This window comes from Cyanistes caeruleus, chromosome 3, assembly GCF_971803275.1.
Source record: "Cyanistes caeruleus chromosome 3, bCyaCae1.hap1.1, whole genome shotgun sequence".
NCBI classification, from domain to species: Eukaryota; Metazoa; Chordata; class Aves; order Passeriformes; family Paridae; genus Cyanistes; species Cyanistes caeruleus.
The window spans coordinates 59628599-59700687 of NC_141703.1; the positions used below are offsets into that span (position 1 = coordinate 59628599).

Consider the following 72089-nt stretch of genomic DNA (forward strand, 5'->3'; position numbering starts at 1 on the left):
CACTGCCAAGGAGATGAGTGGGAATAAAGTAGTTTGTGAAATTGGATGGGATTTCATGAAAGCACTGTCAAAATTTTAATGGGACGGGTAGAGGCATTGCATTTCCTCTTCTAAAAGGAGATCCTCTTTTGTCCTCCCATATGGCCTGGAATGGCATATCCCTTCTGTAAGACGAAGATTTGTCTACATCAAGTGGACACTTAATTTATCTGAATCAACTTTCCAATATCACTTTGTACTTAGTACTACATGATCTTAAAGGGCCTTTCCAACCCAAGCCTTTCTATGATTTAGTTACATTTTAAGAAGGAGGTTTTTTGGTGTTGACCTGCAAGTGTTTCATTTTTTTCTTTTCCTGTGGGTCTTCATCCAGTACTTCATGTTTCCAGGTCTCTTTTGTTCAATATCCCCTTTAACGGGACCTTTGCTACATCACCTGGTACTCTGTCCCCTCATGTGAGTCACAAGAACTGCTGGGCATGTCTGACAGCTTCTGACTCATATTCCTTGTTGTGAATGTCCTGTGTTATGCCTTTTCTTTCTATGTCACATCTTCTTATCCCTGCCCCATCCAAGACTCAGTTCACACCAAGGCTTCATCGCATGTCCACACACCATCAGAATCTTCAGGCAGTTTCAGGCACAAACTTAAACACAAAGAAATACCGCCACTGACTTAAGGCAGCTCTGTGCCACAAGCTGCTGGAGTGTACTGGGAAGTCTAATTACACGCTTGCCCTGTTCTTTTATTTCTTTCCTGGGCATAAATTGTTGGCCACTCCTACTTCTGAAATCAGAACATTATTCTCCTGTCTTAGCTGAGCTGTCAAACTCACTATTGATTTTGGGTTTCTTAGGCAGCAAGAGTCTGGATATTGAGGGAGTATGAAACTCTTCTGCTCCCTGTCACTGTGGGTGCAGAACTGCTGGTGTTAGTGCATAATCCTGGGTTGGGAGTTTTGGGATTTTTTCCCAAACCAGCCAGTTCAAGAGTCTCAGATCCAGAAATTCCAGCGTGGTGGCTGGAGCTCCAGACTCCACTTGATTAACAAAACCATCCCTGCGAAGGATAGGCACCAGGCAACTGCAGTCTGGTTTCCAAAGAGCAGGGCTTGGGCTAGCCACACTGCTTTCCACAGCTGGACATGGCTACTCCTACTCTACAGCAGCTGCCACCCACACAGGCCAGCGAGCAGCTGGATCTCCATCTGACTCAGTACTGCTCTTGTCCTCCTGTGTGAGAAAGATGCCCTGCAGCACAGCTGCTGCCAACAAATGATTTGTTCTCAATTGCAAACTCAGTATTAACTAAATCTGATCAGTACTAGCAGCACCAGGATCTTCCTTAGCATCAGAGCAATTCCACCACTTCTAGGGAATGCTGAAAGCAGTAGGTGTGTAGTAGCAGCTTGGAAGACAGCCATAGGAAGGTAAAGTTATGCAGTTAAAAAGTCATACAGTTCCTAGCTGCAATGTAAACTGAAATATTTAAATTTAGGCAGCTGATCTTAATAAAAACTTAGGGCTGTGTGTTTTTCAACATAAAATCATGAAGAAGTAAAGGCTGCTCAGTGAAATAAGAAAGTGTTCATCTAATTCTGACAGTATCATTTAATGAAAAATACTATTTCTGAAATACTTTAATACATTCAACTTATTGTATTGTATGATGTTTTGATTTGTTTTATTTGGAAAATAAAATTGAAACACTTTTAATGTGTAGTTTGACCAGAGTGACCTTGCCCAATATACAGCTTTTCTGACCAAAGTGCTTCACTACCTGTGCTCCTGGTATGGATTATAATCACTGGGATGAACTCTCACCTGTCTTTTGACTCCATCTCAGGAGTTTCACAGATCTGTGTGTCACCTGTAACTTGGACATGGACTAGGATACTTGGAATACCGCAAAGAAATGTGCCATGATAGTCAAGTGACACTAAAGAAATCTTTTATATTAAAAAATGTTTCAGCGTATCTGGCTTAAAAAATATCCAGAAAGTCTCTCTTCTGCAAAAGAGGCCTTGAGGGGCTGCAATCCTAATCTGTTAAACCTGTACAACACAAAAATAAATTGTGCAAATCCATGTAAGGTGACCTCAAGCCTTCTTACTGGAGAAACCTGATCCAAAACATATTGAAGTCCTGAAAAACATATTCACCAATTTCTCTGAGCTTCTTAACAGACTCTGAGGACTTTAACTACTGGCAAGTAGTGTGGGGTTTTTTTTGGTTTTACCAAACCTAAAGAGATATGAATTCTCTGTGTATTTTCCCTTACACCCTGCTGCTGTCTTCAGCTCTAAAATAGTGTAAGAATGTTCCTACAACTTCCTTTCAGTTAACTTTTCCTGAACAGGGACAAAGTTACTTCTGTTACCTTAATTTAAGTGTTTTTACATAAATATAAAAGACTAATACACTAATTATTTCTGTTGATATTTCAAAATCAGTTTCATTGTTTTGACCTTTGTAATACCCACTAGAGTAGAAAGAAGCAGAATGGCAATTTGCCGGAAAACTTAAATGACATTTTAATGCATTTTTCCACTCTTTTAGGATAAAGTAATTATTTCCCAGTGTATCAAATGCTGTTTCCCAGAATTTTCTAAGATAGTATTTTAAATAGATGCCTAAATTTTCCCTAAGGCACTCTGTTATTGGTCATATTGTGCCATCCTTCTCTTTATACTTACATATTAACCACTGTAGAGCACGTTGAGAAGTGAAAAAGGAAAAAAAAGAAGGTGAAGTTCATTTCATGATAATTTTGGAAGTTGTAGAATTTCATTCCCTCCTAACATACATGGAATTTCTGCCTATTTTCACTACTTTCATCGAAACATCCCTATTCACACTGAGTAGATCAGAGTTTCAGTACAGGATTCTCTTTATATCCCCTAAGGAGTTTGTGCTGTTCCTTGGAACCCTTACTGTCCAAAATATTGATACAATTCAATTAAACATTTGTGTCAGGTCAAAAACAACCTTTGGCTGATGAAATAATTTCACTGTCAATATTCCAACCAATTGTAATACCAGAAACTTTAATTACAAACATACGTCCACAGGAAAGAAATCTTTTTGGTGTAAGAATATAATACTTGTTTAACTGTTTTACCAAAATGGAATATTTCAGCTGCATAATCTCTCTTGAGGTAAAAAAACACTCTATTCTTTGAAGCAGAGGTCAGGACAAGAACTTTTTGTGATTCTCTGTGTGTTGAAAGAGAACAAACTAAAATTAAAAAGCCTAAATTTTTCCCCCCTTATGTTTTACTTTGACCTGCAGGCTTGTTGCTCTTTGACATTTTCAGATTTTTCAAGACTTTCAACTTTGCAATGAGAATCAGCCTTGCAATGAGAACTACTTTCAACGCAGCCTTTTTATGTAAACACGGTTTCCTGTTTTGCTGCAAAGCAAAATGATGAAAAAATATCCTAGCAGCTATGCAGTCTTATCACAACAGGTACTGTATTTGTGATCATCTCTTGCAACACAAGTATTTTGTAGACAATTGGAAAGAGCTGTGTTCTGCTCAGGGGCCAAGAGTTCACATGGCAGAGCCAGGACTTTGTATATGGGAACTTTTGTGTGTGTCATTAGTCCTCACACAACCCAAACAATGTCACATATTTTAAGAAGAAAGCTTCTATTTAAACTTTATTATATTATAATTATATTAATAACGATAATAAAATATTATTTTATTATGATATTATTTTATTTAAACCTTTAGTAGGCCCACAGAGACAGTTGTGTAAATGAGATATTAGATAAAGCAGATTAACTTTCATGCAGATGAACTACTCTTTGAGTCCAAAGTATAGAGAATTGTAGCTTGTTGCTTTCAATTCCATTTTATTATCTTGATCAGTTGGACATTTGAGAGAAAAGTATTTTCTATTTTGGGAGCAGAAGGTGATCCTGACCCTATTAAGAGTGTAAGTGGTGACAGAAGCGGAGTGGTCAGAGCAAACAGTAACCAAAAAATTACAAAAAAACTAAAGATCAGCAAGACTTAAGAAATAGGGGAAACTCTGAAGTGTTTGTCAAATTAATCTGATATAAAATCCGGTATTTGATAGAGTTGCATGTTTTGGTTCTCTGGCCCATCTTTGGTCTTGCAGTGTTAGGACTGCATGGTTAGAGATGGAGTAGTTGCTTTGGGAATATAATTTTCCAAATGGTAACTGGGTGTCGCTGTTCTTTCCTAATTAGCTGTTCTGTGGTGGATGTTTGGTTTCACCCAGAGAGCTCCTTTAGAGCAGTGAATGCCTTCCGTGCTGCCTATGGCATTTCAGAATGCTCATGTGTAGGATCTGTATATTTTGGTGGTTCTGCTGGAGCAGGTGATTATCATGAGGGCTGTGGCAATATTTGGGTATGATTTTCCTGAGCTATCTGGCTGTAGCCAGCAGAGACTGGTCTGCTGAAACTTGCTTTCAGTGATGGAGCTAATGATAATGAGTGTGGTTTGAAGGGGAGGACGGGTGTTTCTAAGAAAAATAATTTCAAGGTATGATTTCCTTCCAATACAAGCTACAACTCGTCAACATTTTCCAGTATACATTTCTTGCATATTGTGGTATATGATACCCAGCAGGGGATTTCCTCTCTGTATTGCAGTAAGTTTGGAAAAGGTTTAGGTGGCTTCTTCAAATATGCGATCCTAGTGGAGTGTCAGTGTTGGATGAGCATCATCTGTAGCTTTCTGAGGGTGTGTCATGAGTGCTTTCCTCAGAGCAAATGAGGTGATGTCTGTGGGCTATATCAGTTTTTCTAGTGTGTTTTGGATAGCTGATGGTTTGTGGAAGGAGGTGTGTTGGTCTGTGGATTTTCTGCATATGGTATTTTGACGGTTGCTATTTTTTATGTTGACCTTGGTGTCTAGAAAGTTGATGCTGATGTAAGTTTTCCAAAGAGTTTGATGGGCAATTCTGGTTGCTGAATTTGTGGTAGAAATCAATGAGGGAATCTAAGTTTTCAGTACAGATGTCATTTATGTACCCCTAGCATACCCTAGGAACCCGTGTTGGTTTGGTGGGAAGGTTCTTGTTTTACGAGGGGTGACTCCTGATGAGCCTGATGTCCTGCTGCTTGGATACAAACACCTGGGTGCTTGTAGTTGCATCTGAGATTTTGTGAGGGTGAAATGGTTGAGGATGGACATGAACCAGATGGTCTTGATTATTCAATGTCAAGAGATTGGCATATATAAGACACCTAGACATAGGGTCAGCAGTAATGGTTCCCTGGTGTAGCATATGATGGCAATACTAAAGATGGTGCCAGTAAAGAAGATAGTTAATGAAGCAGCGATCCTGGAGGAAGCATGTTTGTCTGGAGAAAGTTGTTTCCATATGTGACAAAGTATTTAAAGATGGTGTCTGCAGATCCTCATAGCTGTTCATTGAAAGTCTCCTTCCCATTCCTTCTGCAAGAATCTAGAAGAGCACCTTAAGGTGGCAAGGGCTGACATATTTTTTTTCCATCTTCATTAGGAAGAAACATTTGAACCCTAGGGTGAAAAAAGCAGAGTACTTTCTTGAGTTCCTTCTCACAGGAAAGCATAGAAAATCATGTGCTAGCATTGCTGATACTATCCTAACTTCTCCTTTATCAATTGTTTAATATGTAATTGTTGACTGGATTTTAAAAACCATGCAGACCCTTAAAAAAACCCCATTTGTACCTCTTAAAAATCCTTTCTGAAAGAATTGTTTTTGTAGAGCAATGTAAAATTGATTTAGGATGGTGCAGCTCACTCTAATGTGAGATTATTTTCATGGTTATTTTACAGGTGATGGTAGCTATTTTGACTTTTTTGACTTTTCTTTTCTTTTTTTTTTTTCCTAGAAAAGTCAAGACACAGTTACAGGAACACTTCCTCCAATTGGACTACAGGCCACAATGCTCCCAGTGCTTCCGAGAATAAAAGTAAGCATTTAGAAAGAAGAAACAGTGGCAAATATTCAAGGCTGGGGCGTTCGTCTCAATGACTTTGTGGTGGGTGATGTTAAGATGCAGGTCCTCTCACCATCATTTCTCAAGTGTGTTGGTGAAGGAATTGCCATTGCACTATTTGGGTTCAGTGCTTCAGTTTCTTTTGATAGTGATTTGTTGCATGGTGTTTTGGTGAGATCCAGTTTCCTTTACTTTGTTGGAGCTTATAATTATGTCTGGTTCCATCAACCTCTCTGGAAGGTAAAATCTTCTCAGTTTCTTAGATTAGAGAGACCTAAACAGGATATTGTGTCATGTATTTGAGTTGAAATACAGACTTTTTTCTCCTACAGACAAGATGATCTGCAAGATGGACCTGTGTCATTCTCACATGTTCCACAAAGCCTGAGCTGGACTTCAACTCGCTTTTATATCTGGCCTAAACAGGACCCCAAGAAGACCATGAGAAAGAAAATGCCTACAAACTGTAGCATGGTTTTATGAAGAAGAGGTTTTGGTATTGAATGTAAGCTGAGACATGTAGAATACCAGAAGATGTTCCTAACCAAGGGTTCAGAAATGTGTCTGTAACAGGCTGGCTGCATATGGGAGATGCGGTGGCTCTGAGCTGGTTTCACTGGCAGCCGGGTGCCAGCACACCTCTGCCATGTCTTTAACCCATTCCTCTAACAAGATTGTGAGCCGCATTGCTTCTTTGGACAGTGAATCTACAGCACTTGTGCTCATTTTAGCCTGGCTTGAGTGAGGAGCGGGTGAGACAGGGAGGGGTTGACAGGTCCTTGGTCCCCTGAGGGCTTGGACCCACCAAAGGCGCAGGAGATGCGCACCCGAGGCGCACGCTGACTTCGGAGACCGGCAGTCTGGGGAAAGGGACCCTCCAGACGCAACCAGGGGCTCAGGGAAGCCTCGGCTGACGGGGCGGCCTGCGTGGAGCGCAAACCTGAGCGGGGTGAGGGTGAGGAGGGGGCAGGAGGCGGCGGGGGCAGGGCTGTCCCCGGCGGCTCAGGGCTCCGCTGCGCGGGGCGGAGCAGCGCCGACCGCCATCCCCGGGCGACCTGCCCGGCGGCGGGGGCCGGGGCACCGGGGGCAGGGCCGGGCCGGGCCGGCGGGGGCCGGTCTGTGCTCGGGGAGGCGAGGCGAGGAGGGGGCGGCGGTGATGTGTGCGGCGGCGGCGGGCGGGAGGGAGGAGGAGGAGGGCGGCAGGGGCGCGCCGCCCGGGGCTGATTGGCCGCCCCGTTTATAAGAGGTGCCCGGCCGGGGCAGCGGGGTTGTTTGCCGGCGCTGGGCAGCTCGCTGGAGCCGTCGGAGCGGAGCGGAGCTGCGATGCGTCGCGCCAGCCGAGACTACACCAAGTACTTGCGCGGCTCCGAGGAGCTGGGCAGCGGCGCCGCCCACGAGAGCGCCCCGGCACCGCCGCCGCCCCCGCCGCCCCCGCCGCCGGCATCCCGCTCCCTCCTCGTCGCCCTCGTCCTCCTGGGGCTGGGGCAGGTGGTCTGCAGCGTCGCCCTCTTCCTCTACTTCCGAGCTCAGGTAAGCGGGGACTGGCGCGGGCGCTTCCCACTGTGGCGAGCGCCGCCTCGCAGCCTGCGGAAGATGGGGAGGCCTTCGTGTAGGTGCGATCGAAGCGATTTATTAAAGAAAAGGAAGCGAAACAAAAAGTTTTAGAACACCCTTGTCTGTCTCTGAAGTCGATCCAGTTCTGAGAGGGGTCGGGCCAATGGGCTCCCAGTGCCCTGCCCAGCTTGTGCTGTCCCCTCATCACCGCAGTCGCTCCAGGTAGCGCTCCGGGCATCGGGCGCCTTTCGGGATACAGGGCTTCGCCGCGAGGTTGGACGGGAGGGGCCACCTGACTTGGGAAATAGGTTAGTCGTGAGCCTTCACCTGGAGTCTTGCGGGGCTTTGGTTTTTAATGATCGGCTTTCAGTTTTCTACTGGGGAGAAGCTTGGCATTAGCTATCGGAGTAAGGTTCCTCACCCCGAGGGTGGTGGGAAACAGGTTCTCCAGGGAAGTGGTCACAGCACCAAGAATGACAGAGCTCCAGAAGTGTTTGGACAACGCTCTCAAGCAAACGGTGTGATTCTTTGAGATGGTGCTGTGCGGGCTAGACTCGATGATCCTTGAGGGTCTCTTCCAACTCCGTATAATCTGTGGTTCTGTGACATGGCTGAGATCTTTGGCTGCCATGAATGTTTCACTAGCAGGAGAAAACGGCTTTAAGGACCAAAAGGGACATCATGCAACACCATTCCTGATGGTTTGTCACTCGGGGGCACTGCCGAGGAGCGGGGTCTGTGCGCTCGTGGGCATCGGCCAGAGGCGCCTGCCGCAGCTCGGGAGGCTTTTTTGGGATTCTGGGGAATTTCTGGGAGAGAGCCGCCCCTCACCTGCCAGGCCTCGAGTGTGCCGGGATGTCTCGGGAGAGGCAGCGGTGCGTGCGGGGAGGTGTCGCTGTGGGGGCAGATAAGGCGAGGGGCGGTTGGGCTTTCGGAGAGAAGAGGAGCCTGCTTCTTGGAAATGGCTCGGCTGCCTGGATTCCCTCGCTGCTGCACCTCTTACCCGGCAAGACTGAGCCCTCTCGGAGGAAGTGGGGAGCTGTCAGCCGGCTGGTTCTCAGGGCTAGGTGTTAGATTTCTGCTTGGCTTTATTGTCGGATGCTAGTTAGTTCTGTTAATGTGGCTCTGACTGCCGTCATGGAAGTGGTACTTCTGTTGTGTGTACTTTTCATTTGAAGTCGGCAGAGACTGGAAACTTGTTTCTTTTGGTTTACTTTCTAGGTAGAGGCACTTGATCTTGAGGTAGCAGGCTGGATTTCTTAACGAAGTGCGCTCTGAAAACAGGTGTTGCACAAGTGTATACCCACTCAGATGAATGACTGTCAAATATACAGTAGCACTGCTGATAATTTATTATGCAGGCTATTTCGTATTTTCTTACTGACAATGGCTTTGTGCTTTCCATTTATCCAAAAATAAAATGTAACGGTAATACAGCAGTTAGTTAATCATAACTTGTGTATTTCAGAAGAGTGACATCTAATTTTTGGGACTCACTGTAAAGTAGCTTAAAGCTACTTGTTTGCTTGACAGTGAAATAAATGAATGCCTGCTTCAACTTGTGACAGGGGAATGTTTTTCACTCCAGATGTTCATGGACCTGAAAAGACATTCTTGTCAAAACATAGCTCAGAGATGTGCAGCTATACATTCATTAGGGGGCTCAAGAGCTGTTGCAATCAAAACAATTAATCAAAGTATATCCCCATTGTAAAGACCCTTTCTGATAGGTACATGTCAGGGTTTCACGTGTGCCTAACAAAGGGTAAAAAGGAACCATAATGGCTATTTTTCTTCCGCTTTCTTGATTTAAAAAATGGCACGGTTTAGGTGCAATTCTGTGTTTGACAGCTTAATTCTCTTGCTAGTTTCTTGTTCCTGTAGATTTGGAGTACTACTATTGAACAGAGTCTTTTGTAAATTTGAATTTCCAAGACATCTAGAAGAGGTGATAAAACTCAGTGTAGGCTTGACTGAAGTCATTGCCTAAAAAAATTTAATGGAGGGAATGTAATCAATGGAAAATAGAATAATAAGTGTACTCTTGAACTAAATACATAATTCACTATAAGAGGATATGATAATTCATATTTGTTCACCACTTCTAATTGTGAAATAAGATAGATGGAAAAACATAGCAGGTCCTGCAGCAGTTAATTCTTATTTTACATTCTCAGAGATTTATTTTATTTAAATGAGACATGATCAGACCTCCTTTTTTAAAAAAAAATATTTCTGTGAAGTTTGACTTTATTAAGCTACTTCAATTTGGCCTTTTTGGTGTAAATTTCAGCTATCTAAATTTGTACTTTAATAACAGAACTTAATTATTTTTAATAAATGTTGTTAAAATAATGAAGCACTAGTAGTAGAAGCTGTGCATGAAAAGATTTTAATTGTTTGCTTGGCAAATTAAGCAAATGTGAATTAGAAAGATGTGACTGTATAGGCTGATATTAAGAAATTATATATCTTAGAAGCGCTTTAAAACCTTATCTAAGAGTCTGAGTAAACTCTGACTCAGTTTTTCCACTCACATTTTGTCTGTATTTGCATAAAATCATTTGGGCTGGATCATGACACAGTATAAGCTGAGACAATAGTTGAGGTTTTGGTTTTTCCTTAATTTTGTTTATTTTGTGGCTTGAGCATTTGGAATTTCACAAGACACATAACTAAGACTGACACTAGGTTTTCACGGGTAAACACATGTTTGTGGCCAAGGAATAATGCAGTGCCATGCAAGTGAGACAATGAACTGGTGTGTCGAAAAAGAAAAAAAAATAAAAAAAAGCAACAAGTTTGAATTTTACCAGTATTCTCATAATAGTGTACTGAAATGTAAACACATTAGCATGTTTTAGCCTTGCTTTTTGGTCCATCCTCTGCAGTGTACTGAATCCAAGAAATGAAACAATAAGAAAATGTATTGTTCTGAAGCATTCATTTTGCTTATGCTTTGGGGAATATTTTCTCATTGTCTGTAAAAATGCCATGCAAATTTAGTTAGGATACTCAGAGCAGCTGGAGGTCAACCCTCTGTAGAGACTCATGCACAGCACAAGGTGAGAGAAGTATTTTCTTTACCTTTGGCTGATAAATGCTGAGGTATAGTCTCCTAAAGCTTTTCTTTCTGGCCCATTATCCTTAGTGCACTTAGATCTCAAAAGAGGAGGAATCTGGTCTAACACTGACTGAGCTGGAAGGCAGTGAAGCAAATTGAAAGTGCTCAAATGTGTGTCTGGGTGTCTAATGCCCACAGTTTAAGCTAGACCTCTAAGAGTGTGCATTTTTCCCATTAAAAAAAAAAAGTCTGTACAAAATTTAAGTATTTCTACCAGATGGAAAAGTTAATACATGGATAAATAGTGACCTGGAAGCCCAGTTTTTATTGTCATTGCATGCTTATTTGGAATTCTGACTTTGTGGTGTGTTTTCAAGCTCTTGCCTTTCAAAAAAGACGAAGTTTTGTGAGCATTGTGGCGAACAGAAAAAACAGCTTGCTGGGGGTCATGAACATCTTCCAGAAGCTGGAAGAACCCCTTATTGGTGCTTAAGAAAGGTCATGGAGAGCAAAGTGATATTTGATAGTCTGGAAAGTGGTTTAAGTTTGAAAACAAGTACAAGTATAGATGTTAAACATTTATTGAATGGATAAGTATTTAGTGCAATATTGTAACAGTGCATAATTGATGCAAAATGTAATAGTAAAGGTGGGCAGAATATATTTTATCTTTTAAAACCAAAATGAATCCTTTTTACATCAGAAAATTGTTTCTTAAGGCTGTAAGTTCATTTAGTCTCACCCATGATGTTGGAGTTCATTTTGGCTGCCCTGAATTGTGTGAATAGAGCCCAGAAATTCAGCTAGAATGATGAGAGATACTGAAAACCAGGGGACACTGAGCAGTCTGATCTGATTTCAAGGTCAGGCTAAACAGATATTAAAAAATATGCTAGACACTCCTATCTTTAAATTCCTCTATGATATTAGGTGACTTCACACTTTATAAAGTTTTCTCCTTTATTTTTGTTTGCATCTTGATGTTTCTTCCAGATATTAAATCTTTAGGACTTTGCTGAAGGTGCCCTGCCCTGCAAGTTAGCAAGCTACTTCTGGTATTTCATCATACTTTTCTTGTTCTTTAGAAGTTCTTCTCAAAACATGTCCTTGGAAGTTTTTCTGTGCATCACTACTTCCCCACAGTTTTGATCTCAGTGCTTGGAAGTGCTTGTTTACAGCCATGGCAGTTTGGTGTGAGTTCTTTGTAAAGACATAAGGTGTGGGATTTCTGAGAATGCCTGTTCAGGCAAGTCAGCTGATTTTCATAGTTAAATGTGGTGAAGACTATTCTTGAAAGTATTCTTTGAAAAAGGTGAGCGCAACAGGTAGGTTAGCTAGTCTCAAAATCAGGTTCCTCTTATCTTATCTGGAGTCTTGCAGTTTTTATCAGGGTGGGCTGCACAGCTCCAAGTTGCTGAAACCATCAGCTGCAGTGTTTCCATTAAGCCTTGAATCTTTTACTTGTAGGTGCAGAGATGCTGGTTTTCTGTCCTAAACCCTGAGCAGATAAACTCAAATCTGAGCAAGTGATTCTGTGCAATCTGCTGTTACTGCTGTGATGCAGTACTGTGTGACACATTTGAATGATCGCTGATAGCAGTGATTTGTCATGCTGGACACTCAGGCCTTCACAAATTTCATGATCTTTGTGCTGTAAAACCTGGTTTTCTTGCCTGTTATTCAGAAGATGTGTTTTAGTAAATCTAAAACTGGGATAAAACTGGGATAAAAATTAGTATTTATTGGCAGTTATTTGCTTTCTCTGTTCTATCCTGTGATTTGTATAGAGGAGAGAAGACTCAGATACCCAGATCTTGTTGGAGACATCAGTTCTGTCAGGTTTCTACTGATCCCATCATGAGAGGTTACATTTGAAATAATGTATCTCATTTTTGGGTCCCTCAGTACCAGAAGTGTATCAACAAACTGGAAGGTGTCCAGCAGAAAACCACTGTGACAGGTAGGAACAATAATGTATAAATGAATGGAGAACTGGATTCTTTGACGAAGAGCAGACTAGGGTGAAGGAAACGAATTACTGTTTTTAGCTACCTAAAGACAGTCAGGCTCTTCAGAAGGGCACAGCAAAAGCAAGAGGCACAGTCATAAACTGCAGCAAGGGTAGCTGTAGCTGGATATAAAACCCAAGGGTTTTTTTACACACTAGAAGTAGTGAAGTTTTAGGACAGTTTGCCCAGAGAAGCTGAAAGTCATCATTGATGGACATTCCCCAAAGGTTGTCTAGAAGGCCTTGGCTTACCTGACCTAAGTTAAAAGTTGGCCCTGCTTCAAGCAGGGGGCTGGACTAGAGATGTCCAAAGGTACCTTCCAACCCAAGTCCTTCTGCATTAACTGCCTTTTGGCAGCTGTTGGTAAACATTTTCTGCTTCTTTTTTTTTTTTTTTTTTCTCTTTAATTATTTTTACTATTATTTTAGTTCGCAGTTGATTTTCTGAGTTCTGAATACAAGTGGAACATAGTGTGAGAGATGCTTTAAGAGTGCAGTTTTTACAGTCAGTTAAAGCTAGTGTTGCCTTCCTGCTATTTCATTCTTATGCCTATCCCTATACCAACTCTGATGCTTGCCTGATACCTGGGATGACTTGGTTTTGGGGAACTAATCTTAAAGGAAATTAGGACATAAAAAATTCCTCCTTTGTTACTGATTTAGAAGAGGGGACTGAAATCCAGGAATTAAGTTCTGTGGTGCAGGGGGGAAGAGCAGAGAAGTGTTGGTTTAGATCTCCTTATGGAGTTCATGAGGCTGCACTGCACTAGCTGACTTTAGAAGGCATTAATGTTGTTTTTTAGGACTTAATTCATTGAGCTGCAGTGACTATACACAGGTTCTGTTTGGGGTTCAGCTGTGTCAGGAAGATGTTGCTGCCTCCAAGCCATTCTGTAACTCATCACTACCCCTCTGCTCAAAGCTGTGGCATCTTATGATCTTTGGGTGAACCTTCTGTGACCTGTTTCATTCTGGATCTGCAGGGATGGCTTGAGACAGATAGACCACACTACAGGATCTGACACTGGTCTGAATGAATTGGGCAAAGAACTTTCCATAGGGAGCCTTGAGCAGAAGGGTGGTGATGGAAGAGGCAGCATTCGGTGCTGCTGTCTGTGCAACAAATGTTTCTCTGCTGTGTGTTGCTATTGGGTGGCTGCCTGAGTGGTGTAGACTTTAGTTCAGCTCTCTAATCCAAACTTTATGCTTTTAAATTAAGTAATTTCTTTTTTGAGGGATTAAGGAGTTGAATTTATGTTCCTGTGAACAAATGATATATTTGATTCCCTTTGGCTGTTTTGTATTGTGAAAAGCTTCCTTTTGATTTGCTGTTTTGTTCAGCTCTGTGTTAAGGGAAACTGAACACTAGGCACTGTCCACAACGTCTTGGTATTCCTGCATTGCAATTGCAAATAGCCTTTTGTAATTCTCAGGTAAAAGTATTTCTTCCAGCTAAAGAGAGATAGAAGTAAATGTTCTTTAATAGGCCAGTTGATACAGTTAGAGAACCTAAAGAAGAGTTTGAGTGCATAAACGTTTTTTTAAGCTTGAAGTAAAAGCAGAATAAATGTGAGTTGCGAACAATTTCTGAGAGTCCTAGGCCATCTCTGAAAGATAGTTGTTAATCTCTTCAGTGTAAAGGATTTGGAGTTTGTGGAAAAAATGGGTAAAATTATTTAAATAGTTTTGTGCAATAAAATTCTGTCAAGGTACAATCCTAATCCTTGGATTATCTTCCAATTTATCTAAGTAATAGATAGAATGCAGGATTTAAAAATATTATTGATTCAGTCACAAAGACTGATTGCTAAAAATGTCTTGCAGATACTCTAAATTTACCATTCCTTGTCCAATGATGCAGAGGTGTCCTGTGGTGAATTTTGGTCATCTTTTGGTCTTTGACTTTTGCTGTCTTGGTGACTATTTCACACAGCAGTATCTCCTGCCACTGTCATGTCTTAATCCCAGCTGGCAACTAAATCTCAGACAGCTGCTCCCTCCCTGATGGGATTATGGGGAGAATTGGAAAAGTGAGAACTCGTGGGTCGAGATAAAGAAAGTTTAAAAGGTAAAGGAAAAGCTGCACACACAAATGAAGCAGAATATGAAAGCATGTGTTCAGCCATCCCTAGGATAGCAGGGCTCCACCACACATAAGTGACTTGGGAAGACAAATGCCATCATTCCAAGTGTTTCCCCTTTCCTCCTCCTTCCCCCACCTTTATATACTGAGCATGATGCCATGTGGTCTGGGATATCCCTTTGGCCAGTTCTGGTCAGCTGTCCAGCCTGTGTCCCCTCCCAGCCCCTTGTGCACCCCCAGCCCTCTCTCTGGTGGGGTGAGAGGCAGAAAAGGTCCTGGCTCAGTGTCAGCTCTGCTCAGCTGTAACAAAAACTTCCCTGTGTTATCAACACTGTTTTGGTCACAAATCCAAAATACAGCCCCATACCAGCCACTGTAAAGAAAATAAACTCTATCCACAATGAGCACATCCAGTTTCAGTAATATCTGACTGACAGCTTCAGTGATATAATTTCAGTGATAAAATGGTTTCAGAGATAACTCCTGTTTCTCCTGTTGAAAATTATGTGCTGTACACACACATACATACTTTGCCCAAGTTTCTTTACTTGACATTCATGTGTCATCTTACAAACAATAGCTTTTGAGAGAGGATAACTGTGTATGTTTCCTGCTAGAATAATTTTGATATTACCCTGAGGGGTTGAAATACGGAATTCAAAATTATTTACTTTACCATAAGAATGGGGTTTATCTTTAACTTTTGAAAGTCACATATCTAGTCTAAGCTAATTAAATAGGCAGCACCAGAAGATAATTAATTCTCCTATCTCACATGACTGTTGGATGAAATAAACCCTGATGTTGGGAACTTTTTCTCTCTACACTGTTTATAATGAGAATTTAGATAATAAACTTAGCCAGTGGCCAAACTTTTAGATGGTTGAAAAGTGTCTCTAACACTTAGAACTGTGGTTGTGCTCATATTTTTGTTTCAGATGGACCCTACTAGAATTTCAAAAGAACATGCACACTGTGTCAGAACCCTCTTTGGACACCAAGAAAGTGCAGATTTGCATGATGCCTCCTTTGAAAGTCAAGAAGCGAAGTTAATGCCAGAATCCTGTAGAAGTGTGAAACAGGCTCTCCAAAGGGCTGTGCAGAGGGTAAGTGGCACAGACAATGTATTTCTTTATTTCATAAATGTCCTGCAGATGAACAGCACCACCACCAGTGGTCCTGTTGGAATTAAAACAATTTTTCCAAAATCTGTACTCAGAGGTAAGTTCTATAAATTATTTCCTGGTGTTTGACATGAAGTTTTATCCATGATTGTATTATATTTGCTGCTGAATCTGGTAGTGGCTAACCAATTCTGTATTCAAGCACATTTTATTTATTTTATTTTTTTTAAGAAAGGAAGACTTCTAGTTATACTAAGAAAACTAATTGAAGTTGAATAATTAGCCATTCTGACATTTGGATGTGCCTGAATGGTAGTAATTTATGCTAATATTTATAGAAGTTTTCCAACACTTTGAATGCTCATAACAAGTGTCAGTTCCACCTTTTTTTCCAAGGAATCTTTCAGACAAGATTCTCTTAAGTCGAGATCAACAGCAAACAAAATCTTGCCTGAAGGAAAAGGAGATGGCATTTGCTCTTGTTTCTTACTCTGCCTGGAGTCAGAAATGAGGGTCAGTTCCTGCTTTGGTTTTGCTCACTTTGCCAGTTCTGTGCAGACCATTCTCACACTGGCAGAAGAGCTACTTTGCCATATCATGATAACTGGGTGGTCTTTGCCCGGGAATCAAGAATGACAGCTTGTTCCCAAACACAAATGACAAAAGAAGTCAGCCGTCATGAAGAAGCCTAGGCAAGCTGGAAATATGCCACAATCCCCTTTTACTGCAGTTGCTGCCTTTGATCTCTTTTTGTGTTCATGATAGTGTTTAGTGCTAATTATGGGCTGTGAAACAGATGGATGTCTGCTATGGTATTTAGTTTTCCTGGCTTATCAGGCCCATTGCAACTTTATTGCCTCACATCTGCTTAGGACTGGCAGTTTTTCATTAAGGGTACTACATTAGGTTTGAGCTGAACTCACATATGCTGTAGCATGAAGTGCACTTGGGTTAAATTTACAGCATTTAAATTGTGTTAATGTGGTATTTGCTTTTAACAGAGAACTCTGAGTGACAGATCTTTTTGTGAACAAAAAAAAAAGACACAGGAGTCCATGTCTCGTCCCTTTTTCTAGCCACCTCCTTCAAGAGCTTAAGGGGGAAACAAAGGGTTATGTCTGTAGGATTGGTTCTTTCCTCCTGCATTTTATAGAGCCTCTCACAGGCTGCAGCTACATATGTGCTGTGTGCTGGGCTGCTCATTCACTCATGGCAGAGTAAGGAGCCTGTTACAGTAAGTCAATGGGGAGCCCTGTGTTCTGGTCATTTGCTGCTGGTTACTCAACAAAGTCGCTGGCTTTAGCTGAGGCTTTACATCCTGCCGGTCTGGATGGTGGTTAAATGCTGCAATGTCCATGGCCACGATAAGTAGTGAGTAGGGATAACTTTTTTGGCTGATGACCATTAGTCTGAGAACAATAAAATTTCCCTTGCCAAAGGAATTAGACTCTGAATTTCCTTTGAATGCAATGGAGTTTATTAAGCAACTGCACCAGTGGTCTGGGTGCTTTGTCATCTTGTATCAATGACAGAGAAAAAAATAGATAGGAAAGTGGTGATCTGAGGCTTTCTACATCTGTTCGGTACATCAGGGAAGTGAAAGTAACAGTGTCAAGGCAGATTTATACTTTATCATCATCTGTAAATTCTGCCTTTCAGTCACCCTTCAACAATGAAGAGCAGAGATGCAGCTGTAACTCGCAGTTGTGATACTCCTGTGTGTGGATCCAGCTAATGTGACTTAAAGGAGGTTTCCTGTTGTCTGTGCTTCCTTCACTTTCCTTGAGGAGAATCTAAATAATCTAACTTCTGTGTGTTTTAAGAACCAGTATCCTTATTTGAACTGTCAGCATGCTAAGTGACTGAAATGGAACACTTCAAGATACCGTTTGTTTTTTGATTTTTCAATATATTGTCTTTTGCAATTCGAGCTGTTAAGGAAATGAAAATAGACAAATTTCTTTTGCTCAGGTCTGGTTACAGCTTCTAGCTTCCTGTGCCAGACCTCATCTGTTTTCTTTGCACACCTGTAGACAGAGTACTTAAATGTAAAGCAGGGATTGATGTTGAAAATGAAAGTGCTCTTATGAAAACCAGTGTAGTAGGGCTGCAAGGTCCAGTCTAGAAATACTTGTCTCCTGGAAAAAAAGAGGTTTTTTTCTTTAAATCAGAATCTAATGATCGATTCCTTAACATATTCCACAATAAAAATTCTGCTTAAGGAGCAGCTTACTAAGTAGAGAGCACATTTTTAATATCGCATATAAGTTTCAAGCAGACAAATAATATACTTTCCTAGCCAGTCTGTTTGCTTAATTTTTTTTCATGTAACCCTAAAAAGCTTTTGGCAGTCCAGATGCTCTAACCACAGTCCTTATGAAGTCTGTTATGAGCCTGAAGTAGAAAGGACTACAAACATATCTTGGGTCAATCCATAAGTAACTTTGCTTGGCAATGCTCCCAGCTTCTAGCTGCTTGTGGAGTTCAAGCGTAAGCTATTTTCCCACATGGCAGCAGAGTGCTTTGCTAGACCTCCAGGGCAGCATTTATAAAGAGATCTATATACTTAGCAGACATTTAAAGAGCACATAGTTATGGACCAAGTAAAGGCTTCACAAGTGATTGCTGCAAGTTGTTAAAATTTCACCTACAATTTTTGTAGGTTTCCATCCTACAATCTTACGTGCCTTTCTTTTCTCTGCCAGCAGTAGACTACTCATTTGGAGAGAGGTTTTATTGCTGGTCTCTAAACTACAGTCTGATGAATATAGGTTCATGTACTTTCTATTTCGCTTCCTTCCTGCTTCAAATTGCTGAATTTCCGGCAAGAGAATAAAGTACTTCTTCCTGGTATCAGCTGTACTTAAAGCACTTGGTAATAAAATAATCAAGTGCATAAAGAAGCTTTAAGACCACATCTGAAGCCATAAGTGACTGTTGAGGGGTTCGTTGGTCTTAAAAGGCTGCTTAGAGCTGCTCAGAGTAGATACTGAGATGAGACAGTAGATGAGAGCTGAAGGAGACTAAAAACCATTCACAAATGTCATATCTTCAGGAGTAGCCTTGTTTCTGCATCCTCAGCATTGGGCATTACTTCAAGAGCAACAGTTATTTTTGCAACCTGCTGTGGATGAGGTAGAGAGCACCTCCCAACTTTTCAGGCATTCAAATCATTAAATCATTAAAACATTATTTTTAGCTTTAAAATGGGAAAGCTTTGGAGCCTCTTAGTGGCTTCTTAATTTTTTTTTTTTTTTTGGATGAAGGGAAGACATGTTTTTCATTTTTGTGACTAGCTCCTTGTCTGTTGTTTAAACAGCAAGTGTGTGGGGGAGGTTGGAATGTGGGAAGCAGGCCAGCAGAGTTGGCTTGGTGGGCAGTGAGCAAATGACAAAGGTGTACAAGTGCAGCTTGTCATAAGATTAAGAGTGGGGTGATTTTTGTGTACAGTTATGCTAAAAATAACTGAAGAGCCTGGTATCACACACGGTTCTGTGGATGGCAGCCTTAAGAGAAGTTGCTGGTAATGTTTGTCAGCAGTTTTCATGCCATTACAGCAGTGTCTTAGTCACGGGTTCTGTTGAGCTATTTCTGCCTCCTTAATGAGCTTCTACATTGTGAGTAAGTATGAGACACCTGAGAACATTCAGGAGCTAAAAAACCGCAGTTGATACTTTGGTGATTTGAGAAATCACAGCTCTTAATTCCTTGCAGTAAGAATACCAGGGGATTTTATAATCCCATTAAGAGGCTACCTTCAAACATCCACTGAAAAATGTCCTTCAGGGTCAGAAGCAAATACATGGTTAAGTGCTTTTCTAAGGTAGGTTGTGTATCAGCACCTTGGAACTGTATGAACATCAAGTTAAGAAAAAAAAATCAATAAGCATTTAACTGCTTATTCTTTAGGATGATATCTACAACTCCATATCTGTTTCCTGGGGACTAGTTAATGTGTTTTATCTTCATTTTGGAACAGAAAGAATATAAGACTTTCATGAGGGTGGTCAGAATCAAGTGAAGAACTTGACACTAGTCCAGAGCACAGAGAACTGCTGGAGGATTTTGTTTTCTGGCCACAGTCTAGCCACTTCTGATCCAATGATAAGCTCACAGAAGAGTCAACAAGCAATTCACGCAAACCCTCAGCCTTGGTTTTATTAGTGCCATGATCTAACCAGTTGAGCTAACCATGAACACCAGGCAAGGAGAGTTGTGGACCCAAGTGTTCCTTGGTAGCTGTCCTTACTGAGTGGTGAAGCTGCAGATGAACAGCACCACCAGCAGTTAGGAGAGCAGCTCAGACTGATTTCATGAGGACCAGAGCCACTCTGTGTGGAAGATGAACTGAGCCAGGCTGCTCAGGTCTCAGAAGGTGAGGTATGCAGCTGCTTAAACTCGAGCATCTTTGTAAATGTGCAGAAACAGAACGGAATGCTCCTAGGAAAAATGTAAGTTAAAAGTAGAATAGCAGTCAACCATTTCAGGGCTTTCAAGGGCTGAGCAGTTACCAACCACAGGATTTTTTTTTTTTTTAGTACAAAACCTAGATAGTAGGAGATTAAAATGTACATGGTTCTTTTGGGATCTGATCAGTAGGCTTTTCAGGCAAGGATATTATCACGTCCTCCCAAAGGAAAGGATGTTAAAACAAACTCCACATCTGAGAAGTTTCCACTAAGAAGGCAAGAAAACAAACGTGTCCCCTTCAAGGGAAGAGGGGTTGGGATAGGTGTGCTGCAATAATCTCTGAGAGTGTGGTCCATCTCCCAGCCTCTTGCTTACATCCTATTCTCTTCAGTGGCTTTTGCCATTTTTCACAGTACCTAGTACTTGCATTCTCTTGTCATCTTACTGTTTCCTACTCAACTGTGGCTAGTGACTGATACTGACATGCAGCTCCTGGAAGTGAACTTTGTTTTCATGCTCCTAGAACTGACATTGAAGTAGGAAGATCAGAGAAGCAAAGTGCATGTGAATGCGGGAAGCGGATGCGAGTTTTGCTGCTTTTGAAGTTGTGATTCTTCTACTTTCTTCTTGTCTCTACAGTAAAAAGCATCTTCATGATTCTTATCTATGAAATCAGCATATCTTAGCTGAAGTATTATGCTTTGATAGTCATACTACAACTTCCATACTGCTGTGGCTTTTCATTTCGGTTTAACATTTAAACACCTACTGAAAGGGGAAAGTGAGAGTAATAAATGCACCAGCCGAGGCACTACATATTACACTGCGGTTGCAGAACTACATAAAAACAGGACTTCAGTTGTTTTCAGAGCAGGATTTCAAATTCTGAAACACCCCAGTGATTGAGAGCACAGTGGGACTTCGCTGATCTGGCCAAATCTATGACTTATTTCATATACACGGATTGAATCAGGCAAACAGCAGTGTGCGTGGCATAAAGGCAGAACAAAGGACTACTCTTAGGTTTCAAAGAGAACATGACTTGCTATCTTCAGTAAAATATTTCCTTTTACTAAACTTCTTGACAGCTCCATGGCATGAGGTATTCAGAATAACAAATATGCTACCCCTGTTTTTTTAGAAAACAGATGGAGAGTTATGGGGAAAAGGGAGATTGAACTGATAGAGCTTAATAGTAAGACTCAGTCTAGCTTTGTAATAAGAACAGGCTGCTTAGATTTTTTGAAATCTGCTGTATCTTTTTCTCAAGAGGAGTACAGGTGTGAATGATTAAAAGCAAAGCTTTTTGTGGTGCTTGATGCCTGCATTTTGTGCTGTTCTTGGGTTTGGGTAGCATAGTTTTCATTCATGTTAAAATTTATCTGCAGCTTTGAAGAATTACATACTTTCCAAGTCTGGGACCCAGTCCCTCTGGTCCAGTATGGATGACAATCCTTTAGTTCCTGCATGCCTTGTTAGAAGTAAGCCTTGATTGTAAAGCCTTACAGCCTTCCAGGTTGGTGGTCAAGTGTGAGGCGTGGAGGTTTCATTCAGCTCACCACAAATGAAATTCAGAAGTTTAGCAATCCTTAGTTGTTAGTGATTACACACTAGTTCCTGTATAGAAATGCCTCTTTCTTTGCCTTTAGACTCCAAGTAGTTAAATCAGTTCATAAATTCCATTGTTTGATGTGATGCCTTCTTATCAATCATTGTTCCATTTTACTTAGAGAAATATTCCAAGTACACTAAGTAGAAAAGGTTTTAAATGTGCTGTCACCACTACTTCAGTAAATAATGCAGCACATACATGCTGTCATTTCTATCCACCTTTATTAGAATTACCAAATTACTAGAAGTAATTTGATTGTGTGTGCCTGTTACATGTATTATCATATTTACATGATTCATATCCCAGGCATCTGAACTGGTGGAATACTGTCCCCAGATACATGCAAAGTATTGTAAGTGTGCAAACTAAACATTAAACATTGTTACAAAACCAACAAGAAAACATCAAAGCAATGTCTCCTTCTCATTTTAGGAAGTCCAGCGTGCTATGGGAAGAACGCCACCAAGACCAGAAAAAGGTAGGTATTGGTTTATGATGAAGAAAAGTTTTAGTTCCATTAAAATTGCCTTTTTGGGATAATGCATTTCTTTTATCTCTAGCTGCAATGGAGGCATTAGGACTTGAACTGTACAAGAGGAACAAACCTGAAAAGCAGCCATTTGCCCATCTCATTATTGATGATAAGAATATTCCATCTGGTAAGTTCAATTTGTAACTGAATACTTTGAATACTAATATAAATGTATAAAACAGTGAAGTATATGAAGATAGTTCAGTAAAACAGCAACAGACTGGGACTTTAGAAATGGCTTTTGATAGTAAGAATAAACTGGATGCATTAAAGGATTTCAGAGGCAGCAGGGGTGGATGGCTCCCCTTTGTATCAGCCTTGTGCTGAATGGCTTCCATTTCAAATTTCCACTTTTCATGATCAACCTCTTAAGGGGCATGTCTTGCCTCTTTGTGCTGTCTTCAGGTGAGGAAGGAAAATCTATGTTGAATCTCTCCTCTGAAGTTTCCCATTTTCCTTTGGCCTGTAGGGCCCATCAGGAGGTTTTCACTCCCACCCCAGCCATGAGGATGTGCCCACACATACAAGCATATACCAGCACAAACATTGCCCAAGCTACAGAGTAGGGGGAAAAAATTGTTCTTGTGGCTTTTATCCGCCCCTGTGGTAAGAGGATGGCATTTTTTAATCTTTCCAGAGCTCTTATTTTCTACACACAAGTATTCAGATGGCTTTGGGAATATCCTTGCTAGTACAATATCAGGGAACAAGACATGAGCCTAAGTTGGAACACTCTCCAGAGGAAAAGATTCATTCCTAAAATTTTAAGATAATGTTAGAACAGTTTTGCTTTTTGCCCTGGGGCACTGTCAGTTGAGATTTTTCGCTGTATTCTCAGTGCTGTATTCTGAACAGCTGGTGTGCTCGAAGTAAACCAGTTTTTTCTGAAGGTATTAGGTAGAGGATCTTAAGAAGGGGTTAATTGATTGCCACTGTCTTTTTTCTCTGAATATTTATATGTTCTACAGGGCTGAACTCATTGTTAATTGAGCAATGCACATTGCTTTTCTGTTTTATATAAGCAAACCAAAGGGGAATGGTGTATTGAGACTTGAAATCTGAGATTTTAGCAGCCTGCATAGTAATACCTTGCTCTTGCTCTATTTAAAGACAAAGCACTTCCATACAGCTTCTTGCCTGGAGGGATGGGATTCTTTCAAGTGCATTGGCATTGCCACAATCCAGAGCTTTATTGCAGAGTGCTTAAACAGCTTGTCAGACGGCAGTCAGAACTTCCATAAGCTTTCTTGTTAGCTCAAATTACTCCTTGACAAGCTTCTATACTTGTCAGATTTTGGCTTTGACCTACTTGTACAGTAGGTCAATAGTAGAGGATTCGGTATCAGTAAACTTGTTTTAGCATTATATCCTTGGAATATTTCAAATAATTTGCTAGTCATAGAAACAGATCACTTATCTGTAGAAGTGGGGTGTGTGTCACTGTCACAGTCTGTGAAATCCTTTTTCTGTGTGGAATTTATTTGCTGCTTACCTGGATGTTGCTGTAAACTGTAATTTTACAACTGTAATTTACAGCAGCTGATAATTTTTACAGCTGTGCATTGCTGCATTAACCTTCAAGGGTGTGGCACAGCACATCTATGGGTCACTACCAGGGAGACATTGTTCTTTTTTGCTGCAGATCAAGTCCTTACCAGTGTGATGAATTGCACATTTACTCCATCCTGGTCTGGCTTTTGCCTCTTTTGGAAGAGCACTGCCAGGAGTTAATCTGCAAGCACAGCTTCTGCAGCCCTTGTGGGCATTGCAGCAGTGAGGGGCTGCATCACTGGCATGAGGCAGAACTCCCTTGGCTGGGTAGCGCACAGATTAGTGACAGGCATAAAGAAAGAAATAATTGCCTGAGGGGTCACCAGGAGTTTTTCCTCTCCCATCTTGTTTTCTCTGACTGCAAATGGCAAGTTCTATTTTCTTCCCCTCATTCTTTGCCCTGCATGTCTGAAATACATCTAAATTGTTTTCTGCCATCCCTGAGTGGACAGATCTGTTCTTAGTATTTTAAGGTTCTCTACTAAGTCATTGCACTCATCCAGAATAAACAGTGCCAGGGAAAAAAGAAAAAAAAATCTTCATCACTGTCAAACAGGATTTTAAGCAGTTTTCTACTGTACACCCTTCATGGAGGGGCGCACTGAGCAGTATCTGAGAGAGAACATTTTGCTTTGACCTGGTTCACAATAATGTCAGGCCTCAAGTGGACTTCTGCAGCTGGGGGAATAATGCAAGGGGGGGGGAAATAACCCTTCCCAGATCTTGGTGTCCCCACCCACCATTTGGCACAGAAACTGTAGTGGTTTGGCTTGCTGTGTGTATTTTTTAAGTTTGCTGCATTAGGTTAGAGCTGGATGCTTGCTGGTTGGTTTTTACCAGAGCTCACTATAAATGCTACCTAGGTCTTAAATAAAAACAGTGACTTTTGGCTTGTAAATTGACTACAGAAATTAGTCATAGTTTAAAGGGGAAAATCACAAACAGAAATAAATATAAATGTTAAATATCATTTGGGGTGTGAATTGATACCTTTAGCTGTCTGAGGAAATGCTGTAGTATTCTGAGCTATTTACAGCTGCAGGTTCGACTTAGCTGCCCTTTGCCTCCAAAAGACTTTTCAGAGCAAAGAGTGCTTTGGTCCCTTTTTCAGGCTTTATTTATACCTGAAAGCTACTAGAATGCAAACAAATTATCGAAATAGGGCTCCTTTCTACCCTGTTTCCCTCACAACATCTTCCATCTTGCTAATTAATTTTATTTAACTCATTTGTATTAGTCTTAGCTCAAGCTCACAAAAAAATAATACATTGTTTTTATTAATCTTCAGTTTTGAGAAAGAGCATGCATTATCTTGAATTCTTAAATAATGCTTTTTGTCCTGTCTGGAAGGCTATTTTACTCATTATCCCCCAGCCACTTCCTTCCTGTCAACAGGACTTACCTTGTGCTGTTTCTTTCATGGTTCCAAAGGAAATTATTTCCCAGAAGATACTGAATTGCAGCACTTTTCACTGTCCCATGGTTTGGGTTATGTGTCAGAGTTTCTGATATGTAACATTCATGGACAGCAGATCAGGCACTAACACGCTCCAGTTTCCTGCATTTCCTGTGTTTCAGGGTACTGATTGTTCTGAGGTCTCCAAATCTGGGTGTGTTACCACCAGAACTGCTGAGAACCTGCTCACTCCTTCCATTACAGTTGCATGGCATAACTCCTACCAGAGCATCTTGGTGCTGTGCTGCTGGCTGTGGTATGCCTCTTCTGAGCTCTGAATTGTGGCAAAATACCTGTCTGCCTCAGCACACGTGCTCATAGCATTCTAATCTAGCTTGGATGTGACTTCTAGAGTTATCTGTACAAATCTTCTGCTCAAAACTGAGAGGGTCCCATCATCTCTTGGCCAGTTCCCCATAGCATCCAAATAGTGTAAACAAAATTCACCCAGAGCCTTTCACTCAATGACAAGTGACTGTGGCACCTATTTGCTCTCTTTATCCTTCTTCAGCAGAAAACCTTCCCAACTAAGAATTTCTTCAAAATTGCAGCTTGACTGGCAACTAAAAAGTTGACTTGTCAGGTAAATAAAATCTGCTTAACAGCCACCCAGTGTGCCACTGGGCAATCACACTTGCCTTTCTGCTCCATCATAGGTGTGCATTCCTGTCCTGTATCTAATGTGCCTCTCCTCGATCCAGGCAGAGATTTCTTGCCTGTCCTCTTCATCTTGAAGTTAGCCCAGTCTCCATGGGGCAGTACTTCTCCCAGACTTAATGCTGTGCACACAAAGTTCTACAACTCCAGCTATTCCCAGTGCTTTAGAGGTGCCCTCTGGTACCCCTAACTCAGCAGATTTTGCAGGTGAATAATTGCGAAGAGACTTAAGGTCTTGATTCTCTTCCAGTTAATGGATGGGTTTCAGGTGCGATTTTTTGAGGCACTGCAGAGAAGGTGGCTTCTCTGTCTGGTTTTGCTTTCATAATTTCTACCTGGCTGCACTAGACCCACAGGGAAGATGGTACATGTGATCGGCCTTTGACAGTGCTTTTGCTTAAGTCTTTGTGGAGAAACAGCAGAGGTTTTTGTTCTGGGCTGCTGTTAAAGTATCCCTCTCACATGGAAAAGTTGCTTGCCCTCGGCAGTTAGGGAAGACATCTCTCTCAAATTTCCCTGTTCCTATTTCCCTTCCCTTTCTGCACAGACCTGGGGGGGTCCTAGGGGGTCCTGGGGCCCTCTGTAGATGCTTGGAGGAGAGGGCACTGTGCCCTGCTGTGTGCCATGGAAAGTTTGCTAAGGATGGACTGTTCTGGTTCGATGCTGGGAGAATAAGGTACTGAATATTTCAAGCACTGGGAGGCTGAGGTATGAGGCTGAGGTCCTCTGTTACCTATGTGAACCCACTGCTGTGAGAGGGAGCAAGTGGAGTCACTCTTGTGTGCTGAAAATTACTGTTGGTTAGAAGGACAAGTTGGCCGCCTCCCATCTGTTGTGTTATGCCCTGGGTATTACTCCAAATAATAGAATGTTAGTGGTTTGTGCCTGTCAGGAAGCTCATCATAAATACTTGAAGTTCTGCATAAAGTCTAGGCAACTTAGTGTGTAGTACTAAAGATGCAAAATTTTTTTGCATTTTTTGCATTTTTTTGGTGCTGTCAAATGAAAATATGCTTACCTTTCTACCACTGCAGTCATACAAATGTAAAATATGGAAGGTTTCATAAGCTTTCTCTTTTGGGAATTGTCAGTTCAGCTTTTTTTTTTCCCCCAGAATTTTAGTTATTCCTTGTCACCACTCGTATGTTAAAGACCAATAACGAGTTTTTCAAGTTTCTCTCAACTTGAATAAAGTTTTAGGTGGAATGCAATGTCTGTGCAGAGCTTGTTGCATGGTTGCTTACCATAATAAAACTATAGGCCAAGCAAATGTTTTGTGCCACAGTCCAGCAGATGTTTTGCTGGGAGGGCGCAGTTATAAATACTAAGCAAAATATAGGTGTGTATGATAAAAAGAGGAAATTCCTTAGGAATTTTTATCATAATTGTTTCCTATTCACTTTAGCCTATAGAACCCTAGCTGCTGTTCATTCTAAAAGCATAGAGGTTGCTTTCTAAATGTTTGTCAAATGTTTATTAATAATCCTTTTTTTTTTTTTTATCTCCAGGAACTGGCAAAGTGAACCTCACATCCTGGCATCATGACAAAGGCCAGGCACACTTATCAAATATGACATTCAGTGATGGAAAACTAATTGTTAATCAAGATGGATTTTACTATCTTTATGCCAATATTTGTTTTAGACATCATGAAACTTCAGGAAACTTGACTAAAAGAGGGCTTCAGTTGATGGTGTATGTGATTAAGACAAACTTTAAAATAAGGCGCTTTGATGTGTTGATGAAGGGAGGAAGCACCCAATACTGGTCAGGGAGCTCAGAATTTCATTTTTATTCTGTAAATGTAGGGGGGTTTTTTAAATTAAAATCCGGTGAAATGATAAGTATCCAGGTATCAAACCCATTGCTACTGGATTCTTCGCAAGAAGCAACTTATTTTGGAGCATTTAAAGTTAGGGATTTAGATTGACTCTTTCTTTAGTGTGCTGAAAATTGTTTGAGTTTTTAGTTGTCCAACAACAACTTGAAGAACTGAAAATCTTCTGCAACCCAGTTACATCTGTGTAAGCCATATATCTCTAAAGACATGTTTTTGTCCCACACAGGCTCCACAGGAGTCCTGCAAATGTATGGAAGGAAAAAATTACACAGTTCTCCTGATTTAGTCTTAAAGCAGTTTTGCTTCATTTGTTTCCACTGGCCTCACAAGAGTCATTGTGCCCTTTGCATTTGTAGTTGAAATCAGAACAATTAATATTATTGAGCTTCTGTTTCCAGGTTCTGCCCTGATTACTAGTTTTGGTGGAAACATAGGGCAGGACAGAGCTTGGCTCCCAACTTGCATTTAGGGCTCCATTTTACTTGGGGTTGAGTATTCTGACCCTGAGACAGCAAAGATTATGGAAGTGTGACTAATCCCATTGCATTTGATGTGGCTTTTCATGTGTTGAATTGGGGCTGATTTTGCTTTGCTGGATTAGGGTTGGAGAGCTCAGACCATGGCAGAAATGGGTTGGAGAACACCTAAACAGTTCAACTTAACTTTTACCTGATTAAAGGGGCCATTCCAGGAAGAAGAGAGATCATCTGGCCTTGCAGTTCTAAAAAAAGTTAATTACAGGTCATGTTATTATTGTTGCACAGTTAATTGCAAATATAGATTGCCAAACTATGGCGTGCCTTTAAAGTATTACATTGTGCCAGAACCTGCAAAGACATTTTTTAAACAAAAAAGTATGTATTTTTATATTCTGTAATATCTAAAGTTATATTTCAGGTGTAATGTTTTGTGTAAAAAAAAAAATGTAAATTATATTGTCCTATAGTATTTGATACAAAATATTTAAAATCTCTTGCTGTTTGTATATTTAATGTTTTAAACTGTTTTTATGTACAGACATGTTAAACTGGTGCACTTTTTAGTCCCAATGGGAAAAAATGCAGCTATAAGAGGTTGTTTGCAATTAGCAAATGTAATATATATCTTTGTTCTTCTTAACTTAATAGATTTCTTTTAAACTTGTCAGTATTAAGGGAGGCGAAATCACACCAATGCCATGAGTAATTACACCAGAATGCTGGTCACTGGGTGCCTTTCAAACCTGGAGGGTAATTAAGCTGGTATTATGTAAAAATGAAATAAAAAAAAAAAAATTAATACATAGTAAGCCCCAGAAATGTTTCAGGGGTATTTATAGTTTCTGAACAGGCATATTTTTCTACAACAAAATCTGCCAGTGTTAAATTCTGCAATTGAACAGTAAGTTTTTTAGCTTAGTTTCCTGAAAAAGTGAAGCTTATGTCATTGCATTGCCTGTTCTTGTCTCCCACTGTAGCTTTTAAAGCTCTGCACCCTTCTGCCAGCTTTGGCAGATGAATGGCAGAGTTAAGAGATATTCTTGCAGGTTTTATGAGGACAGACAGCTGAGAACAACTCAGCCATTTATACATTATTTGTCAGTGGCTGGCCACTGTTCACTTTAGCCAAGAGATTAGCTGGGGAGACTCCTGCAGCGTGAGTTGTCGCTTGTGCAGTGCTTGGCCAGGGAGGTGGGTGGGTGGAATCTGAGGGTGGGTACAGGGGCCAGAGGGGAGGGCTGCAAATACTGAGGTGATTAAATTTAGAGCACATCTGGACAGGGAACAGCAGCTTGGTGGGTAAGAGGATGAGGGAGGGTTTTGAAGTGTTTGTGTGCTCTATGGGTGATGTGGGGAAAGCCCACTATTTATTGCGGTAGGAATCAAATCTGTGGGAACTGGGGCTTCATACAAATCCTCAGGCTTTTAAAATATTTTTTTTTGTTAAAGGAACTGAGTTGAATTCAAGCAATTATTTTATACTGTATAATAAACATTTCTTTTTAATGTTAATATTGTTTTCTGACAAAATATATTTCTAAGAAAAAAACAACTTTGTGATTTCTTCATTTTCATGTGTATGTGTACCCATATTTCTTGTGCAGCTTTGATAATTTTATTCCGATTTCAGAATGTGTAGGCTGGGTATGGTAAAGAAAACGGAGGCATAAATCAACTGTTTTGAGACAATTACAATGAATTTTATGGAGTTTTGATTTGGCTTCAGATCTACATACATGACTTTCAAGTCAGGTTAGATCTTCAGGGGTTAGTAACTCAGCTGAAAATGAGGACTTCCCATTTGTTTCACATCAAACAGCTGTCAGTTCAAACCCAGAAGTAACTGAGGAATCTGGGGCTCTTGTTTTTTTATTTTCAGGAGCTACAGATCACAGTCATTTTTTCTGCTATAGAGGTGTCCAGTAGCAGGATGGGAGAAAAATGTCTATTCTGTGTCTGTCCTGGGGGTTTAAGCCACCCTCTGGAGATGTGGAGATGGGGGTTCAAGTGGTTTGAAGGTAGACTCAGTAGTGATTGCCCACAGACGGTGTAGTATGAAGGCGGGGAGCCACCAGAATTAAATGTCACCTGAATGACAGTGGCTGTGGGCTGTGAGTTACCTGTAGCATGTGTTGACTCCCTGAGCACAGACTTGTTGGTTGTCTGTGCATCTAAGCCACCAGAGCTGAGAAGAGAGTTCCTGAGGCTCAGCTCAGCATGCATGTTCTCAATAGGAGGGTTTTCAGCATCTAAATTTCACAATATGAGGCTTTAAATTTCCCTTGTGTGACAACTTTGAAGCCTAAATGATTTGAGGGTTGTGGTGGTTTTTGGCTTTTTTTCTTCCTTAGCATCTTCTGGCTGCAAGTTGTCCAGCTGTATGATGAACTAGGTGGGAGGGTTGTGATAATGTCCTCCTGGGGCTTTATAGGCTACTGTGAGAGTAACAATTAGAAGCCAAGCCCCTACCCTGTTCTCTACAAAATAGAAATCAAGTATGAGATCTCATTATTCTGCCTGTCATGCCTTGGTCCCTTCTTAGCCTTTATGCATTCAAAAGGAAGCAGGAAGCTCCATGTAGAGCTCTAGGTACAATTTGACTTTGCTTTTTATATCAGAGCAGCCACAGATTGAAAAGCTTCAGTGGTGTCATTTGAGGCAACCTGGGCATGTATTCCAAGATGATGAAACCTACCTGCGCTACCACTGACCTTCCTAAAACCAAGTCTTCTCCCAGAAGTGTCCGTTCCTTTGCATCTGCTTCATTTATTTGATTGCTTCATCAGAACACAATTAATGAAAAGAGCAGACTAATCAATTAATGGAGAGAGTTACCTTGAGAAGAAGGGGATGTGCTTGAGGCCAAGAAAAGTACCTGTGACTCTTATTTTATAATCTTCAACAGGTAATTTTGGTCTGCGGATAGAGGGTGATTATTTGCTGAAAATTGAAGTTAAAAAATTCTTACTTGGAAGTAGTTTATTTGCAATTCAGGGTATTTGTGTGCATGTAAACGTCTGTATATTCTTACCATGTTCTTGCTAAGTTAATTTTTATACATGGGGTTACGATTGCATATTTTGGCACCTGGGTACTCCTCCCCCCGCCTTCCCAAGCTCGGTCCAGCCAGTGGCTGTTTCTTTTTCTGTCTATCCCACTTCCTTTTCTCTGGCTCCTTCCAGCTGCCAGTGTGTTCTGCTCACCCCACTCTTACTGACTTACAGCTCCTTTTCCTGGTGGTAGCAACAGCCTTGGTTCAGATCTAGGTATACTCTCCCTTTTTTGGCCCACTTTCAGGTAGCTTTGCTGTGCCTTTACAAGTAAAAGAACAAGAATTTTGCTTTTCAAAAAGATTTTTGAACCATTGGTGCAAGGACTGAGCTGGATAGGAATGAGGAAAAGTAGTTTGGGAAAAAAGAACCAGCAAGTTGGACACGGGGCATTCTGTGCTGCCCTTTGGTTTGATGTACTGGCTTTGGAAGGGTCCAGACAATAACCACGTGTTTGTATTCTGCTGTTAAAAAATTAGTCTGCAGCAGAACTTAATATAGATGGCTGTGTGAGGCATTTTGCTGTGGTGATTTGAGAAAAATCATGCCTAAGCGAGAAAATGCTCTTGCACATACACACACAGGCAATTTCTTGTTCTTCCTCTCTGTATTGGTGTCTTGTCTAGTATTTCCTGGCTGCTGTATTTGGGTTCACAACTTGCAGACTTTGCCAACTATTTATTTTTTTTTAGCTCACTGGGGTCTGACCCTGTAGATCCCATACCTTTGCCTAATGTCTCCATTTGTGACTAGCTCCAAAGCAAAGCTCAGTCATGGAAAGCTGAGAAACCTGTGTCAGCTTGAGGTTGTTTGAATCAGATTTCAAAAACTTCTTGGCAACTTCAAATGTTTTTTTCTGCTTTTTTTTTAGCCTTAAATCTGGATGTGCTGGGGTTTCTAGCTGTGTTTCCAAGGAAATATTTGTGCTGGGGTGGAGGTGAGGGTTTGGGTATCTTTGATTTAGTGCTGTCTGTTCACAATCCATTTTATGAAGTTTAAGGAGAGCATATTTTCCTTCCATTTGTTCAGCGCTTGAGCAATGTGCTGTTTTACCGCCTGCTCTCTTGTGCCACACTGCTTTTCCCCAGACTGCACATCACCAAATGCCAATCAATTTATGCTTGGCTGTGACAGAAGACAAGCAGGAACCCCATTTGCTTTCAGTTCCTTACATGCTGCAAGTCACAAAATGATAGATTCATTTTCCCAGCCTTCTGGATCTTGATCCATTCACTGCATGAGAAATGCCTGGTTGTTCTTTTTAGGATGCCAGAATCCTCCTTTGACTACTGAGGCACTATTATATCTTCATAATATAGCTTCTTCCTCATCCTATAGGTCCCTAACTCCCTCAGTCCCTGTCTGTATTATCAGCTGTGGATAAGGATACCTTATTGGTGGCAGCTCCTTAATCGATGTACAGCGAATATTGTAATCTGTACGTGCTCATTCTGCCCTCTGGGAACTAGGAATTAATGACACTGCTTTTGTCAGCACCCATTTGCACATTGACTACTCTTTTTCTGTGTAACATCTCCCAGATATAAAGTTTTCTGTGTTACATAGAAGTTATACCATATCCCTGCTTGACCTGTAGCTTTTTGCAATGTTGGTGTCACTAAATGTTGTTCTTTTCCTGCACTGCAGTATCACATGCAGTGACACATCTAAAACAAAACAATGTCCATCTGGTTTAATGTTTTATCACTCATCATGGCTCCAGATCTTTGCTCTGGGAAAACATCTGCAGTTCTGGAAATGGATAGTTAGGTTATTTCTGTCCTGCTAACTGGAAGAGGGCTGGAGTTACGAGGCACTGAGTGGAGGAGAGCCTTGCAGCTTAAGCCAGCTTCCCTCTTAAGCAGAAGATCCTACCAAATTGCAACCCACTAAGTTGTGTTTTTATCACATGAAACTAAGCATATGTGCTGCACGGCCCAGGGCTGTGCAAGCCCTCCAAACAGGTTAAACAGGACTGGCATGAGAGCTAAAATACACCCGTGTGGGCAGCAAAGGTCCAGAGGTCCAGTTCTGAGCCCTTTTATTTTTTTTATTACTGTTGATAGAGAATAATAAATTAGAGAATACGCTGGTAGCACAAAGTATTTTTAATTTGTTAACTATTTCCTGAAAGCAACTGTTGAATTTACTGCCTATTGTCACCTATCACCTCTAAATGTGTAATTGAATTACGATTTATATGAACGTGCATTTTCTCTCAAATCTAACAGACCTATCATACCACTATGTAAAAAGAGAGAATTTTATTTAAATCTCATTAGTCTTATTGTATATATAAAAAGTAGTATTATGATTACTATTTTCACTCACAAGTGTGTTGGTCTGCAGTCCAGCCCTGTGGCACTTTATTCTAGTCTTGCTTTGTTATCTATTTTTTTTTTTCAGTTTGGCTTAAAATTACATTTAAAAAACTTTTTTTTTCCCAAAATATGAGCCAACTAGAAATGCCCCATGATTTATTTGAAAATATCTGCACAAATTTCCTCGATTTTGCTCTTGTCTTCTGATATATGCCATCTGCACACTTGCAGAATTTTGCTGATGTGTGAGATTGTGAAACAAAGCAGCTCACATAAAAAAGATAATTGAGAACTCTATTGGCCCAGCTGTGCTGTGAGACTTGCTGAATGTGAAAAATTCCTCCAAAATACATAAATTGCTTGTTACAATTCATTCAGCTTTATTAATCCTGGTTAATATTGCACTGGAGTGAAAGGGCTGAGCTTCCCACTTTTAAATCAGTGGATGTTTTCATGCTGACATCAATAATATTATCATAAATAATTTTATATGAGACAGTTTCTTTTTAAGCCTTTTAGGGATGATCACTATTTTTATATATACTATATATATTTGATATTTGTCACTGTGCAGTAAAAACTGCTTAAATACAAAGCAACAATGCAAATAATGTTTCTAATGTTATATATATTTCAAGTGTAACATCTACAGTCTACATGCAACTGAGGATAATACAGCCATGAGAAAAACATTTGCTCATTAGTGACATACCTTATTTTTGTACCTATTATGAGGTCTGTCATGAATAAAGATTATTAACTTGTTTGGGCATTTTTATGCCTGTGTTTAAAGAATGTCAGAGACCAAATGTCTCTGACAACATCTACAACAAATGAATAGGTGGTGGAAATGTCTTTGCTCACCACTGTCCATCTTTTGTCAGCATCCCAGACAGGAACAGGCCAGGAATAGGCACAAGGGCTTCTACTTGCTCCATGCCAAGTTTTGAGACTATAATCTAGTGAGGGAGAAGTAATATCACACACCTGACTTGCCAGAGATTTCACACTTCCGTATCTAAGGCACTTGCATTGTTTAAAATAAGACTCAGGCAAAATATTCTGCCTTAGTTCTAAGGAGGCTTTTTTTGTTCTACTTATGTTATTTTTGCCAGTTATTGATGATGCTTACAAAACAGAAAGGTGGCCAGTGGAGGAGGCTCCAGTCAGCATCTGCTGCTCCCCTTGTGAGCCAAATGCCCAGGAGCGCAGATGGCCTTCATGACCATTATGGGCTGGAGGCACATTCAATGAAAAGTAATTTAAGTTCTTACAGAAAAAGAAAAAGTATACGAATGTGGGTTTGTTCCCAACATGAGACAGTCTGAATCAACAATGGGAATGGGCCGGTTACCAAAGAGTCTGCTGGAGCAAGTTCCCGCTGCCAGGGCAGGATCTCCTCTCCCTCTTGGCCATTAGAGGGAGGAAAAAATAACAGACTATAAGAGCCACTAAAATAAGGACCAACACCAAGAATGTACCATGGGTTTAATACCAGCTCCTCCTCTCAGAGTAATTATAGTTGATGTTGCCCTATGGTTACCGATGAACTATCTTTCATCGTGGGCTTTTGTTTGGAGTCAGTAGTTTGGGTTGGACATCAAGACCAGCACACGCTGGTCGGCTTCTCACGGAGAATAAAACAGAACTGAAGGTGACAGGGAGTGTCATGCTGCTTCAGCCATGGAAACAGGCAGCCGAGTTTGGGCTAGACCAAAGCCCGTCCTACATGTTCGTTCCACATTATATAACCTTTATCCAAAAGTTCATCACGGTACTAATGTTAAAGTGAGGAAAAGACCAGGCTAAACAAAATACTGGTATTTCTCATATCATCAACTCCCATGTACTCAAAAATGTGGTATTTGCTAAAAATATAAAGTTGGTAAACTCAGAAGTTTTCTTTGAATTTCATGATGTGACCTAGATTTAGGTGATGCAAGTAACCCTTTCAGTACCATTTTCACCTAACTCATTCCTACTTATGTTCAAAGGAGATGACACGCACTCATCCCTATGGCTTCCCCATACTTGTGTTTGTTGGGCATTAATTTTTTCTTAACAGGAAAATTAACTCAGTACATGCCTCTGAAGGCTCAAATTCTGCATCACTCCTGAATTTCAGTGCTGCATATTTTGGTGTTTCTTCTGCTATTGAAGTGAGATGTTTGTTGGAAGTCTGGCTCATCACTCCAAAGCCACTGATGTGATGAATGTGATCATTGTGTAGCTTTCAATGTAGAGGAACCTCCATTTTAATTACAGCAGTGCTCCTTTGGTTAAACAATATAAACTTGTCTCTCTAGTTATTCCTCTTGTTCATCTGTTTGGATGTGACAATGAGCACTGCACTCAGGTATTTACAGTGTTTAAGGCAGAACCTTATTTAATGCAGTGACAAATTTGGAAAAGTAGTGGGAAATCATGAGGAGATGTCAGTAAATGGTCATCAACAGTTAGGACAAGCTCATGAAGATTTTGATGCCTTTGCTAGAACCACAGCATTTAAGAGAAAAATTGCTTCCAGAAAAGCTGCCAGACCATTTCCATATAGAAGACCCGCCCTCACCATCTGTCTTTGCTTTCAAGGGCGCATATTTTTCTATTTTGGACATGGTTAGAACTGCCCGCGTCTGAGCAACTCCTCCTAGCTCAGGTAGAGATGTAAAGAGAAAGCATGCCAGTGCCCTCTGCCCCAGAGACAATAGGCCAACTGCTGTGCTAACTTCAAGCCACAGGTAAGTCCAGGCTCTGTATTAAGCAGTGTATTTACTCAATATTTAGAGGTGCTTAATTATTCAGCCATGAAGTAGAGAGGCCAGAAAAGCAAGGAAATATTTTCCTCCCTCACTGCATATTAGTGTGAGAAGGAAAATTTGGCACCACACCACACTATGTTTCTCCCAGGTTGGTCCCATGTCAGTAGTGCCAGTCACTCTTTGTGCTCAAGCTTCTTACCCACAGGGCTACCCAGCTGTGTCTTCTGTGGTGGAGTGGTCCTTACATGCCCTTCAGACAACCATCCTTTGCAGAGATCTATAGAAGGTCCCTCAGGCCTTTTTTTGTCATTGGGGCTAAATCTAGGATATCAATCTAATATCCTTAGATACCTCTAAGTTTATTTTTTTCTGTCCTGGACTTTCTAAATTAGGCAAAACTGTTAAGTTTTCAGGGGGCAGATTAAAAGGAGCAATGATTCAAGGTGACAATCCAACTCACTTTTCATGGGGAAAGGATTTCCAGATTTTACAAGGCTGAGTTCAGTGGGTGCAGGCTACCTGTGAAATTAGGTCACATCTTCAAGCTGTAACTTAAACTAGGTCATACTTTCTGACTAGTGAAGAGGAGGAGTATGAGTTTCAAAAGCTCGTAAATTATCATTTCCTGGAAAAGACCAAACGCGATGAAATGCTATCCAAAAATCAACCAAGCCAGCTTGACACATAAGAGGAAGTTCATAAAATATCACTTTATCTTCCTCTGCTTCATGAAAATGGAAATGTATTTCCTTTTCAAAATAATTGGTGGTGCAAACATTGATACTGCTTGTGGTTTTAACTGAGTAATTTAAAATTTTCTGAGCAGGAACATTCAACACATACTTTTCTGGTTGCATTCCTATAAATTGCATAATTAAGGGGAAGGTTTGCTCTGGCAAGTTTGAAAGTCACCTGGGTTTGCAGGGGTCAGAGGAGAAATTTAGAGCTTTCTAATTTCACCAATGAAACATTTTAACATTAATAAGAGTCACAATACCATGCAAAGTAGGTAGCTCCTCAAAATTATCCATGAAAACTGGAATAGTCTATGGGTCCTTTAGACTCGCTGATGGAAGAGGCAGCCTTGGATGCTCCCCACATCTGTGGAATCAATTGACCAAAACTAACTCTTCTGACAATTTGACATATCTGTGCTGATTCTTGCAAGCATTGATTTCTGTGCAAGAAAGGGTTGGTATCTGCAGGTTCTTCTTAACATTCCCAGTAAGTCCTAACTCACTGTCATAGCAAACAGTAAGAGGGACATTATTTAGGATCATAAATAATGCACTTGGCCAAAAGTATCTGAATACAGAATAACAACTGCAGTGACTGATCTGGCTGAGATTTTTGAAGCTGAACTCAGGAGTTTAACTACTAATTTTTCAGAGAGCTGAGCACTGAAATTCTTTCATTGTCCCAGAAAAACCTAGTCCTCTGAATTTTCCTCTTTGCTGTGTGGAATGAGAAGTGCGCATACTATAAGGACTATAGGGAAGAATGAGCAATGCTGGGATGGCTATTGAGAAGAGGTAAAACAGAGCCACATTTTCCCCAAATAGTACCTTAGTCCAGGCCCAGTCTGATGGGGAAAGACCCCACTTCAGTCTGATCCTTGCTGACTTGCGTGACAACACATCTCTCCTCCGCTCAGGGGAAACCCTGCAGCCAGCAGGCTTGAGAACGCGCGCCAGGGACTTTTGCTGCTGCCTTCATTTTCTCTCCCTGTGTCAACTGCTTGCTCACATCCTGCTCCTTGTGGCATCTCTGCCACCCACCTCTGCTCAGCTCAAGAGCCTCCTCTCCTCCATACCCAGTCCCTCTCCCTCTTTCTTAGCTTGCTGTCACACAGCAACCCCTTTGCCACCCTTCAGAAGCCCTGCATCCATTTGGTGCTGAAAGTCTTTGCCACAATGACTTGTTTTTTGGTTTACATCCACTGTGAGCTCTACCTGCCTCCACCAATGCTCTGAAACTGCTTTCTGGTGCCTGTGTAACCCTAGCTGTGGTGAGCTCCTTGGTTAATCCTTCGGCTTTGCTGCAATAATTGCGATCAAAGCTAACTGTGTTTTGCATGGAGCTGAAATAACTTGTCCTAGTGGGTCAGAGACAAGTGGGGTTTTTTTTGACTATACTTATTTGTGCACACTGGAAAGCTTTCCCTCTTTGCAGCACAGACAGGACAGCACACATCCCTGCAAGGGAGGGGGAGCAGTTATTCATCCTCCTCCCTTCCCCAGCATTAGTGCACTAATGACTAAAAACTTGTATCCTCTCAGGGTCCTTCTACCTCTTGTGTTTAAGGAGATGTTAACCCCACTTCTCCAGTGACTGTCCCTGGAAACACCTTTCCTCTGTCTTGTTTTGTGCCAAAATCTAAACACTCTAAGATCAAAGCAGACTTCTCTTTCCTATCAGTCTTCTCCTCAGCCGAAAACACCCAAGTTCCCCAAATGAGATGTACCATAAAGGAATCAGATTTAGGGACCATTGCATTAGCAGCTGTTTCTTAGCAAGCCAGGGGTAGATACTGAGATATTTGCAGTTACTGATTTGGCTTGAGTTGCAGATACAAAGGAAGTATCTGCATTAACCAGGATCTATGCTGCTTATCTCACTCTGAGCCAGCATTCACAGCACTAAAACTGCACCAGAAATCAGCCACTGGCAGACTGGAGTGGTATAACACAGCAAGGCAGCCGCACTACCTAGAATTTCCTCTTCATTTGAAATACCTCACAAAAAATCAGAAGCAGGAAATGGGTTATCTGGTAAAATTTCAAATGATGTTCTTATCTGGTATAACCTCAGCACATGCTAGAATTCATCACCTGCCTTCTAGTCCTGGAAATCAGTTCAATTGTGTCAAGCTGTTATTCATTTAATTTCTCCTAGTAAAGGTGCAGACATTCACACTGCTCTACTTTGTTATTTGTGGGTTATTTCTCCAAAATGCCACTTTCACCAAGGAGCTGAAATTCTCAAAATGTCAATGCAAATTAGGCAGTAGGGTTATGATAAGATACATACCTACATACATACATACATACATATATACATACATATATATATGTTCTTAAATGTTTTCTAGATATACATTCACAAATGAAAATTATCACTTCTGAACTGTTAATTTTGTTTCCCTGGAACATCAGCAGCATGAATGGCTTCAAGAAAACTCTTGTGCTGGCTGATAAAACATATTCCTAATAAATGTTTAAGACTTATGAAGCCAGAGAAACACTACCATTTAACTGCCTAGATAAAATGGACTGCCACTAGTAGGGCACAATGATCCTTAGCCTTTGAAGTGCCAGTCATGTGAGGATTAGGTTTCTGAGATATTTTAAAATCCCATTTTTAATCTTTATACCACCACAGTGGTCCAGGTAGACCTGTTTGCTCCTGGTGGGTACAGCTTTCAGTATCAGTGCCAAATCCCAGGTTTCTGGGGTCACCCCACAGATGAGCAGCTGCACAAGTTGTCAAGAGCAGGGGTACAGCTGTGCTTCCAGAAGATGAAAGCCCAGAGGGAGACATCACCTCTTCCAGTGTCAAAAGGACTAAGGAGTGCTCAGAAGATGCTGTGAGCTCTCCTGGTCAATAGACATGTCTTGAAGTGGTCTGAAGCAAGGTCCTAATCTGTGCCAAAGGGTATGGCTATGCTACTAAATAAAAGAGGGACAGGGCAATAGTTTGATCACAGGCTCCTGTGCTTTGTGTGCTGTCTGGCTGTGGCTCTGCTGTTTGCTGCTGCAGCCCTGCTCTGCACAGGGCAGAGCTGTCTGCAGGATGGCCTGGAACCCACCTGTGGGCTTGGCCCCACACTCATACCGGGAACTCTTCTTTGTGCCAGTGTGGCCTGAAGGACTCAGCAGAAGCAACTTGTGGTCATCCTGGCCTCCTGGAAACTGATGGTTCTTCAGAAGGAAAGACTTTGGCTTAAAAAGAAAAACCAATGTAAACCAAAAAAACATGAAGTAGAGGTGGAGATTACAAAAGAGATGAAGAATCCAAGCCACCTCATGGTGAAGGTTTCTGGCTCTTATTAGTGGGTGTCAGGTGAAACCTGCTGGCAGTTCCCATGTTGCTTGGGGGTAGAAGGAGCAAGGACATGTCCCCATAGCTCTGGCAGCTGTGGCAGGGGCTGCCTACCCTTCCCTCTCGCCCTGTGGCTGGAGATGTGCTGAGCAGGATCCCAGCCAGGCAGAAGGATGAAGAACTTAGCTTTCCTTGCTGGGCATGTAAATGAAGAAGAAGAGCTGACTGGAAGCCAAAGGAGATGAAGAAGCCTTTAGCTTCCCCCTTGGCAGGCTTTGGTTGATTTGACTTATTTCCACCATGAAACACAGCTGAAAGATCTTTCCAGCTGGGCTGCTGTCTGCTCAATTTGCTTGATAGAAGATCAAAACATTTTTTTTTGAACAAAACTGAAAATTTTCTCATGCAAAATTGCCCTTTTATCTTTTTTTTTTCTTTTTGGTGAGGACAATGTTATTTTCCCACTGAAATAATTCCATCCATCTCTGTCTTATTGGTGCAAGGCTGGCAAAATGAATTGTGAAGCAAGAAGTCTGTGTGGGGTGATCCCTTGAGAATGTCTAAGTCCAGAGAGTCGTGACTATTCAAGCTTTTTTGCTCCCTTTTGTCTTTCACACCGGTTTCAACCATACTTCCTTCTGTCATGTTCTCACAGTGTCTTTATCTTCTTTCCTGACAGCGTGTCTCTGCTCCCCCCTTTCCTATATCCCCTTTTGCCATTTGGCTTGGCATTTCCCTGTTCAACCAGGCTGGCCCTCCTGCTGTATCGATGCCATGTGTTCTGTCCTGCCCAGTGGGGGTGGACTATTCTTGTGCTCCAAAATGGTTTTTCACAGCCAACTCTCCTGGGATCTCTGAACAAGGATCTCCCACAAGATCCTGCCTACTACTGCCCTGAAAAAACATTGTTGTCCACTCTCCTTCCATTCATAATAGATTTTTTCTTTGTCTTCCTCACTTCCCTAAGGGTCATGGGCTCTACCAACTCATGGTCCCAGCAGACAAGGGTGCTCTCAGTTATCACATCCTTGGTTAGTCATTCATTATCCACAAGCAGCTGAGCTGGCTGAACACCTCCCTAGATGTTCTGCCTGTTAAAATTGCTTTCAACACATCCCAGAAATATCCTGACTTGCCTAAGCCCCACAGCAGACGCTGGAATGGTTAAACACCACCTTGAGAACCAGAGTCTGAGACAAGAGAATTCATCCAGTTTAAAGAAAGCACCACCTCTTCTTTGAATCTTGACATTTCTTTTGTAATTTCTAATCTGCAGCAGATGCCTAAGGTAGCATCCCCCTGACTGACCCTGGGCCTTCAGCATTATAGTAATGTAGAAAAGAACAACTTGAAAATGTATCCATGCCAAATTATGTCAAATGATATATTCTTGTCACCAGAAAACAACTAGATACAACATTTATTACTGAGAACCAATTCAAATAAAAGACTTTGTACATGGAAACAATACATGCAAGCCACTCAAGAGTCTGCAGATGAGAAAGATAATGATTTATTCTTGAGTGTACACCAGTTCTAATGAAATTTTGATTCCATTGACTACAAACTCAAGTCAGGTTGGCAAACACACAAACCCTGAATTTAATCAGGCCTTTTGCTGTTTGCAAAGCAGTAAATGATATGCTTGGTAAGCAGAGTAGGCAGATCTGTGTGCTGAGCTCTCTGCAATGTGTGATGTGTGCCATGCACAACTGGGCTGTGGCCACTGCTGCCAAACTCCTCTGAGTAAGAGAACAGAGCGTATCAATTTACAGAAATAAAAAGAGCACATCAGACCTCAAACTTTCTGTGTCCTTGGGAAAATATTAAAAAATTCAGCATCTGATGATGGTAAGAAGAAAAATGTAGAGCAGAACAATGCTAGCTGGAGAAAGCTAATCTGAAAGGACAACCATCACCCAGAGCATAGCTAAGGTAAAGAATCACAGTGAGAATCTGGAGATCTTCAAATTAAATGGGTTTGATTTGGACCCCTGTCCAGTTCATGGTGCTTTATAGTCTAATTGTCCTTTCCTGGAAATATCACCTTCTGTGTATGTCTTCCCTAGAGAGATGTTGAGGAATAGTACCTCTATCTGGAAATGTAACGGAGTAAACTGCCTTCCCACCACAGAGCTGTGCAGGAAAAAGGAAAGAGAGAGCACAGAGACAGGAGATGTACAGGGATGTGTCTGTCAAAGAAACCTGGATATCATACAGCTGAACCTCAGAGACGACAACCCCCCACTAATTTCTGAAGCTTTAGGAGCCTAAACATCTTTAAAAAAATCTGTGCAATAAAAGAAATTATTTTGTTTCCCCTCCAGCCTGAGCTCTGGCACTGTCTGCCTGTCTGCATTCTTCAGTTCCTGACTGCAACAGTAATGCCTTCAAGTGCCAGCACTTCTTCTATCTCAGAATATTCTGCTTTATTGTCCTCTGGTGGATCCAGGGGCAGGACAGCAGTGTCTGCACAACACTAGGATTTAGTGCCATGTCCCCAAGGAGGTCAGGGAAAGAGCTGCCAGGGCTTGACCTTCTGATCTCATAGTGTACTGATGTCATGCAGAATTGTAGAGTAATAAGCCTTGAGATGTTATGTTTATCATGACTAAACACAGCCATGATCGAAAATAACACTGACCAGTTTGGGTGCAAATTATTATTTAACATTTACCTGGAAGCAGATTGACTAGTGTCCTATCTCCTTCTACAGTCCCTTCTTGGCCAGAGTGCTCCTGCATGTTTCAAGAACTGCCTAATCCCCTGTTATGGTCCCAGGAGTTGATTGCTTGCTTTCAACCAGCCATGATGCAGCCATAATGGTGATAGCTGTAATGCACAAATATCACTGCTAAGGGCAGCACTTTTCTGTCATCCTGTAATTACCCCTTAACCTTGCACAGCTTTCTATGGGTATCTTTTTTAGAAAAGTGTGACTGAACACCCAATCTTCTTTCAAGGTTGGATCAGATTCTCAGAGGAGCACCTGAGTCATATCCAGGTAGGCATATAATTACTCCTGACAAACTATAAAATTTTTTGTGGCATTCAGAAAATGTTAAGAAACACAGAGGTCATAGTGTTTATGGTTGGAAGGCTTGTTCTGATGGGGCTGGAGTTTCTTTCAGGCCCTCCTTCTGCTCACAGCAATGTGTTGTAATAATTAATCCCAGCAGTGGTGAAAATGTGGATCACAGTGGGAAAGCCTGTATCCATCAGGGGAAAGGTTCTTTATGCAGATTCCATTAGAAAACCTTGTCCCAGAAGTTTTCAGTCTGATATTTTATGTAGTCCATTTGGACATCATGTTGGTAAAATATGAAGCTCTTCCCCCTTACAGAAATGAAAATACTGCATTTCTACCTTATTCTCACTTTCCTTATGTTTCAAAACACAAAAATTCACAAGAAATATTCAGCCATCCATCTGTTTTGATAGGATTTACATCCAGCAGGGAGATGGCGCAGGCAGCCTCAGAAACAGGCATAGCTCTGCACCTTGTGCTGCTGGAGCTCTGGGATGCAGAGAAGTGATCAGCTGCAGGAACCTGCATGGAGAATTTCAGGCTTTGAGTCCCTATCACTGCCACTCAAGAGACAATAAAGCTGATGCCCTAAAATCATCTGCCACATGGATATGTGTGCACACACATTCCTGTATAACATTCATACTTTGCTTGTATCAGGAATTTAATATATGTGGAGTTAAAGCAGTGCCCAAAAGATGGCACTGTTTATTTGTGCTTTTTTCACTCTTAATTGTATACCCTCTCCTAGGCTGGCATATCATCAGACAAAATTAAGACAAGGACTTACATACTCTGTAGAGAAAAGCAGTACAAACACAGCTATTGCTTCAGCATGGCCTTTCCTATAACCTTTAATGTGCAATATTTTAATGGAAATGGGCATATTGATGCTGTGTAGAACTCTAACTACAAAGCAGTTGCCCTTTTATTTCTGTCTAGTATTTTCATCGTAGATATTTCAGACTCATACGTTTCATTTAATGCCTGGTGAATGAAGAATGTGCTTCAGTCATTTCAAAAGAGACAAAATTATTGACAAGAGGAGAATCAGAACCAGAGTGGTGCCTTGAAGGTCCCTGAAAGTTAGTCTGAAAATCTCTGCCAGTGCAGTAATGATTATCTGTATGCACTGAAAATGCCAAATAGCATGACAGCCAAATTGCAGAGAATCAGTTGCCCACATTTCTGTTGAAACAGCTAAATCCCAAGTCCTACCTTAACAGCTTGCTGCAGCCATAGAACAAGAGCAAATGTGGAAATACAGTTTACCTTGCAGCAATGAATTTAATGAAAGGTTTACTGGTAATCATAGCAAATGACAACATTAATTCCCGTATCAGTTGTCAGGTATCTCCAGGCCTTTAAAACTAGAAGGTATGCCAAGCAAGCTGTAATAACAAAACTAGTATTACTAATACCTATGATAATGCCTTATTTTATTTTTATTTTTATTAAATTAAAGCTCTTCACAATCTCAGCATGGGAGTCACTTCACCTAGGACTGACATCTGGCCATTTTCAAAGCAACAACCTTCAGGCATCAGAATACCTGACAGATGGCTGTGGTGGCTTTTGACACCACATTTCCCCAATCCTGTTCAATCCAATCCAATCCAATCCAGTCCAATCCAGTCCAATCCAGTCCAATCCAATCCAATCCAATCCAATCCAATCCAATCCAATCCAATCCAATCCAATCCAATCCAATCCAGTTACTTGTGGCTGCTATATAAACCAGAGGGTACCAACCAGTCATGGCCTGATAGGAAGACAAACTCCATTGCCTCCATCCCTTGCCAGAGCCTTCCTTAGGCCTGGTACCTCCTACAGTGGATAGAGCTGGTCAGTGGAGACAAACACAGAGAAAATCCGCCTTGCTGCTGCTGCTCTCCAGGCTGCAGAGCACCAGTACAGGAGTAAGCTGAAAAAATACCCCTCAGACATAAATCTTGAGGCTTGACAGGTCTAAGTGGGTCATAGCTGCAGCTGCACAAACATTTTCTGGTCTCTCAGACTCCATGGAGTTTCAATGGGGAGCAACCTCCCTGTCCAAAATATATTTCTTCATCATCTGTGTCCTCTTCTGCACTCTCCTGTCCATGATATTTCCTGCTTGCCCTTGCTTCTGACTCCACACTTGCTCAATGCTACGTGTTTGTGGATTTTAAAGAAGTGTGGTGATGTGCAGAGCTAAGACACTTGGCTGCTTAAAACCAGCCTCTGAAGCAGTGTGTGAGCAGAGAGATGGCTTGTGCCCTGGTGATGGCCTCATTGGATGGGCCTTGCTTTCCAAGGTCAGGAGCCCATCAGCTGTGTGGGAAGTAGAAGATGAAAGGCAAAGAGAGGCAGGTTATCTTAAACTCCACCTCTCTTTTGACTAAGGGGCTTGTGAGCAGCTCTGAGACATGGAGACTGCCTGAGTAAAGCTTGCTTCTGAGTCCATCCTCAGCATGAAGAAGCTTGAGGCCATGCTTCCTCAGGAAGACTCCTATCCATCAAGAAAGGCATTGGACACAATTACCCTGCTGAAAAGCCTTTAAAAAATAAGACATATTCAAGGCTCAGGGTTTTACCTCTCATCCACGTTGAACTGTGAGCTCACTCTGGCAGCTCATAAGCTCAATGAGCCCCAAAACACCAAACTCTGGGTCTTGGAAGCCACATCAGCAAACAGAAGATATTAAGTCTCATTATTCAGGCTTTAGTTCCAAGGGTCCTTGTAGTGCATGCGTTTGGTTTTGGGCATCTGTTTTGTTTTGCTTGTTTGTTTTAACCAGTTTTTTCTAACCAGATGTTCCTGGTCTGTCCCACGATGCTTACAACCATTGAGGGGGTGCCTGGCTTCACAAAGAGCTGTCGATGTTTTTTTAGTTGTACTTTAAATTGAATACATAGATGATGCCAAAAGAGCTGAAGTTTGGATCAGGGTGCTCAGTTATTAACTGCCTACAATCACCGGCGGCAAAGTTTGGGCTCGTAATAATGACCATTGTTTTTGAGAATTTACTTCCACATGGAGTTACAATAATATTGTATATTGTAAAATGATATATTGGTTCTTCCTTAGCTAATTTATTCTTGTGTTGAGAAGCTCATTTTTCCATTCAGGAAAAATATGTTCCTCTTTGGGGGTAGTGGGGATGGGTATTTTTTGTTTATATGAAAGTTTCAAGAATCATACGGGTACTGGAAATAAAACCTAAAACCTTCTTTTTATTTTTATTTTTTTTTCCCCCTTTTCTTTTATGCTCCTTATATATCTTCACTGCAACAATAAGGCATTGGAACTCAAAGTTTAGCTAGCATTTTGATGATGCTGCAAGAGGTAGATACAGCTTGCTGTTCAGCTACCCGGCCTCTGCAGAACTGAAAACAGTAAGTGTTTGGTTGTGTCAGTGAATGGAGCTGATAGATCTTGGAAGGTGCATATGGGCCAATTTTCAAAGTAATGCACGGAGCCGGAGCTGCAGAATTCACGACTAACGGGAAGTGAATGTCAGTACTGAAAACTTCAGCCACAGAGAGCAGATCCGTGCAGCAGCACGGTGGCATTTTAAAATCACCCAAATCACCGCTATTTATGGAGGTGTTTTTCTTGGAATGATTGTTTCAAGGGTTGGTGTAGCTAGGCAGCAATGAGCTGGCTGCGTACAGAGCAGGATGTGTAAAGGTGGCTCTGGCATTGCTCCCGTCCCCGTGCCTGCAAAGGGGTGAATTTCCCTACCCAGAGGCAGCTTCCCCAAGGCAGACCTGGGAGCTCAGTATGGGGAAAACTTGTGGAGGTGGCTGATTTTGGAGCTAGATAGATGCACGGGCAGACTGGCAGTGGGTAGCAGCAGAGGAAAAACACGCAGGGATGTTTGCCTCGGGAAATGCAAGCCCCAGGAGCTGGCATCTGCCTGCCCCCACCCCTGCAGCATGGCTTCCTCAGCTCTCCCAGCTGCTGCCTTGTCCTCTTGGAGCCTTCTCTCTTGTCACCCCAGAGCCTGGAGCTGGAAGCAGGGCTGGGACAGTGGTGGTGTGTCTTTGACCTTGCTGTTTCACGACAAAGACCTTGATTCCTATTTAAACACCCCCCACCGAGGAGCACTGTTGCTTGACAGGCTAAATTGTATTTAAACACAGATTCTCAGCTGGCCTCTTTTCTTCACTCAAGTGACAAAGGCACACAGTGCAAACAGCTTGATATATTAGCTGAATCTAAGCTAAGATCTTGTCACAGGCACTGCCAAGCCTGAAAGGAGGGCTGTCTCACTCTGGGTTAGGTTTGGTACAAAGGCTGGACACAGGAACATGGCCAGCACAGATGAATTTGAGGCAGGGCTGGTGTGTGGTTTGCCGCATGTAGTCAGTTTTTACTGGGCACTGCCTTCTTTTAGAGTATGTGCTTCAGTGACTCACCTTGTAAATCAGCTGTGGTCATAAACTGCTTCCTGATGAAATCCATCTTTTTTTGGGTTACCACGCCATAGGGGCGTATAAGGTGCCCTCTGTCCAATCCATGCTTCATTTTCAGACAAGTCCTCTCTCTTCCTTTCTTTTGAGAGTGTCTCCTTTGATACCAGATACTAAAGGGATTGTTTTATGCCATATCTACCCTCTCCAAATAACAGTGGTACTCACAGGACTGCCCAGCTCCAGCCAGATGGCACAACCTTTCCCTCCTGCAAGGACTGCTTCCCACTGAAGGGGAGAGCAAGACCTGTGCCGAGACCTTCACCAATATCCTAGTGGCTGTCTGGCAGTAAGAAGTTACAGAACTCCCTCACCTGACCCCATCCCTGTTGAGGAAATTAATCTCATGAAAATGCATCCAATTTTCACACACCAGGGCGTCAGGCATCCAGAAATTGCTGCTAAATCTGGATTACAAAGATAAAGTACAGGAAGAAGAAAAAAGAAGAGGCATTAGACTGTCTTCTCTCTCTCTTTGCTATTTAACTACTATTTAACACTTTAATCTTCCTGAGGCTTTTTTTTTGCTTTTTACAATAATTCCTTAATATGGTCTGCACTGTTTATAATCATTCTCCTTTCTCATGGATTTAGGTTTACCATTTAAGCTACTTTTTTTACCTTAATTACCTGTTTAACTGTAATCTGTCAGGAACCGTAGACACGTGAGAGAGGAAGCCCTTATGATGAGGCTATCTTCTTGCCCAGGAAAAGCTACTCACAGCAGTCTGCTTTTTAAAGCATTATTTAGCAGGTGAGGCTTAATTGCCTAAGTCAAGAAACTTCTACCATTTCCTTTCAGGTATTAGGCTGCAATAAAATGGAAGTCAGCATCAGGAAAATTTTCTCAGAAAATTTGCAAGTGTTTTGTATCTTCAGTGCATTTACAATCAGCAGGTAGTCCCAGCTGCTTGGCCTGAATGTTTCTGCTCCTAGACCTGGAAGCAATCCTCATCTCCATTAAGCACTTATATGATCTTGTATCATCTCTTAGCTGAACAGCTGAGATAAATTTATCCAGGAAGGAACAGACCAGACCATTGTCCTGGAATCCTGGAGACAGAAAGAGCTGAGGGTGGTCAGCAGAATGGTGGTGAGGCTGCTAAGTGGATCCTCTGGCTCCGGCTGTAATAATGGGGTCTGGTCCTCACAGGTGATAAAGTCTCTGATTTGTGAGAGCTTTGGTGATTATTCTCTGCAGTGATGTAAGGAGGAAGAATCCCAGCATGTGCCAGCATAAGACATATCTTCAGCACCTGCTGAGTGAGCTATTATTTGTTGTTTTGTTTATTGGCTTTCTTTAAATGATGCTTTGGATAGTCTTCATGGGATGCAGCTGTGCCTATCATTGCAGAGTCGTGGGCAGGAGTAGGCAGTGGTTTTCTGCAAAAACAACAGAAATGAGCCTAATAACCACAAAATACCTCCTAGAGCAAATAACTCACAGAAATTTCCATTCCAGAATAATATTTTGAAGTAACTGGAGATCATTTCCTATAATGTTCATCACCTTTTCTGGTGCTCAGAATGACTCAGAACCAGCTGCAAGGCTTCTGTGGTACTGCAAACACTTGAAAATGTATCTTTTGCACAAGCAGCCACTGCACAGTCACAAAATGACTTGTACACTCTCAGCATCTCTTTCTGTGATCCAGCCTTTGCTGCTCAGAAGCTATTTGTTGCTAAGGACTCAATATTTGACAGTCCAGGACAAGTAGGGCTTCTGTTGATGTGTTGTTAATGTTATCTCCAAGACCCATGCCCACATCCAGAAAGACACTCAGGTACTTCAAATGCCAGACAGGTCTCACTGAGGCGTGAGCAATGCGCCTATCCCCTCCTCAGGAGTGAAGACTCAAGTGCTTGCAATTTTGCCTGGCTTTGACAGTCCTGCTTGTATCCATTTTCAGAGCTGCTGCATTTTCAGATGAGTGTAGGATTAGTCTGAAGGTCCTGTGGATCCACAAAGGCTTTCTAGGCTTAAACTCCTGAGCAGTCAGGTTTGGTATATTTGTTATTAGCAGACTTAACTCACACTGGGGAGACTGGTTTCCATTTAAAGCAGAAAAACCACTGCTACATCTTTGTTTATTGGGCTCACAGGACAGTGAGCCATCAAAGTAGCTGTTGTTCAGAAGAAAGGGAAAGTGACATCCACCTTCTGTAACTGACTGAGGTGGTAAAATCATGTTTCTGGTGTCTTCATTGAAAAAAGGGTTGTACATTCTTTTCTCGCAATCCAGGGTACTATGAGAAGTTTCATGTTTGGAGCAAAACAGGAGAAAGATGAAAACTGGATAATTTTAAAACTGAAACTAAAAGAATTGTGAGGCTGGAGGGATACTTGCAAAATCGCCTTGTAGTAAGGGCATTCACTGGAAAGAGCTTCTTCCCTCATCCCCAAAAATAGTTAATGTATTTTTATTGTAAGAGTATGTAACATAAAATGCTCAGGAGCATGGCTATTCCCTCAGAAAGTGAACTCCATGGACATTAGGCTTTAAAGTTTTTTCCATTCTATGAATCTCCCATTCCCTTCTGGATGATGGTTGAGTTTCCAGAGAGGAAAGGGCAGTGCTGTCAGTGTGGTGGTTATGGGCTCTCCCTGCAGCTGCTGTGGGCTGCTGTTGGATGCAGCTCCCTGCCCTGTGATCCCCTGGGTGAACTCTGTGATGTTTCAGGCATGCCTTTCACATTCAGTGAAGTGTGGCACAGAGGTTGATGGAGCCACAGCTGGTCTCAGCATAGTGCTGTGCCTGGCTGGGAGGGAGGACTTCTCTGCTCAGGAGCAGCAGCTACAAATGCACAATGTCAATGCACCAGGTCTGCACTGCACCATTCATGGCTGGTTTAGGATTTTATCTTCCATGAGTCTACCTAGAAGCCAGCTATGGCTCTCTTCTATTATCTTTGGTTAACTATATTTTTGGCCTGTTCATTTGTAGATTCCTTAACTTATGTGAATTCCAGGGAGAACAACAACAACAACAAAAACGCCCTTCATTAGTCAATGTTTCTACAATGCCTTGAAAATATAAAATGCTGCACAAATGATGAGTACTATTTCCTTCAGAGCTAATTTGCCAACCTTTTCTGTATTTTGGGAGCCTTTGGGTTTAGCTGCTCATTTGCTTAATTGCATCTGAATCTTCCAGTTAAAAACACTACACATACAGCATTTATACCATGCCCCAAGAAGAAAACATTTGAGATGATGTTACTGACTCACCAGCCACAATGCCTTCTTCACTCATGTTCTGTATCCCTCCCTCCATTTAACGCCCTGTCCTCACTTCTTCCCACCATCTCCCACAGGTATAGCTGATATAATCATTGACATCGCATACTTTAATAATAATAATAATAATAATAATAATAATAATAATAATAATAATAATTTCTTCTCTCACGTGACTTAATCCTCTGCCTACTCATTACGTGTCTCCTTGGTGCTATTTGTAATTATCTCTGCCAAGTCCTTGAATAAGCTTTGCCTCATTAAGAGTGTGCTGTAAATGATATTTTTTGATAAATTAAGCAATAATCAGAAAAAAATTTCAATATTCTGTAAATTTCCACTAAGTTACAGTCATAGTGACACAATTTGCTGTGCTACAGTTCACACTGAGTTAGCCTTGTTTTCATTACAAACCTCATTATTTAGAGATTTATAACTCATCTATAGAAATTTGCCCTAGGGTGAAACTTGACTCTGTTTCTAGCTCAAAAAAAAGCCCTTTAAAAATAACTAATTCAGTTTGTATTTTGTGACTTTTTAAAGAAAATAGTTCCACCTGTTTCAAGCTTTTTGTGTCATGTAACTAAAAATAGCCTCAATTTCAGAAATGTGGTATTACTTATAGTAATAACAATAATTGATGCTAGTATAAATTCTACTTATGTAGAGAAGATAGGGCTAAAGGGTGCAGACAATAATGAAATTGGGGTATTTACTCACAAGGGTGTACAACCCCTCTACATTTGATAGATGAATATAATTAATTGTCCCTACTACTCTATGCTTCCCTCTGGAATATTGCAAGAAACACAGAAGGAATCAAACCATGGTGGTTCACACATTACTTGCCATGATGGTTTCTCATAGCTTTTCCTGGATATTTGGATCACTTTCTGCACTAATTAGTGCCCTTGCCACTCTGTTCCTTTAGTCTTATTTGAATAATTAAACAGGAGACAGAAGTTTTGAATCAGGAACAGCCAATTGTTGAGGAATGATCAGGCTAAGAATATCTGAGCTGTTCTGGTAGGCAGCTTATACACACAGAAACAGGCACAGTATGAAAACCAAGGCTATAAATGCCAGTGCAGAGCAAGTGCGATTCAAGTATATTTTTGGGATTGTGAACAAATTTATCAGCAGTCTGTTCTGTGTGGTATAGAGTAGCTGGTTCACAGGGATTTATAGACCTCCTTCATGCAGAGCCTCAAGGCATTCCAGCAATGAAGTTCTAGATCCTGCTACACTGATGCAGTGACGAGATTATGATATCAAATATTAATATTCTTATTTAGGGCACTTCATTGACACTGCAAAATTCTTCTGAGTGCTCCAAGTCTATTGGGAGAATTTTCTCATGTTTGGGCATCTGAACTGGAGCCAACTTAGAAAAGTCTGAGTTTTCATTCTGGCCTTTTCCTAGCCTCATGTATGTTGCACCAAAAATAGCTCTGCAGTGTTTCATATTCATTTGTTGACTGTAGTTTCAGAGCCTGCCATACTTAATATTATGTATGCAGCAGACTCAGAGTGCGCTTGTTTGAGGACACACATTCAGCCAATTTGAGCTCGTAAATAAGAGTTTTGTGTTCCCACTTGGGTGGGTAAGGTCATTGGTGCACAACAAAATTAGACCACTAATTATAGAGACTATCTTAAAGTTTGGTCAAAGGCACGTTTTCCCCAGGCAAAGAACTCACTGGGCTCTGTGAGTTTTGAGCATTCAACCTGCAGGAGAAAGCTGATCCTGCACAATGTAAGACCTTTTTTATATCAAGTATAAAATATAGGAGCTGCAGTTTTGCCATCTACCATATTCCCAGGCCTATAAGAACAAAAATAAAAAGACTTAACATTTTGTATAGATGCAGTGACTAATCCTGAGGGCCGTGTCTTTGAGTTCCTAGTACACTCTGGTCAGCTTTTTGGGTCAGAACAGCTCAAAACCAACCTTTTCAGCAGAAACTGAGGAGGAACTGAGTTATCTTAGCAAATAATGGGAATGTCTTGCCTCCATCTGTGTAGCAGATTAATGCTACCCAAGTGGAATGGACTTGGAGATTGTGAGAAGTAATGCTTGAGACTGAAATTTCAGTAATGAAATTTTTAGAAATAGTAGTTCACCAGGAAGTTTTTTCTATGTACATGTGTGATATGAAAGAAACACTGATAGCATTGGGATATAAACTTGATTTCAGTGCTCTATAAACAGTAGTAAAACAGCTTTTTCTGAAATCAGAACAAGGATTAGATTGCTTTTAAGTAGTGTTTGGGACTGATGCTAGGGAAAAGAAATACTCAGATGAAAATTATTGATGCAATGAAAAGAAATTCAGATATTATTTTCTATCTCAGTCTATTTTTCAGGCAAAGTTAGAAGACAACATTCTCCAGGCAAGTGAACTCTAACTGTATATTTGGGGTTCAGCTTTCAAATGTGCATTTTCTGTCTCTACCCACTCCCACTGAAGTTAATGCCTTTGTTTTACTGAATGCCATTGACTTAAGGGTAACACATCTGTGATGTTAAGTAGTTCCCTCACAGATCCTGCTTTTCAGGGATGGAAAATCAGTTTTCTGAAGGTGTCTAGAGACATAATTCACTCTAATCACCTGCATTTTTCTGAGGATCCAGACTAGACCAACCTATCTGCACATGTAAATTATTAACTACAAATGTTGTGCCATCTGAAACAAGGAAGCAATGTCTACCTGTTTTTAAGGATCGTTCCAAGGGGAAAAAAAAAGTTGCAACATCTAAAGTAGGCAGATATAAGGAAAATATCTGAATATGGCTTCAATAGCCCAATTCCTAGGGCCATTCGAAGCTCACTGAACTCACAGGAAGAAAATGCTGGACATTAAAGCAACAAAAAGAAAGCAAAGATAGAAAATGCTTTGGCTTCTTTCAGTGTTATCATTAAGATTTTCTAGTTAATTTAATTAGAGGCACGCATCAATGAGCTGTTTTTCGGAATGGGATCTGCACTCTTACAGTGAACCTGTAGGGACTTGGGAAACTGCATTAGTAACATGCCTGGCCTATGGGCTCTGTAATGGAGTGAATCAGCTCTTGATCAGAAGAAAACAGTGAAGACTGTCACCTTTGTCATAGGAAGACAGCTTTGGAAAGGCAAACCACTGAAGGCAAATGCTGTAATTAAGATGGATGCACAGCAGCCCTCTGTTTCTGCAGGCAGCGACAAGGAAGGACCAAAGAATTCCTCCCAACACCCACACTTCTCATGCAAAATAAATGAACAGAGCATAGGAAGCAAGGTTCCTGATAAATCCTCTGGATAAGACTTCTGCCTCGCATGAGTCACCAGTCAGCTTTGTGCAGAGCACAGTGTTAGAGCGGAGATGCCTCTTCAGCAGGGTGGCCTGCCCCAGCAGTCTGCCCCTCTCTGAGGTCTCACAGTCACAAATGGGAAATAATTACAGTTTCAGAAGCTGCTACAAGTCTTCCTAAAGTGTATAAATCCATCTCTGGATACACTGTTATCTCCATACATACCAACGAGGGTTCATGTGTGGGAATTTCCATAGTTATGCTCCCAACAGCCTGTTTTTAGGAAGAGAAAATGAGACTATTGCAGAATCCCTGAATCCCCCTGCTCGTACAGCTGCTTCAAGCACACACCAGAGGGCAGCTGCGGTTTTGGCATCTTCCTTCCCTATGATGGGACCCATATTGATCACAGAGATCTGGGATGTGTCTGGCTTTTAGGGTCACAGGGGAGAGCAGTACATTTGGACCGGCTGCTTCCACGGAGGATGGTGGGTGCCCTCACTGAGGCAGCAGTGCTGCTCTCTGCACTCCCTGCGCTCTATGGCACTAGCTCACCATCCAGGTTTGACAGCTCCACCTGGCAGGCAGAGCCAGCTGGAATTCTCTTCACTTTTCTAAGCAGAGAAAGTGCCCTCCCATGCCACACACTGCTCTGGGCAGCTCTTCTCAACAGCAGGAGCATAACACAAGAGGAGATGACAGTGGAAGAATTGATGCATCTGAGAGTCAGACAATACAGGACTGAAGATGGGATGTATTTTTTTCTGAGTAGGAAGGAAATTGACGATTTTTTAAAGATTTTTTTCAGTTGTTGGTCTGGATGAGGAAACAGGGGAAGATAGATTACCAGGCAGATGTTGCATGTTTTGCTGAAAAAAATAATGTTTTCTGATAGAGCCCTAATTAAAAATTTGGCAGCAAATAGCTTATTAAATGAGAAATGAGATGCTTCAGATGGAAGGCAAAACACCTTGTCATATTTTTCTGAAGTGTCAAAACACAGATCAATGACTGAGTGTCTGAGCTCTGTTGTGCAGCTGATCACAGTTTGTTCCAAGGAGACAATATTTTCCTTGTCATGGAAGAAGTCTTTCAAAGAACTGTGTGCCACAAAACTTTCTAAGTGATAGGACATGCAGAGGATCTCCTTGTAGCTCATGCCTTGCAACGACTCAGCTGTGGAGCAAATCTCCTGGATAGGAAGATGACATCTGTCCATCTGCCACATGGGACTTGTGACAGCAATAGTGTTGTGTAATATTGTCACCTGGTTATGTCTTAATGCCCTCTCACACAACGTGGGAGGGCAGATTCTAGTAGAATTGACTAAAAAAAAAAAAAAAAAGGATGAAAAGATTTTGAAGGGAATTGCAGATTGGTTAAGAATAACTTAGCAAGGTATTGTTCTGTTAAATTATTTTGAAAGCATGAAAGTTAAAACAGCTGAGTCAGGATGATTATAGCAGCCAAACATTGCAAAACAATTAGTATGATAGATAAAATTCAAAAGTATATATGGGATAACAAGACCAACCCTGCTTGGAGTTTCTGGGTCAAGGAATGATGGCCTGGGGAAAGATGTGGGGTCCTGGACCTTGGGACAAGGGAGGCCTTGAGGGGTGGGCAGGAGCAGTCAGGTCATCAATGTCCCCAGGGTCCAAGCAGGGATTTAAAGCTGTCTGTGAGTACAGCAGAGACAGGAAAATGTAGTTGTTCTTGTACCTCTCCCTGTCACCACCCACATATATGCTTTATCCTCACGTGTGTAAATATTTGCCTGAGAAGCAGCAACGTCGTTATAGTTGGGGCTATTTTGGTCCAAGCCTGTCTCAGGGAGACTGTTTGACCCATACAATTGGAAAAAAACAGATGAAGCTGTTGATCAGCCTCTCTTACATATCACTGGGCCGAACTGTACTTCTGCATTGGAGAGTTTGTCCTGCTGACTTGTCCTATGAATCTTTCTCTTCAGACCATTCATCTTCCTGGTACTTTTTTGCTGGTATGCTCTTTGGTTGTTAACGTTTTTGGCAGTGATAGACATCTGTGTTCCAGGGATTTGCTGTTGTTGGACAAGTTCATTTAGTGTGAACGAGAGCTACAGAAATGCCTTGCTGAGTTACCACTCTTCAGCTACAGCCTGGTGGATGTGTCTTGCCCTCTACTCCTACCTGATGTACTTGCTTCCCAGTGAGTGGTGATCTAACAGAGAATTTCTGCTTGTAAAACATAATACACTACAGTATTCACTGAACATTCATGTATGTTTTCAGAAAGGGCATGGGAAATCACTTCCTGAAGGCTCTTCCATCCATCAGTTGAAGAAATGGTAAGATACATGGTTGGAAATTAAATTCAGCACATTTAAGAAATTAACAAGCAACTTATCAAGACCTAAGGTGAGCTTATCACTGGTGTTTTTTTGGAGGTGAAAATTAGGTTTTTTTGTTTTAAAAATTATATTTTACTTCAGAGAGAAATTGAAACTTGACATGCACAACAGAGGCAAGACTGGGATGCCTTCTGGAACAAATGCAAGAACACAGAAATAGAGAAAGAGAAATGGAAAGTGTTTTGACAGTATAAAAGTGAAAGTCAGTACTGTTAGCAAGAATTCAGTACTATTAGCAAGAATTTCTGGTATAAATTATGCTCCTCAACTAGAAATGAAGAAAATCTGACTGGATAAAGTCCTGGATAGCCTGAACTGCTCTAATAGGTCAAATAGTGCAAAATAGACCCTAATTCAAATATAAGGCTGGACAAAAGGTCTCCCAAGTCACTTCCAGCCTGAATTATTCTCTGATTTGTACAATTCTATGAATCTATGAAAGAAAAGACATACTATATTTGAGCAGGTTATGTGGTGTAAAGTGGAGGTGTGGATTCACACTCCTAAGTCTCATCATCTGTGTTATATGAGCCTCAGTGTGAGCTGGATTGCTGAGATCCCAAGGTACGCAACGAAGATCACATTGTGACAGAAAACGGAGTCTGCAGAGGCTCATTTAAGGTTGAGATTCATAGCTAGCTATGTGCTATGACTGTAATATAGACACACACATACAGACACATAAATTTTGGAGTCCAGTTCTGGAGCTGCATGCCATCAGTCAGGACTATGATATGCCCCTGAAAAAGACAAATGCACCCTCGAGTACTTTGCAAAAAATGTGCTTTCTAGAGGTAAAGTCCCAGTGTTTTTCACTGGGTCTTGCTACCATTTCTCTTTTAGTTGCAGTTTACCATATTCAAGATTAATGACTGAAGAGATAAAGGCTACTGAAATGATCAGTGGAATGTCACAAAAATATTACTATACACAAGGGATTGAGTTGCTCTTATACTTGTTGCATACTTGTTGCAAACTGACAACTATACTTTCTAAATACTTCAGGAGTTAAAACCACAAAGCATCAAGGTAACAGCGCTGACATGAAACGATTTAACCATCATTTGTTTGGGGACTGGATTAAACTTAATTTCCAATCAATATTTTTCTAACTGTCAATCCAGCATAGGCGTGCAAAAAACATTACAAACTTTGGCTAGGTAAAAAAGATTAAGAGTTTAAAATTCTTTGGTGTTAATTGAAAAAGACAAACAAAAATCTTGTTTGCAATTTGCTATTATTTTTACACTCACACATTTCTTGCCCTGGCAAGCAAAAAAATCAACAGATTTCAAAGGCCTCATCTTGAGAAAAGCTCCACAGTGCCTTTAGTTAGATCACTTAATACCCCAGATGTTAATAATTACATATTTATTACATAAATATCAGAATATGTGTATCCTCTTCTACCTATCAAATGTAATTTTTATATTTTTGGCATGCTAATGGGATAATGACCCTACTAATACCTTTAAAAATTCTTTTGTGTTATTATTTCTAACCATATAAATATACAAACTTACTATCATCCATCTTCCTCAGTTTATAAACTCCTTCCAGTACCACAAAATAATGTATTTCAGGTATTATTTTTTTAACCCTTTATATAACAAAACCAACAAAACCATTATATAACCAAACCAAGAACAAAAACCAAATGTCATCTTCTGTGACAAAAAAAAAAAAAAAAAAAAAGAGAAGATTAATAAAAAAGGAAAATGTAGTATCAGTACTGTTTTTTCCAATCTAGGCACTTTCTTATTTCTTTTACAATTAATAATCATGACTTTGGTTTTGCTCTGCACTGGAATGTTTTTTTTTTGCTATAATTCTCATTCATCTTGGATAATTAACCAAAATTCTTCCCGTTTGTTCCTCTGGCCATTTCCTTGCTCTCCACCACTGGTAAACACTTCTCTTCAGTTGTGAACTATGTCCATACCTGCAAACATTTGAGGTCCATGTTAATCCTTGCAAACCATGCGTTGGACTTAAGATGTTTACATCCTCATGGCACATCAGGGGTGGCACTGCACTTGCACACATTTTATGTAGGTTCTGTTTTTAGCAAGACCACTAAATGGGCAGTTGGTAGTTACATAAAAATACCTGTATTTGGGCCAAGCGTTGGTAAAGACATCGGGAATGACGCATAAAGGGCTTTTCAAACAACAACAAATATTTTTGGGATGGGGTGTAGCAGCTCCTGAGACTCCAAGCATTCTTCAAGATATTTTTTCTTACAATGGTCTATATTTAATTGTCACTCTTTTCATGAATATGTATGTGTGTATTTGCTTAATTGTTATATCAGTTCTATTCTATTCTATTCTATTCTATTCTATTCTATTCTATTCATTAACCTGATTTTCTGTTTCATTAAGCTGATGGACTGTTTGATACACAATTAAACTATAAAATCCCTACTTGCCATCAGCACAAGTTGCACTCCTGATTTTGTGCATTCTTTCATTTAGCTGGTCTAAAACATTTACCTCCTAGTGTTAAATTTTAATTGGAGGTTTAGTTCAGTATGAAACTGCACAAACCAATGCTATGTTGTTTTTGTTGACCAAACATGTATTTTAAGGTTTCTTATACAAAATTTTGGAATACTTTAATAAGGGAGATAGCTTTTCCCGCTTTCAGCTATGGGAATATGGGAATATAGCAAAGTTAGCGAAATCAGACCTGTGAAAAGTGCAATGTAAGTTTTTGTGGCTTGGCCCCAAGCTTTTGAGAGTCTGAACTGCAAGTCTGACCTCTGAAAAAGCTCTCACAATAAGCTCTCTTTCCTAGTTCAGAAACTTACAATCAGTCTCCAAATGTGTGGGGACAGAAATAAAATTAATAAATTTGAGTTGGAATTTTTCTTCATTTTCTGAATGACAGAGCTATAAGGCCCTGGAATGAATTTCAAGAAGAAATAGTGAGGAGAAAAAAGCTTGTTTTCTTAAAAATAGAAACCAATGAGTTTCAGCTTAGGATATTTAGTTCAATTGTCCACAAAACCAAGATATCAGTTTAACATATCTCACCTGGTTATGTGTTCTCTGTTCTGAATTCAGAAAAATCCCTTTGGTTCAGTTCTGTACAAGTCAGGCTCACACACTGTGGTCTCTCTGGACTAAGAGGTTATGAATTGTGCTAAATAGCAACATCTATCACTGTCATGTTACTTCTAAACTACTTTGCTTTGCTTTCTAGTATGGACAGATGTCTGTGAAGTCAGTCCTTTACAAGCAGTGGAAAAATCCACAGTAAAAAAGAGTAATTGCAGCAGGTGATCTAACAATCTTTACCTTGACATTATTCGAGCAAGCCAATGAAATGAGAAAAGTTTTTATTAGATTGTGTAAGAGACTAAAGATGTCAGTTATACCTAGGCTGAACACTAACTCTTGTGGCATCCCACTAATCACCTCCCCACAATTTGATGAATGTCTGGTTATCATTACCATTTGTTTATAGACCTCCACACAAAGGAGGATGTTTCGAGAGAATAAATGCTTTATTCCATTCCTGGCCCTAAGAGAAACTACCCCAATGACAGCTGCTCTCAAAGAAGGAAATTGTTTTTGCCAGTTATAGCCAGTCAGGAAGGAAGCCAGCTAAAACCTCTTGTAAACACCAATGAGACTAAGTATAACTGGTTCATTCTGCTTACTATAGCGAGGTCAGCTTTTCCTGTCCCATTTTTGAGGAACTTCATGTCTAATGGGCAGAATGGCAAGATTTCACCTGGCTGAACTGCAAAATACTGCCTGAGAATTTAACATATATTAATAGTCTTCATCTGCTGCAATTTTTCTTCTAGTCAGTGAAAGAAATTGACTCTATAAAAGCTTCAAAAGGATTAGCAAACACTTAAAATCCTCCGTTGTTCTCTTGTTGAGCACCCACATGGTTCCTACTTCAAATAGTTTTCCATCAGCATTTTCATTTCCATCAGTGTTTTTCATTTGAGTCTTTATCGTGCAAAGGAGAGCTGCTTATTTATAAATAGCAAACCATCTAAATAGGTGTGTAGGATGGTGGGGAAAAGTCTATATTCCATACAAAAAATTCTGCCTACATTCCATAATTCCCAGTGCAGACTCCTGTTCTACAGGGAGTAGAACACTGTGCACCATCTCCACTACAAGATGGAGGTTTGATTCAGTATGAATAAAGTCTAGGGGAACAACTTTGTTTCAGAACTCACATCAAGGGAGGTAAGAGATTTATGTAACACTGAAAACAAAATGTTCAGGTTTTTTCATTAAACAGAATGATAAGCAAAAAAAAAAAAAAAAAAAAAAAGAAGAAAGTTTTGTTTGGTACAGAAGAAATGGATGAATTTAGTTTTTAGAATTTAGTTTTTAATAAAGGCAATCCAATTCAAAGGCTCATCTACAAAAGCACCACCCTCCTTGGTCAATAGTGTGGACACTTAATAAAGATGCAGGATGCCTAATAGAAATACTTTTGCTGCTTGATAGGTTTAAATCTGAGCATCCCATGCCTAAGAACAATGCCTATGTTATATGATGGACACACTGGGGAAAAACTACTTGAATAAACATGAATGCTTGCTTGGAAATCGGGTTTGAAACCAAATATATTTCTTTGGCACTTTGTACAGCAGGTTATAAGTTCATTCATGCACACAAAATGTGTCTTTTTCCTTTTCTTTTCCCTACATCCTGGTGAACAAAGTACTTGAGACAAGATTCAGCAATTTTCACAGGAGAAAGTAAGAAACAGCTCAACCTGGAGTACAGAAGAGCAGGGCTGTCACTTAGGAAGATCCAAGGCCCTTTTGGGAAAAGGTGCAATCCAAATCCAGTTTTGCATTCTAAATGAATTCTGTAACTCTAGAGTGAATGGGAGAGGAAAAGGTTTAAGTCCCAATGGACAGAAATGCTCTACTTATCCACAGTTTTCATACATCCCAAACTTACACATAATTTTTCATGTTTTATACATTTTTGTATTTGTGTTCCTAATAATGCTCGATACTTACTTATGGGGCCTGGCAAAGTTGTCCATTTTTCCTTGTAAAGGTACTTCCATTAATTTGTTTGCTCATTGATCTGCACAATTCTGTTCCTGCATTTACTTTTACAACTGCTTTTCTCCATTGTAAACACAGAAAGAAGACACAGATGCGATTTTACAATCAAGGGCCCAGAACATTACAATATAATATGATCAACAGCATCAAACACAAGGTTGTTATCTAGAAGGTGAAACACAGGGAGTGTTGTCCTGAATAATGGCAGCTGAGACAAGGTAATAGAGGTGTCTTGGAGACTATGAGAATCAGAGAAAGACAGTTAAGCCTTGGTGAGTATGAGGCATTTGTTTCATTAATGGATTTACAATAATATAGCAAGATTTGGTTGCGTCTTTCTTCCTAAAAATGCTGATCTCTTCTTTTTACTTCAGGTTTTGGACCACAGCCCAAAACCTTTCTTCTCTAGAAAGCAATTCCCAGCCACTTTTAATGCAGAATGTTTAAGAAGCCAACTATTTCCTTGAATTAGAGCGCTCACTCCCTTTCCCAGCAGGGTCATGGCTCCTTGGGTCAGAAAACGAATTTGTTCTGTTATTTTTACCAGTATCTTGCACCATCAGGCTCTCAGCTTTGCTTTGTGACTTTGTATGTTACTGTGATAAAAAGCATTGTTTATAGCATATAATTTGCAGAAGTCACCTGTGAAATTTCTTGCAGGGGAAATGCTTGTAAGCATCTCAAGGGTAGTTCATTATATTCCTTCTCTTTCCTCTCTCTGTCACTCTACACTGAGATTTCCTTCACCTTTCAGAGGAAGGTTGGTACAGGAAAAGATTTAGGGACTGAGATAAGAGAGAAAAACTAAGAACTATAAAAGAAACATTCAGAAAGCAAAATCTTCCAAGTTAAAAAACTGTGGTGAAGTAGGAAACTATTTTTGAAAATACTTTAAACAATACAGAAACCCAGATTGCAAATATTTAGCAATTTTTCTATAAATATTTGGGGTTTTTGTATCCAAATCCTCCTAGATAAACTACTGGGTGTATTATTCCACTCTTAATTTTCATCCAAATCTGACCAAGGTACAGAGAGGTTAGAGTAAAAACTATGAAGTTATTTGCTGAATCACGGCAGAGAGGGAAACAGTAAAATTCCCTACTCCAGTGTTTTAAGTTATTGTTTTCTTTATGTTGTTGTGTTGTTTGATGGGAGAGGGAGGTTGTTTGTGTGTCTTTTAAAAGATGCCAGAAGCTCACCACCACATGGTGCATTTATCAGGAGAGCTGTGATCACAATGGGCATAAAGCTGCTTCATTCTATTCAAATGCTCTCCTGAGAGTCAAAAGGGTAATGCACAAAGCTGAGGCAGACAGAATGAGCAAAGTTTAGAAACACCAGGCTATCAGTGAATGGAGTATTTGCATGCATTGCAAGTACCCAGGAGTGGAGAACTCAAACCCTGCTTCATCCAGGGAATCCACCTCAAACAACTAAAACTTGCAGGGTTGTTGCATTCCCTTTCCACCCTCCCTAGACAAAATACACCCTTTTTCTTTACTGCCTATCTATCTACAAAACGATGTGAAACACAAAACACACATAGCTCTACTGGGGGCTTACTGCTCAGCATGCTGAAATCAATGAACCTCTTTTGTGAGTAAGTACAGCTCTTCTTTGGCCAGGCAGAAAGGAAACTCTTAGGAAAATATAAGAAAATGAAAGCTGAGATGCTACACTACTGAATTATAAAACTTCCTTTCATTTTATAATCCCCTAGATGTAGACTGATTTTAGAAACAGCTGGTTTCATCAGCTCCTTTATTCTGTTGCAGAGAGCTGACCAAAGTTATTCACAGGTATCTACAAAGAGAACTGTAGTGTGATATAAGTTGTCTGCTAGCCACATGCAAGTGTGTCAGGTGCTGTAGGGAGTCTAGAATAACACTGGGCTTCTGTATTTAAACAGCTGAAGCCATCTCCACAGCAAGCTGTTCTTTTAAAGATTTGCACTTTTAAATTTTTATTTAATCAGATGCACATTTACTGATTCAGAAAAAAAATGTGCACTTATTGTATGGAGGGTGAAACACCATCCCCCCTACCAGTTGCACTGAGCTGTTCAAATTTTGTCAAGAAAAAGTGCAAGTAACTTCCAGTGATCGGTTGCTGTTATTTTTGCCCACAGGCTAGAGAAGCCAGATTTCACCTACGACAGAGCCCAGTAGTCTTCTCATTGTTTGAATGAACAAGAGACCGCTATCTCCTGAAGAAGCTTGCACTCAGTAGACAAAAGTCTTCTTGGTTTCAGCACAAAGTTCAAGTGAAATCTGGTTCTCAGGAAGGGAGCTGCCTGAGAAGCTGTGGAATTGCTGGTTCATCGCTGTCATGGTGAAACAATACAAGGTAAGGGCAGGTTCAGTGTCTCAATGACTTGAGAAATGTCCTATTAGGGAGGGTAACTGACCCTTATTTTTTTTATTCCCAGCAGTCTTTTCTGTAGTGTGCTGAAATTCATATGGGAAAAGCTCTTGGCAAATTCTCTTCTATTTCTCACTTTTTTTTTTTGGTCAGAAACAAGAGCTCTGTAGAACTGCCCACTGCATTCTGGATGTCTCTGCATTCAAGCACCCTTTATCCTATTTTCCTTTAACTGCCAAATGAAGATTCAATTGCAGTTAGAAATAGATTTTTTTTTTTTTCTTTTTTCTCCCATGTGCATAACTATTATCCAGTCAGGGAACGATCTTGCATTTGTGTCAAAATTAATTTTTTAAGCTATTTTAAATTGTCCTCTCTTGTTGCAATTACAGCATTGCATAATGAACCCTTCATATTTCGATATCCAGAGGGAGATAGTTCCATAAATATTTTTAATTGCCCATTTTGTGTTTCACAGAGGTGAGATTCCCAGTACGAAAAATGTCCAGAATGTCTTATTATACTCAGTTCTTTCTCTCATATTAATTTTTACAGTAGCACCTCTGATGGGACATTACCATTCCCCAGGTGCACACACATCTTCTGTATATGCAGCCAATATCTGAATCACCACACAAGGATTTCAGGGACGGGCACTAGGACTTATTATTTGATGCCAGTAAAACATCAAGGCATTTTTGGCTATAATATACTCTGATTCAGTAACGTTCTGTTTGTCTGCTTCAAGAGGCCACTCAGTAAATGTTTATCTTATACTTTTAGAAGCATGAGCTGTTTTCATTTACAATTATAATTTTCAATTGCTTGCTTTTGACAAAATTTCTTTATCTTTTGACAGGTTGAGTCAGAGTCACAAAGTGAGATTTTCTTGCTACTACACATTAATGATTTACTGTGTACAAAACTGATAGGAAGCTTTCACATAGTTTACATTTAGAGGAAGGAACAACCACATAAACTTCACAAGTTGAATTTCCAATGCATCTAGATCCCAAGGATCTTCCTTCTTCCTTCTTTTCCCTATGTTTGTAACTTTTAATGAGGTAGTTCTCAGTCAGTTAAAAATTTCACCTGATTTCTTCTTTTTATCCAGTGTTTTGTTAATTAGACATAGTTATATGTCTTCCTTTCCCTTTTAGGTTTTCAGGCTTTTTTTCCGTCCTTAGTGGTTTGTAATAGATACATTAACAACAGCAGTGCTCCTGTCATTTCCCTTTCCATATGTTTTAAAGAAAAAACAGCTAATTCATAGGTTGAAATTAAAATCTCACATTGAGGGTTAACAAGCTAGGAAATTAACAATATTAACAATACTGAAAGATCATGTATGTCCTTCCCTTTCCCTAACATTCCATTTCCCCCCATCCAAATTTCAATCTGTGTATTGTGAAAGAAGCTGTGTTGTGACCTCTTGCATACTGGAAGACCAGAACTGAAGGATGATGCTATAGGTCTTGGGGCTGAAGATGCTCAGAGAACACCCTCATCAGAGCCAACAAAGAACAAAGGCCACCCAAGAGATGTGCTTGGAGGAGGTCAGCAAGATAGTTCCCGCTCATATAGAATTGAGGGGATTTTTTCTGTTGAGGACAGAGGGAGCAGAAGCAGGTCAAAAGACAGCCAAGATGCACTTTGTGAAAGAGCCCCAGCAGCTATCTGCTGTTTGTACAAGAGTACACTCAAAGGGAAGGACCATGTGTGTAGGGAGGGGTGGGACACTGCCCCAAAGAGGTGATAGCTCTCAGAAGTCTGTCATCAGAGTGGAAATGTCAAGCTACATAATCATCCAAATCTCAAGCATATAAGATAGGAGAGATTGATGGCAAAAAATTGAATTGCCTCCATCTACCAAATGCTCTGTTTTTGCACTTCTGCAAAGTTCTGTTCCGGGTAATTTATACTGCTTTTTCTGGATATCTAAATGTTATGACTTCAGGAGCAGTTGTTTTCCTGGAGAAAGGGCAGAAGGGACAAGCTGTTTAATGCTGAAATCATCTGCATGGATTTATTTCTTGTTCTGTTTATAATCTGTTTCTTGCTTACTGGTTGTATTATTGTAAGAAAAAAAAACCCCAACATTGGATTGACATTGTTGACAGGATGAGGAAATGGCCTAAGCACCAGGAGAGCTCCAGACTCAAGATCAGGAAGAATTTCTTCACTGCAAGGAGAGTCAGACAATGGAAAGGACTGTCCAGGGAGTTGGTGGAATCACTATCCCTGAAACTGTTCAAGAAACAGCTAGACACAATACTTAGTGCTACGGTTTAATTGATGTTATGTTGTTTGGTCAAAGGTTGGACTCAATGATCTTGGATGTCTTTTGACACCTTAATGATTCTATGATTTTATTGCATTGTCTCCAGCATTTATGTTTCTTCCATTTAAAAATAGCACTTGAAGTTTTAATGCTTCTTTGTCATTCTTAAATTGTATGGGTGTGTGTACCTTGTACCCTTTTATCAAACTATTGTTTTTAAGCAAAGGGAAAATCAGTTACTATATAGTTCCAAGGCATAAATTCCAAAAGATCCAATACATTGAATAAATTTTTTCATGTTACAATAAAGAGCTTCATAAAAAAAAAGTTGTGCTGAGAAATCTGCCTGCCTGTCATGCAGAGAGCTTTTTCTGAGTATGTTGATCCAGGTCCCTGCTGTGTAGGATGGCATTCCTCTACCCAAAGAGAGGAAGGAATCCATTCCATCCTTAGGGCTGACACAGAGAAACACAAATACAAAGACAGACTTGTCAACCATTTCTCACTCTGCTCTGAATGGAGTCAGAGATGGGTCTCTGCTGCATTTCATGACACATGAAAGAGTTTTCTTTGCTCCTGCTGTTCCTCAGCCAGTCATGCATCAGGATAGTGATGGGACATGTAAAGGTAATATGAAATTATCTTTATGTAAAAAAGCATAAGGCAACAGATTTGAGAAAAATAAGGCTGGCAGACAGCAACTTGACTTCTGGATCAATAGAACAATGAGGGAGCAGAGAGTGGCAAGATAGTCAGTCCCAGCTTGGGACCATCTGGCCAGAATATCAACCCATAAGCTAGAGAGCAGGGGGAAGAAAATGATTAATTCAGTCAAACAGCTGGAAAATCTGCAAGCCAGCCAACAATCAACAGCATAAGACTTGGCTAAAAGCCTGAAAAACTGCAGATGGTTTTTCAGTGACCTTCACCCGTTGTTTGGGGTTGTCTCCCACCAAATCCAGTGGGAGCTCTAGTGGAGAGGAAGAATGAAGGGAACACTTGTGCCCACACTTGTCAGGCACCCATGGGGAAGATCTCATTTTCACCAGAAAGGTGACATTTCTTAACTTGGTCACGGATTCAGACCTAACCTTCAGTTATGTAAAAGTCCACTCTGGAAGCACAAATGAGGGATCAAGGTTAACACTCTATATGTCCCTAGACCTAGCATTTACCAGCTAATGACCATGATGGAACTGCAGAGAGGTTCTGTTAGATTTATGGATAAGTGCTTAGAAGAGTTTGAATGAGAAGGATTTTTTTTTCTTTCCCTGTACCCTTCCTCCCTTTTTCCTTTTCCCTCACACTCTCTCTGCTCATTATAATGGGTTTTTTTAGAGACACAGGTCCACAAAGCTGGCTAGGATATTCAGTGGTCCTCTCATCCTTTTCTCTGTGTTCCATTATCTCACCTGCACCAATTTCAAGGTTTGGACATCCAAGTGAAAAAGGATTCAAAAGGATAACATATTAACAAGGATATCTCATCTCAAAGGAAAGATACTCATAGGGTGAGAAAGTCCTAGGGAAACTGATGAATCTTCACAGTTCTTTTTCCTTGTAATTATTCCTAGGAACAGGAACTGAGTGTGGATGCCTGTGCTAGAGTGAGGAGCGAGACCATCAGTGAAGACAGCGTTGGGCAGTGGGCTGAGGCTGGCCTGTATCTCTGTGTGCACGTGCAGTACGCGTTCAGTGCGCAGCAGCAACCTGACTGAGCCTCACCAAATGGGCAACATCACATGGCTCCTAACAGGAGTTTTTTAAACTAAAAGAGGTCGATTTAGATCGCAGTGAGGGTGGTGAGGCACCAGTAGAAGTTGTCCAGAGAGGTGGTAGGTGCCCCAAACCCAGAGACACTCAAGATTGGATAGGGCTCTGATCAGTCTGATATAGTGGAAGGTATCCCTGATTGTTGCAGGGTAGGTGGACTAAGAGGCCTTGGAAGGGTCCCTTCCAACCCAAAGGAGTCTATGGTACTATGATTCTGTGAACTGCCACTAGATGGAGAGCTTTGGATATACTCTATGTACATACATCCCTATGCAGAGATTCAGACCCCGAGACTGGAAGGTAGCTCTACTATCCTTATGTCTGAGCTCCAGCAAAAAAAAGGCAGAAAATTTTGCTTAAAGTCTTCCACATTTAGGTCATCATTTCTCACTGTGCCAAAACATAGCTTCTCAGAAAAGAGACATCCTTTATTTAAAGACTTCATACAAGAATCTACTGTTTCTGTACTGAAGGTGTTCAAATGGCTGTTTGAAATATGCACTTAATTTCTCATCTGGTTCTTGTCTGCTTGGAATTCCAGCTATCTCCTGCATAATATTCCTTGGTTTTTTTACAAGTTGTTTTTACAAACATTACATCTATAGTTTATAAATGAGCTTCTATCAGGATTTTTTTCATTTCTGACCCATATTACCTTGAGCTGGTATGTGTAGGAGTTCTTTGGCATTAGTGGAGAAGCTAAGTGTTCTGTATGAGTTTCAACACTCTGAATTTTTAAATTGCATTTTTGTTCTAAAAACACTAATTCCTCACTTATCACAGTTTAGAAGGAGGGGAAAAGGCTTTGCTAAAAACTTCTGTCATTAATTTAACAGGTTCCAGTGAGAGTTCAGTACTGTCTGGTTTAATTTAAGCAGGGTTACCTTGAAATGCAGCGTTCATGACTGCTAATTTCTACTTCAAAAAGAGCTGAAATTCAGTCATTGAATTATTCCATCAAAGTTAAAGCAATGTTAATAACTCTCTTTCTGTCTTGTTCCTTGCAGTTCTGTGAATTATTTGCATTAGGAAGCTGGACCCATATAGCTGTGTCACCTCACCAAGCCTTTTCAGGGCTTTCACTAGAGGCAGAGAAACATGAGTGATGCAGCACAGGAGGCTTCTTACAACAAAACAGCTTTTTTTCTGTGTTTGTTCTAAGTTCAGTCCCACTGCAAATAAGATCAGATGGAAAAATCCTCTGCAGAGCAGAGGGGAAAGGCACCCTGAATGTCCAGGCCTGCCTTAGTCAGGCATATCCTGGCCAAGCAAGGACTGGGACATGTTTGCCCCAAGCACATGGTGTCACAGACCTTGTCACAACTGCCCCACCATCTCTTGCTGAGAGGTCATCTCTTGATCTATGCCCTCCCTATCCAAGTCCTCCCCAAGTCACAGGATGTCATCGTTTGGGTCTTCTTCTGGCCTGCATCAAGCTGTTTGTCTGTGGTGACAGCAAAACCAAATTTCCTAGTGAGGATATAACTGGGCCTGTAGGACTAGCTTCCTTCCTTTGTCCATTTGCTTATCCAGGTGGTGCACTGTCAGAAGCTGGTCACCAACCCTTCCTCTGTGCAGAATGGATGTTGTCAGAAATGCTTTGCTGGGTGGCTTGCTCCTATTACCTTCCCATTCATGTCTGAGACCTCAACCCTCACACCCCTTCCTCTCTTTGCTCTTCATCATTATTTCTCCTCACATCTCTTCTTCCCTTTCCTTCCTCTTCTTCTGAACCCTCTGCCCTTACATCAAAAGAGAAAATGACAGGAAGTCTGCCTGTGATTCCCATTAGAAAAACATTGTTTTGGCTGGCTGTGCCGCAGGAATGTGCCACCAGCTTGTGCCCAACTCCTGCACTCTGAGGCTGCCTCAAGCCCCACGGACATCAACTGGACTCAGTGCTCTGCATTTCATGGGGTTAAGCCTGCTGGACTTTTCTGGACTGTTGAGAAGGATAAAGGATATTGTGTTGAAGAACTGCGTTTGCAGGAAAAATATTTGCAGAGTTGTTTTGGTACCATCAATGTTGAGATGATACCTTCCTCTTTCAAAGAGAAAGGTATTGTTTTCACTGATAGACACACAATATAATGGGACAAGGTTACACGAAGTGTAACTCATGTTCCAAGAAATGCCATCCAGTTGGGAGGAAAGCAGGAGCTGGTGGGGAGCTCAGCAGCAGCCAGTGCAGGAACGTGCTGGCTGTGAGAGGCAATTCCAGCCATAGCTCAATGAGAGCTAGATCCACCCCTTGTTGCTCAAAATAATGAAAATGGGGAGGTTTCAGGAAGGCAGGAAAGAGAAAAATCTGGAGAAGAAGGCAGGTTTTGCTGACTTCTTTCTGTGGGAGGTGTTTTTATGTCCTTAATTTTGCTCCAACCAAAAAGAACCTCAACAATGAAGCATTTGCTTTTGTTCAGTCACTGCTCAAACTCATAAAGGAAAGTTAGACAGGAACCTGATCTTTCTAAAGTCTGCATTTTCATAAATATTCCCCTTTAGGAGTTTGTCAAATTGAATTTTGGTTGATAACCTTGCTTTGTTCACCTAGCCTTATATCCTCAAGAGAACAGTGAGAAAAATGAAAAGACTAACGAAAAGTAATCATGGCAATTCAGTACAATGACAGGGAGACAAAGATAAGATGAGAAATAAGGTACTGTTCTCTCTGCTTTCCTTGTTTCCTCATTTAAGTGATAATTTTCATACCTTACCTTTGAAATATATAATTACAGTAATTGGAGTCTGACTATTCTTGAGAACCTCTGCTGTGCAGTATTTTTTTCCTCTTGATATTTGTGTCCTTTTAACTAATATAAGATCTTTAATCTACTAAATAAATATGTAGGCTCTTATTCTCTGCTATGTCCATGTGCTTTGTACTTCTCAGGCAAGCACAACTTGCTTTAATGCCAGCATAAGAAATCATGTGAGCCCATGCTCTGGAAAAAAGAAGGGTGGTTCAAAACCATCTCAGAATTTCTGGGACCACAGTGTGATACAAGCACTGTTTTGGGATATTTCTTACTTGTCTCTCACCATGTAAACATTAGTCTGGTCAGCTGCTCCTAAGAACAGAATGGGAGAAGAAGGTGAGTCCAGAGGGACAGCTGTTCAAGGAGAGGGGAAAAGAGTTTTTCAGAGTTTTCTTGCAGACTGGGGAAGAGGTAAAGGCAAGATGAGAATGTTGGAGAAATAAGACAGTGAGTCTGCTCAAGATGGTGTGCATGGGTCCTCCTCAGCATGGCTCTGAGAGGGAGGACTGCTCCCAGAGACTCTCCTGGAAGGGTGGGAGACTGCTGCCCTCCAAGTCTTTCAGTTTCTGCAAAGGTTGAGAGTTAGTCGCCTAAACCTGCCCATCTAGTTCTGCTTTAGATGTTTTGTTAGTGTCAGGAGAGACGTTAGTTGCTTCCCCAAGTTTGTGTATGGCCAGGAATTTTCTCCTGCTTTGTCTCTGAGCTGAGATAAATGGAAGTATAAATACTCTGGGGACAAGACCACTGCCAAACCAGCTCTACAATTTGGAAAGGGCAAAAGTCCAGGTTATGTTCCTCATTGTGCTCAGCTGCCTCTTGACCACTTCTCAGAGCATAACCAGTGTACCCACTGTCTTCCACCAACACCATCCTGGGCAACAGCCAGGTTACATGACTTGTGGGCAGTACAAAGAGCCAGTGCTGTCAGCACCAGTGAGCTAT

General features: G+C 40.9%; 1 protein-coding gene across 1 annotated transcript; it reads left to right on the forward strand.

Annotated features, from left to right (window-relative positions):
• The first annotated feature begins 7180 nt into the window (after positions 1 to 7180).
• Positions 7181 to 29890, forward strand: TNFSF11 (TNF superfamily member 11). Its single transcript, XM_023935604.2, has 5 exons — positions 7181 to 7498; positions 15616 to 15783; positions 22256 to 22301; positions 22384 to 22482; positions 27528 to 29890. Exons 1-5 carry the CDS (start codon positions 7292 to 7294, stop codon positions 27947 to 27949), a joined length of 942 nt encoding a protein of 313 aa, XP_023791372.2. The 5' UTR covers positions 7181 to 7291; the 3' UTR covers positions 27950 to 29890.
• Positions 29891 to 72089: the final 42199 nt, after the last annotated feature.

Coding starts and splice junctions, on each gene's coding strand:
- TNFSF11 (XM_023935604.2), top strand. CDS start 7,292: ATGCGTCGCGCCAGCCGAGACTACACCAAGTACTTGCGCGGCTCCGAG. Junction 15,784..22,255: donor TCCAAAGGGCTGTGCAGAGG/GTAAGTGGCACA, acceptor TTCTCATTTTAG/GAAGTCCAGCGTGCTATGGG. Junction 22,302..22,383: donor GCCACCAAGACCAGAAAAAG/GTAGGTATTGGT, acceptor TTTTATCTCTAG/CTGCAATGGAGGCATTAGGA.